Source organism: Sesamum indicum, linkage group LG2, assembly GCF_000512975.1.
Source record: "Sesamum indicum cultivar Zhongzhi No. 13 linkage group LG2, S_indicum_v1.0, whole genome shotgun sequence".
Classification (NCBI taxonomy): domain Eukaryota; kingdom Viridiplantae; phylum Streptophyta; class Magnoliopsida; order Lamiales; family Pedaliaceae; genus Sesamum; species Sesamum indicum.
The window spans coordinates 10,306,544-10,378,632 of NC_026146.1; the positions used below are offsets into that span (position 1 = coordinate 10,306,544).

General features: G+C 32.7%; 6 protein-coding genes across 7 annotated transcripts in view; 2 read left to right on the top strand and 4 right to left on the bottom strand.

Moving 5' to 3' along the window:
- LOC105155707 (plasma membrane ATPase 4) overlaps positions 1–3,028 on the bottom strand; it is a 7,900-nt gene extending 4,872 nt beyond the window's left edge. Inside the window, exon 1 of the mRNA XM_011071628.2 lies at positions 2,759–3,028. Coding sequence (XP_011069930.1) covers positions 2,759–2,815 — 57 coding nt within the window. The 5' untranslated portion in view covers positions 2,816–3,028. The remainder of the gene's footprint in view (positions 1–2,758) is intronic.
- Positions 20,070–28,197, bottom strand: LOC105155709 (homogentisate phytyltransferase 1, chloroplastic). Of its 2 annotated transcripts, none has more exons than XM_011071630.2 (12): positions 27,910–28,197; positions 27,114–27,406; positions 26,926–27,009; positions 26,773–26,847; positions 25,668–25,751; positions 24,962–25,051; positions 22,414–22,515; positions 22,199–22,294; positions 21,728–21,799; positions 21,529–21,624; positions 21,129–21,233; positions 20,070–20,480 (listed from the first exon to the last, which is right to left on the bottom strand). In XM_011071630.2, exons 1-12 carry the CDS (start codon positions 27,995–27,997, stop codon positions 20,439–20,441), a joined length of 1,227 nt encoding a protein of 408 aa, XP_011069932.1. In that variant the 5' UTR covers positions 27,998–28,197; the 3' UTR covers positions 20,070–20,438.
- Positions 33,699–36,772, top strand: LOC105155710 (pentatricopeptide repeat-containing protein At2g18940, chloroplastic). Its single transcript, XM_011071632.2, has one exon. The coding sequence runs from the start codon at positions 33,877–33,879 to the stop codon at positions 36,391–36,393; it is 2,517 nt and encodes an 838-aa protein (XP_011069934.1). The 5' UTR covers positions 33,699–33,876; the 3' UTR covers positions 36,394–36,772.
- LOC105155711 (adagio protein 1-like) lies at positions 37,483–45,068 on the bottom strand. The gene is made up of 2 exons (XM_011071633.2): positions 44,437–45,068; positions 37,483–39,647 (listed from the first exon to the last, which is right to left on the bottom strand). Exons 1-2 carry the CDS (start codon positions 44,706–44,708, stop codon positions 38,039–38,041), a joined length of 1,881 nt encoding a protein of 626 aa, XP_011069935.1. The 5' UTR covers positions 44,709–45,068; the 3' UTR covers positions 37,483–38,038.
- On the top strand, positions 65,196–68,345 carry LOC105155712. Its single transcript, XM_011071634.2, is given in 5 exon segments — positions 65,196–65,549; positions 65,552–65,647; positions 65,809–65,906; positions 67,798–67,864; positions 67,947–68,345. Coding segments are annotated over 4 exon segments (381 nt in total). The 5' UTR covers positions 65,196–65,416; the 3' UTR covers positions 67,852–67,864; positions 67,947–68,345.
- On the bottom strand, positions 69,283–71,565 carry LOC105155714 (transmembrane protein 230-like). The gene is made up of 2 exons (XM_011071635.2): positions 71,208–71,565; positions 69,283–69,746 (listed from the first exon to the last, which is right to left on the bottom strand). Exons 1-2 carry the CDS (start codon positions 71,395–71,397, stop codon positions 69,625–69,627), a joined length of 312 nt encoding a protein of 103 aa, XP_011069937.1. The 5' UTR covers positions 71,398–71,565; the 3' UTR covers positions 69,283–69,624.

Sequence of the window (72,089 nt, forward strand, 5' to 3'; positions counted from 1 at the left end):
ATTTCATTTATCTAAATTTAAAGTGAAAAACTTTAAAATAAAATCAAAAATCAAAATTTTGACTTTGATTTTCCCAATAAAAATAGATTCATTTTATTTTGAATTATCAGAAAATATTTTATTGATTACTGTCAATACTTTTGTAATAACCCATCATCCATCTTTCCTTATTTAAATCACAAATTCAAATAGATTAAATCATGATGTTTAAAAATAGTACTTCACCAACCACCACACACCAAAAATTTCAACTTGTGCATACTAAAAGTCCATAATCAAATTTCCAAAAGTTAAAGCTGACTTCAGTACAATATTGTCACCAATTTCTCCTTCTACTACTACACTTTTCATTATCAGGTAATTAAAGTCAACTAAACTATAATACTCTCAACCATTTGGAAAATAACATTTTTTTAATTTATTATAAATCTTAATTAAATTTGGATTATCTTGAAATTATTTTCCTTAACAGGGTTTACCTAATTAAATTTAATTTCCCATATGGATGTCATCACACTTGCCTACATGAAGCACTGTTCATTCACATGAATGGAACATGCAGTCATGTGAACCATGATATGCCAACCATCCAAAGTTGACTTCTATTGACGTATTGCACATGCCAATTATCCAAATACATATGTAATATTAATTTAATACATACATTTACATGCACATCCAATTTGTTTATTCACATGAATAGTACATGCTATCATGACGATATATGTGCCAATCATCCAAATACTCAGTACATGTGTGTGCACACCATATACATGCACATCCAAACGGTTGATTCACATAAATGGTACATGGGGACACATGTACACATGCATGTATATACACATCCAGACTGTTGATCCACATGAATGGGATGTATCAATCATTCAGATACCCAATATATATATACACACATACATATACATGCACATCCATACCGTTCATCCACAAGAATGCTACATGCGGACATATGTATCAATCATCCAAATTCCTCAGTACATATATATATACACACATGTACATGCACATCCAGACCATTGATTCACATGAATGGTACATGGAGGCATGTGGGACCATGATGTGTGGACAATCCAAAGTTGACTTTAGAACTTGTGCGAGTGGGCGGGGCCCAGTTGAAGCCCGCAAAGAATGGCCTTGGTTTCCCCACCAATCACAGCACGCTTTCCGGGGTGCCACTTCCGGGTGGGCCCCGACCCGCCCAAGAAAAAAAAATCCACCAAGTGGTGATTTTGTAATAGTAAGGAAATCCAGGGGTCTCTGTGCAATAATAATTAATTCTTGGTGGAAATATAGTAATATTTATGTATCAGTAGTCAGAGGTCAGGAGGGGCTGTTGGCATGTAAAGAAAGCTGCCCGTAACCGTTGATGAAAAGTTGGAGTTCCCAAAACGCAAATATCGAAAATTAAGGGGTCAAGTACCACGGAAAAAGTACCTCCTATAAATTCCTTTTTAAATTTTTTAAAAATATATAAATTTTCAAATATTCCAAACAAATGCAATAAAATAAATAGATTCCCTATTTTCCCCATTTTTTATTCTTAAAGAGAACATAAAAAGACAATTTTATTATTAAGTAATAATACGAATTCTCAACAAAATATCAATCGAATTAAAACTCTAAAAACGTTGTTATTGCACATATCATACATATGATCAGACAACAAAAGTCATAATTCTTGAATTAGCAGTACAATGAGGAGCTACACTATTGTGTTATAATCACAGGTTGCATAGCCACTAGATCGAATTTACTCAAATTTTTTGTAACTTCGATAGATCAAACCCCATCATTTTCATATCACAAAACTTATATATTATTCACCAAAAACATGTTGGTTTTTTTTTCAGTTAGGCTGACAATGATTGACCAACTTGTCCAACAGCATCATGTGATACTTCAAACAAGAATAGGTTCATGTTCTTACATATACATATGTATTCTACCTTGCCTAAATTATCAGGGACAAAAATACCTTCTTTTTTTTTTTTTGCTACCCCATTAATTCCTCCCCACCCCACCAAACCCACCCCCCATGTTCCCAAGATATATTGTGATTCTTTTGCAGATTATGTGGGATACATCTCATTTGACACTTCCTATTTTATATATATGGTCAAGAGATTATAACAACTTTGACTATAAACCTTCATATGGTAACACAAAACAAATGTTTCTCTCTCTCTGAAAAAGATGAGAGAGATGGAAGTTGGAGTTGATCAGAATAAGACAATAAGTACAAGATTTCAGTCACAAAAAGCTTTTTGTTGAACCAGAAAAAGTGATGAAATGATGAAACCCATAGCCACACTCTCCATCTGTCTGTGTAAAAGGTTGTTCGTTTCTTCTTGTTTGTTTGGACACCAGGAAAATAAAAAAGTAAAACAGACAGCGCGCGCGCGCACACACATGAAAGTTGAAGCAAAGCATCTCTCTGATTCTAATCTCTCTCTCTCTCTCACACACACACACACAGAGATACGGACAGTAAAGATAGAGAAACCTTTTCAATTCCCCCCTAATGTCAATTTTCACATCCGCAGAAAAGCCAAAGGTCGAAACAGCAAAACGAAGGAGGAAAAAACTCAGGCCAACAGATCCTTAATTCTCAGAGGCGAATTCAGTAAGAATCGAAACAAAAACAACCAAATCCACAACTTCAACAAAAGAAGAATCATCAAACAGAAACCAAACAAAAAATCAGTAAAAGGAATCAATAATCTCCTGTTTTTTTCATTACCAGATCAACAGTCTCATTCTTGATCTCCTCGAGACTGATGGCCTTGTCTCCACCCATGTTTCGCTACACAGATTGATTCCCCCTCTCCTACCAGATCAGCTCTCTCTATCAATGACGAGAATTCACGAAGAAGAAGAAGAAGAAAAAGAAACAGACAGAGAGAGAGTCTCTCAGTGTTTGATTCGAATGAGGTTTTTCATACCCCAATGAAAGAAAGAACAAATATATATATAATGTTTTTGCTCTCCTCTTCTCGCAGGACTCCCCCTATACCCCTCCTTTTATACCCTCCACCAATGATACCCGCCGTATGTTTATACCTCATATGGGGCCCACCCACCCCCCTTCTATACGTACATGTTCTGGGTATTGTGACCGTATTGCCCTTTTACCCAAAATACATGTACAATGCATACATACACCGTGTATAAATGTATACATATATGTATGTATATATATGCGCATTAAGTGGGGGTGTGCCCCCCCTCAACCCTCAACATGGCTGCCATTATTGCAGCTCTTACCTCTCCATATATACATATGAATAATAATAAGGGATAATTAAACTTTCCTTCCCCAAAATTTGATATAATTACACATATATTCTTTATAGTTTGAAAAATTATATTTAGCACCCTTAAGATTATCTAACAAATAAGTCCCTCTATTAGTCAAATTTATCGAATTTGATAATATTATAAAAAACATCTATATTTACCTCTAATTGGCTTATTATTGATTTTTCACATATCAAATAATTTTTTTATAACTAAATTACACTCATGCGTCTTCACACATTAATGCACGTGTGGAGTTATATTTTTACTATTATAAAGATAGTTTAGTCTGAAAAAAAATATTTGACCTGCAACAAGTGAGTAATAAATCAATAAAGAATAAATTAATTTTCATTCAATTTTTTTTGTTAATATCTAAAAAATCAATGAATTTTGACTAACAAAAGGACTTATTTGTTAGACGAAAGTGTTTAATTTCAGGGATGCTAGATATAATTTTTCAAACTACAAGAGATCTATATGTAATTACACCAAACTTCAGGAGATGAGAATATAATTATCTCCAATAGTAATAAATGCAGAATTCTTCTTTTTTTTTTTCTTTTTTACTGGAATAGAATTTTGGGAGCAAATATTCATGGCAGTTATGTCTTACAGTTATTTTAGTTGATGAGTCAAGAATTTAGTAAATGTTGCTTAATTATTAGTAAATTTAATTTATGTTTTTTAATGATTAATTTGAATATTATTTGCTTAATTAGTATTTATTTACTTTAATAGTAGCTGCTAAATAATTATATACAAACACATTGATAATTAATATATCGCCTATTGTAACTTATTATTTCAGTGCATAAAAAATATTGTCTAATCATGATCAATTGCAATGGTTAAAACTAAACAGCGACAGTAAATAATCATTGACTATAGATACGCAACGTTTGTTGGTCGCAGGTTTTGTGAGTGGCTAAAATATTTATAATAACTAAAAATCATGGCCAAAATAATTCACACGGTGAATAATCTAAGTTTCTGCACATATTTTTATTTAATCATAATTAATAATCATTATTTACCATAATTTTAGTCCATAATCAATAAAATTGCATCTAATAATAAATTTCGTCTGGTGATTTTAATTATTTTTTATTAATTAATAAATCCGACTACATTTTAGATTTAATTTATGGTTAAAGAATGTTGTATTAAAATGTAAAAAAGACCAAAATGGTAATTTAATTAGTCTTAAGAGCACAAGAATTAGGGATTGTAAATTTGAAATAATGAGATGATGGTCTTACCATAAATAATTAATAATAAAGGTAATAAATGGAAAAATTAAATTAAATCAATAGCAATAAATAGAAATTCCTTTGAGGGAATTAGGTAAAGTAGTCATGATTTTCTCCAAGGCAAGTGGCATATATTATTATTTATTTAATTTTTTGTCATATGGTTCATTAATGTTGGATAGGCATACTTGTATTATACAATATTTGAATTGATTGTTGTTGCAGTAATTAATTAATGAATATTGACTGTCATCATTCAACCACTTATCTAATTGCAATTAATGGTAATTTACATTGTGATTATCAAGGATAATATTTATATTTATCTTTATAATCAAATCTCATTAATTAAAAAACCCTTTTTGACCATTGAAAATTTAACTTTTACCTATTTTTATGGTTTGAATTATTTTAATTAATTAATTCTATTTTCAAGAAAGTCGACGACACTCAAAAGAATTCTATTTCGAATCAGATTTGTCCTTTATCTAGTCAATCATGTAAAAAGTGTTGTTGTATAATACAATTTGAACTCGTATTTTCTTGAAAATTTAGGTTTCAGCCAAATCAGATATGAATTAAAAAAAAGAAAATTGATGTTATTTTAATTAATTAACTCTATTTTCAAGAAAGTTAACGTGGAAAAGAAGTCTAATTCGAACAAGATTTACTTGTCCGTCAATCGATAATCCCATAATAAGTATAATTCACTTTATATACAATTTTTTTGGTTGTGGTCGAATCCAACTCGAACTCGAATTTCTCTTGAAAACTTAGGTGGGATCAAATTAAATTTGAATTTAAAAAGGAAAAGACCTCATTTTATTTTTATTTATAGTTGCAATGATTAAAATTGGTATATTTAAATCAAAGAGCATGATGAACAACTATTAAGATTCTTTCTGTTTTTTTTTTTTTTTTTTTTTCCCAAATTTTCTATTCAAATTAAATAGCATCAGATTCATGGTTGATATTTCATCTAATTTTAGTATAAAAACAGCTAAGGATCCTAACTGTCACATACAATAAATTAAAACACACAAAAATAAATCACTGAAAAGATTCTCCATTTCTGATTTTTTTTAAAAATTAAATACAATCCATTTTCCTATTAATTAATATATATTTGCAAAAATAATATATTTTTTATATTTATATATTTAGAGCTATCATTCTCAGAATCTCCACTTGCAGATGAGTTAAATGAAAAAGACAGGAAACAACAAAATGAATAAGAGGTCAGAATTACTTTAAGATTTATTTTTAATTTGATTATTTGACTTACTATGTGGATGGATAGTGCCATTACAAATCAAATATAGACAAATTCACTATAAATAAGAAAAAATAAATATTAATGAGGTTCTCCCCTAATTAATTAGTAGTAAAATTAAGGTTCTAAAATTTAATAAATTAAATAAATAAATACGACCAGTCTCGCTCAAATACTCTTGTTATTATGTGTGCTCAATTGGTAAAGATGAATTATTTTATTTTTTAATATTATGTGTTCGTTATTCTAATGAGGGCTACGCTGATAGGTAATTTGTGAGTAATTCTTTAAGCGGCTATGATTAAAGAAATTTAAAATAAATTTACTAAAAAAAGTATTATATTACCTTCACACCAATTAATTTGTAGTATGATAATGTTTCTACTCATTCCATATCGATTATAGACGAGGAGCTTTAGTGGCTTACATGTCCGACACCCTTTGCTTCCTACTGAGACGACTCTTCAAGATAAGACCGTGATGTTCATATGAAATCAAAACGAACAATACCTCATGCAACGATATACCATCACTCAAACATCCCATCATTTGTTGTCGTCTACGAGAACAAGACTGCGTTCCCATTCCAAGGGTCAAAGGGCTAATGATTTTTAGAAAAGAAATCATAATTTTTTGTATAAAAATAAAAATGAACAATACCTCACACAACAAGACATCGATCACATTACATGCCGCAGCATTTAGATAAAAAAGAATATCACTAACACAATTTTCTTTGTTCTTTTATTGTTTTGACTTCACTTGAAGTACATGAAAGAGTTTGCAAAATGTACGTACACATAATATTATTAAAGCTTAAGGTATGGATGGGAAAGCGTCAAAATAAAACGGACCATGTGATTATACATCAACCTACTCCGTCATGGGCCCCTCGCTACACACCAAATATTTGTGGAATTTTATACTCGTAAGGAACCAAGTGTGCAAGCCAAGTACTCGTGACCCCATCATTCGGATTCTAATTCAAATTGAATTTGATTAAATTTTATTAAATTATAATATATTATATTTGATGAAAATTATAGTTTGGATTAAAATTAATCAGACTTAATTGATATATAGTTTAAAAAATGTGATAAATCACATAACAGTTGCTACATAATTAGTTCAACACAATTGGACTTTAAATAACTCTTTTTTCGGTAAATTACAGTGGGCTCCTCCTGGTATTTGTCATAACTATAAATACTCATCTATTGTTTGAAAAAAATAACAAATGTTCTCATAGAATTAACGATCGTCTGACAAATACCCATCTACAATGACCCGTCACTAGGGGGTGGTATTTGTTATACGGTCATTAATTTCAGAGGGATTTTTGTAAGTACTTCTTTTGAGTAGTTTACAACGAGCTCTCCTAAAATCGTCATAATTATAAATACTCATCTGAAAGGAATCATCGTCTAACAAATACCACATACAATATCTTATCACAAGAGAATATTCATTAGATTATTATTAATCTCAAAAGGGTATTTATAATTATAACAAATTTCTATAACACTGCGTGTAATTCACCTTCTTCTTCTTCTTTTTTTTTTTTTATAATTTTGTTTTCTCTAGCACAAGAGATGGTTGTCCCATGTTAGCCGTGGAAAAAGAGGTCTATCAAGTGCTGTTTAAGAAATCAAAAGGATAGAATAGAGATAGATATATATATATATATATATATATAGAGAGAGAGAGAGAGAGAGAGAGGAGAGATATTGACTTTAATCAAAAAGGGGCCATCAATAATAGAAAGTCATCGCCCCTAATCCAATACACAGTCCACACCATTTAAACAAACCACTTACACACACACACACACACACACACACACTCTCTCTCTCTCTCTCTCAATCATACATTGCAGTTTCAATGGTGACCTTTACTCCTTCATATATGTAAAATTCCATATGTCCCCACACCTCTATTAAAAGCTACTACCCCAAATTTAACTTATTCCTACATCATATTTTTACTCGATTAATATTAATATTCCCCTTTTTCCAAATCTTCATAATTCTTGAAAAACAAATACTCCTCACCCCGTCGGAAAATTCTAGCCGAAACCAAATTTAACCGAGTTCATAATAGTCAAATGTCCGCCATTTTTGTCATATAATAATGTAAAAACTTTTAGAAAAAAAAATCAATATCAATATATTTATATGATTAATTACATCGGACAAACTCAAATTTAGTATTAAATTCTTCGTATCCTAAACTAGTTCCTCCCTCCTTTTCTCTAGAAGAAACATTTTGATGGCTACGAGGGCAACATAGTCAGCCCATAATTATAGATTTCGTGTCACGTCGTTAAGTAATTAATTGTGTTACCTTTAAGTGAAAAGAAAAAAAGAATTTTTGATCCTTCGTTTTTCAATTTTTTTATCCTTAAAAAAAAGAAGTAACTTAAAATTGACATAATTATTAATATTATAACATGCCTAACTCCGTACATAATCAAGCTAGTTAGGACATAATTATATTGCTAGTAACTCCAATTTTCACGTCAATTCATTTCCTAGATTTTGACATTAAAAATTTGTTGTATGTAAGTTTGGATATTTACGTACTAGCGGTAAAATCTAACTATTTGATTGTTGAAATTAAGAATTTGTGACTATAAAATTATGGATTCAATATCCATTTATACATACATATGTATCGATCTACTATAATAATAATTACTGATTAATTATGAATATGATTGACTTGTGATAATTGATTGGTCGTTTGATATGATTATCGATATTAAAATTGATAATGCGATTTTACTTTATTTTTTGATGTGTGCATTTTACGACGTCCAACTCATTATCACTACTACTGTTAGCTCCAGACCTGCATCATTCATCATGATCTTTTTCAATACCTTCAAAAAACCATAATATATATAGACTCACTGAGATCTTACAATTATTTTCGTGTCTGAAATTCAAGTAAAAACATAGAATTCGATAAATATATAGATAGTCGTGTGCCATGTTCCAGATACAATTTTTATTACCATCACATTTCCGACGATCTTAAATATTTTACCCATTCCATTGGAATATTAGTACTGGGGTCTTCCTGATATAATTTTTCTAGGAAAAAGTACAATTTACCCCTCTGTGATGTTGCAAATTTATAAATTACCCATTTGTAAAAAAAAAATTAGCACTTTATTCCCCTGTATTTTTTAAATTATTATTTTTATCATAAAAGGACAATCTATTTATTTACAATATCACAAAGGGTAAATTGCATTAAACTCGATTTTTATAGTGCCTCTTACACTGAATTAAAGCCTTGTTATAGGAGGAATCAAAGCGTATCTTGCATATAAGAGGCAAAATCCTACACTAAAATACATATCCCTAATTTATTAAAAAAAAAAGAAAAAGAAAAAGAAAAAAAATCTACGGGTCATGTAAGAGAAAATTGGCATGGAAAGACCTTTCTAATGTCAAAGTCCACTTCCACTTTTTTCCCACTATTTAATTAATATATATATATATATATATATATATATAATTGGTCTTTTTGTGAGAATGTTGAGCCAAAACCATAAGAAAATTTATTATTTTTTGATTAAATCAAACAGAAATTTCAAAGATTGTGGTATCCACAACCCAAACTAGAACTCCGTTTCACTTTGACTAAATCATATTGCCTTTAGTATATATTCTATTAGTTTCCTCTCGTCCACAAATATGAAAAAAGCAAAGCTATAAAGAAAAATAAAACAATATGGATTGCAGGATATAAGAGTAGGGATGACAGTGGAACGGGTTTGCCACGTCCCACCAAGAAATATTCCGGACCCGTCTTGGGGCCGTCCCCGTTGGGATGGAGTTGGCGAAGTTGGTAACCCGATTAATATTTTTAAAATATGAAAAAAATTAAAATAATATTGCTATGATTTTATAAATTTGACAAAATAATACTAATGAAAGGTTAAATGTTTTGTTTTTTGTAAATTTATATGTGCATGTTTCAAGCATTAAAATATTAAAATTTTTGGAATATGTGTTACTTATGTAAACATTAAAACCTTTATTAACTATTTATATTATTATTTTAGTTTATGAAAAACCTAATTATGTACTATATATAAGTACAATTAAATTACACATATTCTTATATATGTACAAATATATTTATATAAGTTGATGTGTGCGATTTTAGCACGGATTCAAAGTTCTTGAATCTTGATGTTGGATTTGGGCTAATTGAGTGAGAGTAATTGAGAAAAAGGACCTGCAAAGCAACACGTTCTCTGATGCTTAAGTTAGTCCCCGATTTAGAAAAGATAAATTATAATGAGAAATTGGAGTACAAAAAAAAAATTATAAGTACAATATAGCTAGAATACGAGTTATGAAGTCGCGGAGAGACATCAAGAGAGATTCTAAATTGTTGAAGCATGGTCTGTTAAGGGGTGCCATCCATATTTATAGAGGCGGAGTTCCTCTTCGCAGGAACTTTCGCGGGAGTTACGTATCCAAGAAGGAAGGTGGAAATCTAGGGATAAGGTGCAACCTTATCCCCTCCTTGAGCAGTACGTCTTCCGATGAGGGAGGACTCCCTCTATACGAATACTCCTGTTCTGAAAAAGGAGTCTCTCTAGGCTGAGGAGTCCCGTTTGTTGAGGGCCTCTTCTCCAATATTGGCCTTGAAAGGGGGCAGCAGACCTTCGTAATGGGTCTCCTTCTTTAGCCAAACCTATTGTGCCGTGCCTCTTCCTCGAACAGACCCTGACATGGTGACTTCCTTATTGGGCCGAACCTGCTGCAGGGGGCTCCCTTCTTTGGCTAAGCCCGCCATTTTTGGGCGGGCTGCCTCCAGTTTGGGCTGACGGCCCTGACTTGGGCTTGGTGTTTTTATTTGGGCCAATCATTTTTAGGCCACATCCATTATAAAATATACAAAAAAAATTAAAAAAATAATTGGGGTGCGGCTGAATTCAAACCACTAACACCGGAACCCGCACGAAGACCCATTTAAAGATTCCAAACCAACCCAATTAGGTCGGTTTCGAGCCCAGGTCTAGATCCAACCCCAACCCATTGCCATCCCTATTAATAAGAGGGTGTTCTGGTGAAATTATAAGCTGTTTAAAAATATCTCATTAGATTTTTAGAGTTCATAAAATATTACAAAGTGTTTGATAAATTTTGAAAACAGACCTTATAAGCTATGAAAACAAGATTTTACAAGTTTATAAGCTCTTTCAGAAAAAGTAAGAAGTTACCAATTTACTCCTAAGATCTTAAAAAATTCTTTTAAATTTAATATTAATTTTATAATTACTTACATCTTATAAGTTTCATATAAATTTATTTTTAAAATAAGATCAAATATCTATAAATTCTTTCCTCCTGCATCCTCTTTCTTTTCTTTTTTTTTTTTTTAATATTTGCAATTCTTTTACGTCATTCAAATTAAAAAATTAATTCATTATATTAATAATTCAGATCAAAAAATATATTCATACAACACAAATTAACAAGCAACTATTATAGAAATAAAAATATATCCACATTCGTGCCCCTCCAACTCATAATGTTTTTTTGGTTGTGAATTCTTACTATACCAATTAAGCATGGCCCACATTTGAATCTTAAATTTTAATGAGAAAAAATATTAGACATTTTTTTAAAAACTTTAAAATGAATGTGGATTTTATTTTTAGATATTTCTCTCATTTAAAATATCTTGAGATATTGTTGTTGTTTGGCCTAGTAGCCTACGAGCTAGCTAGTATATACAGATGAATATTTATTTATAAATACCTAACTAATTATCGAATATTTATGGAATTTATGTAAATATTTGCTTTAAGTTGAGTGTCGTGTATGTCTGGGATTATTTGTTGCAAAATTTATGTGGTCAAATATTGAAGCCGAAATATAGGTTAGTCACAAGTCAGTAATTAGCCACATTTTTGTTGCATCATTTTATACTATGGATTAAGTAATTGGAGAATTAATCATAACTTATTTGAATATATATATATGTATATATGTGTGTATGCGCGCGCATACGTGTTTATGACGTATAAAAACTTAGAAAATATTACAAAATATCAAATATACTTAGTGTAACTATTAATTTTATAATATATTTAGAACTGAAAAAATTAAGGAATAATTACAGTCCCCTCTCCTGAGATTTTGGTGAAATTATACGTAAGCTTCTTCTAGGTTGAAAAATTACATTTAGCATCCTTGAGGTTTGGTTTTGTTTAACAAATTAGTCCCTCTGTTAGTCAACATTCACTAAGTTTGTTGACATTAATAAAATAAACTGAATGAAAATTGATAATTGCCCTCAATTGACTCATTACTGACTTATTGCAGGTCAAATAACTTTTCAAATGCATTAACGCGTGAAGGCGTATGAGGGTAATTTAGTCGTAAAAAGATTTATATGACCTGAAATAAGTCAATAATAAGTCAATCAAGGTTGTATGGATTTTTTTATTAATATTAGCAAATTTGATGATTTTTTACTAACTGAGGGACTCATTTGTTAAACGAAAGCAAATCTTAGGGGTGCTAAATGTAATTTTTCAAACCACAGGTGGTCTATATATAATTACACCAAACCTCTGGAGAAGAAAGTATAATTATCCCAAAAATTAATCAAATTACTTGATATTTGATTTGAGAATACTGATTGGCAAAGATCGTCTGAGTTTAATTTATTAATTTAACACACCAAATCTGAACTTGATTTTTCATTTGATAAATTCTCAAATTCGCCTCGACTCGACTCTACGCATTTCATTCTCAAAATTATTCGAGCCCGCTTAATTATTAATCGAACTAAGCTCGAACACAATCTTTCAAGTTCGACAATATACTAATAAGTCAAATAAATTTAAATAATAACACATTCAACTCGACTCGACTTATTTACACCTTTAAATATGTCATACATTATTGAAAGTAAGTTGAAACAGAAGAATATATATAACTTAGAAAACACGGTAATGAATTGATAAAAATGAAGTAATATTATTGGACCAATTTCTTCAATTATGTACTCTTTTCCGACAACTCGGCTTCTTTCATGACAACTATATATACATTTATATATGTTTCCGTTGTTTGTGCCGAAATTAACTCTCACCCCATAATCTCTAATTCTCCCACAACTCTCTATAAATATAATATGTGCACTCCCACATGTTAACACATATTCAATATTAATGTGTTTACATAAACAACAACTTCATTTTTTTTCATTTTTTCTGAATCTTCTCATCGATAATTACAATTTGTGTATTTGATGAAGAATTTGTTGAAAATATCGTCATTCTCAAGTTGAATTTGAAAATTTGTAACTATGGTTGGGGAGTTAGTAGCGTGATTCTGAATCAAACGCTATAATTTTGTGAAAAAATACGAATATTTTTGTTTTAAAGTATCGAATTTGGGTAGTTTTGAGTTTAACTTGCATGGGTATGAGAAATTTTTGTAATCGACTCTTTTTTTTTGTTTTTTTTATTAATAATGATTAATAAATTACAATAACTCATTTTGATATACTAATTAAGTAGTATCTCGATTCAACTAGTACATAAATATGACTAACAATAATAAATAAATTATAATAACTCACATCAAGCGAGATAAATACTTACACGCCTCGTGGACTTGAACCCATGACTTCATGCAAGGCAATATATGATTAATTTTGTCAATAATTTTATAATTCAATTCAAAGTTTGAAAACATAAAATCTGTCATTTATGGATACGGACACGATACGATACGTAAGACATGAAATTTAAAAAAATTAGGACACGACACGGCATTGATTCGACTGTATATAATATATTTTTTTATTATATATTTCTTAATTTCTCATAAAATTAAAATATGCAATATAAAAAAAGTATCAAGATAAAACATAAAATATCTTACATCTACATTCTTAATCGGCTTAAAAAGTATTCATAATCAATTTATTTTAAAATGTACGCAATATAAAGTTTCTAATATATCTAAATTAATTAAATCATCATAACCATCTCTGAAATTCTTCAGTAATTTCATCCCAAAATTTTTAGTTTGAGAAGAGTGAATTAATTCTTCTTGTTATTATTATTAAGCCTAAAACTCTTTTCTTTTTTATAGACAGCCAAAACTTTTTGAACTATAAGAGAAAACCCTTAAACGCGTCCGAAACGTGTCCGACACGCGTCCAAACGTGTCCGGTGCCGTGTCCTCTTTTAATTTCTATTTTATTATATACTTTCAAATACATGAATGTCATGTCCGACACATATCCAACACTACATCACGTAATTTTTTAAAATGTACGTGCATTACATCATAAAATTAATGGATAATCAACATAAAATCTCAATAATTACAAGACGCAAGTACTATACAATATTACCAACATAATTATGTGCATCATAATATGATCCATGTTACTTGCAAACCCATTCACATTAATTATTCTGTCAAGTTTGACTAAGATTTTTATTTTTATTTTTTTTGTTTAAACTAAATAATTTTGATGATGCTATATGGTCATGTTAGGCACATGGAATGGAGCAGCAAAATTTGTAACACATACATAGTTTATATATGCTCTACATTGCACATAAATTGATAAAATATTTGCCAATATACAGTAATATTAATATTTCTGGCAAAATAAATTTTGCCTTAAGTATGTGCTGGCTACAGTTGGTATTTTTTAATATATGAATTTAGTAATTAATACTATTAAATCGCCATAATGGAAATTCTTAATTTGTATTTTTGAATTGGGATGTTTCGAGTCTGATAAATCGATCGGATTGAATCAAAACCTAAAGTTTGATACATATTGAAACCAATTGGAAATTTTAGTTTGGTATTCGACTTTATAATTTTCTTGGTATTTGATCGGTTTGGTTTTAATTTTTAGTTTCGATCTATGATGCATGGACACACGCAAACACACGATAAAATACAGATTTGGCGACATGGAAAATTTAAAAAAATATTAAGGCACGATAAGTTGACATTGGCACAACTATATATAATTTATTTTTTTATTATATATTTTTAATTCTCATGAAATTAAAATATGCAATACGAAAAAATCAAGATAAAACATAAAATAAGCATCTGTCATATCTAAATTCTTAACCAAATTGTGGTTTCAAAGATATACATAATCAGTTTATTTAAAAAGTACACAATTAACGAATTTTAATAATCTGAATTAGTTAAATCATCATGATCATTTTTCAAATTTTTAGTAATTTTATCTCAAACCTTTTAATCTGAGATGAGATGAGTGAATTAAAACAACACAAAAACTTTTTAAAATTATAAAAAAAATCCTAAATGTATCGAACAAGCCTCCAAAACAACGGTGTATCTGAGTCCGTGTTTTATTATTATTATTATTATTTTATATATTCAAATAGGCGGATGTTGTGTCCAACACGTGTTCATATCGGACATGGGTCCAACACTGCATCAGATAATTTTTAGAGTGTTCTTACATTATAGATCTCGAATTATCAAATTGTATATATCAAAATATTATTTTAATTTATTTCTATATATAACGATTTTTATAGTTTTACTTATTACAAATTAAAAAGAAAATAAGAAATATAATAATTATTTTTAAAATTTATTTTTTAACCATTTTTTATATTTTAATAAAAAAATCAATTTACTAAATATCGAACCAAAATACCTTAAAAAATAAATAATTAATAAAATCACAATTAATCCAATTCAATATTTGATTTGACATTTTAATGTACCGAATTTTTTATTTATCCAAAATATATGTTCGATTTTATCGAATAAATACCCCTATCTCCTAACATGAATGGAAGACATAATTTCCTAATTAGATTCATAAATGTTGTAAATTATTTAAAATAATAGGAAAATATATAATGAGACGATTACTAATTGCCTAATATATACTATCCAAAATCAATTATTTCATGTACGGTCAACAATATATTCTTTTGTTTCAATCAACCTCTCTAAGTCTACTTAAAAAGATATAATATTTTATATACACATCACACGTTAAAAAGTTGTCTTAGTCTATGTCATATACAGTAGTGATTGTAGTGTCCATTGTCTAGTTTTTTTATCCCTAAGGACAGATATTATGCCCAACTTCAATTTTTTACATAATTTGCATACTCTAGTGGATGATTTCTTTTTTTTTTTTTTGGTTATATACATATATATAAGTAAATATTATTCATTATATTAATCAATTCATTTAAATATTGAAAAATAATTATTAAAAATACCTAAATGATACAAGCAAATAATATAAACTACCATTAAAATAGACAGAAGCCGTATTTATGGGATTTGAGTCTGCCACATATCGATTATGAAATTTCAAGTTTTAATTAGACTCTTTTATAAAAAATTATCAATTATTTGTCAATAATCAGGTTAATAATATATATATATATAATCTCATAATTAAAAGATTTTGAGTTCGAATTTCATTAAAAGCGCAAGAATAATGTAGTTTTATTTTACTAATTTATTCTCATTAATTACTGATATATATTTAATACATATATATTTCATATGGTATATATGTCTGAAATTAATATTGATATTAACGATGTTGGCGCGCACGCTCCATTAGAAAAAAAATTATTATTGGCTACAATATTAGTTGCAATGGCTAAAAATTATGGTAAATGCTACTGTTAACTATGGTAAAAGAAAATCGACATAAAAAACCAACTTTTTCACTATGAAAAATATTATTTGTCACGTCTAAAAGCCATAAAAAAACTTTTTTGCCTTAGTTAAGTCACCCTCACAAAAAACTACGATAAAGAATCGTTGTGTGACTGTGATCAATAATTAATTATTATTAACTATGACAATTAACCATGATAATGTTATAAATCTCTTGGTGCTCTATATATGTACTTATATTTATACATAATGTCTTTCGAATTTTTAAAAAGTAAGGTACTTTTGTCGATTGTTAACAAAAAATTTAAATAAAATCATGATAAATTAACTATAAAAGTTAGTGAAAAGAAAAAAAAAAACCATTGTTATTTTGTATTAATTAATAGTCCCACTTAAAATCAATAAAATATATGCGACAACTTTTGGAGAATTAAAAATATTAGATGACATAAAATTAAAGAATTGTTTGTTAATAAATAATATCAAGAAAATTACACATGGATGGTAGCTTTTAACTATATAGAAAGGTTATTAATTTAATTATATAATATTTAATTAGAAAGGTCAGGTCACCCATAATTGATGTGAAGTAAAGTGTGTTAGCGTCCCCGGCAAACAACATTGAAACATTATTGCAACATAAAGAATTTTAATTAGTAGTTGTCAGCTGCAAATATATGTAGTTGACTCCACAGCTGTTCCTTATCTCCAAGACTTTGATGTGAAATTTAACAGTTTATCACTATGTATTATTTTGTTTTAATTAATATATTAATTATTAATTATACCTTCAAAAGATTGGTATTTTGGCAAGTGTCTGTTAACCCTTCAATATCTCAAAATTACCTTTTCAATGCAGGTTAGGTATGTTTAGATTCTTCTTGCACGGCAAAATATCGTAAGAATCCCTTCGGGAAGGTTAGGGTCATGAAGGGCCGGTACTTATAGATTCTTGTACTTGTATGATTTCATGTGAACTATATATTTATGATTAATTAGACGGTCACAATGAGTTTATTCATACTCGGATTTGAACCGAGCAGGACCCGAGTCACAACGATCAGAATAAGAAGGCACGGATCTTGGTGTGTTGAGTAATTAAAGTTTGAGTTGAGGGTACTTGATCTGCACCATACATCATCTTGAAACCTTAATGAAACGACGTAGTATGATCGAGTCTCGTATTATACTTGGTGTATAGTATAGTAGAGAAACTAGTATAGACATGGTCCATGTATTGGCTGTATAGTGGGAGACAAGCACATAAGATCAAAAATCTGCAAACAAGAATGGGAGTAGAGTGCAAATCTATGATGCTCTTTTGTGCTGTTTTAGGACAATATTCCTTCCACTTGTACACTACCTTTCACTTTATCAACACAACTTTTAGGGTAGGGGAAGAAAAAAGGTGAGGCTCTCCATCAAAATTCATCCAAAATCCAATGGTCCTACCCATTCTTTTCTTTCAATTTTCAAATCCATCAAACCATGGAAGGGGGATAAAAATGATAGCCCACTAACTGTGGGAGAGAGAGAGAGAGAGTCCAAGTGCATGCAGATTGTGGGGGGTGACAAGGAAAAGGACTTTGGAGTGAATTATTGCCAATAAAAAAGAATCATCTATCTCTCTTTTCAACACTTATGCTCAAATATTGCTTGTTTTCATTCAATTCTTGGCTTCCATTTCCATGATGAAGGATCTTGAATTTTGGCCCCCTTGTTTTTCTTGGCTAGAAATTGAAATATATGTATAAACAACATCGTTGAAATAATGACAACCAGTGTCGAGCATATCACATCAGTATAATATAAATGCTCGCTTTAATATACTATGATTTTTAGACCCAACACGTATGAGAACTTCCCAAGTGGATTCCGCTGTTGCATACTCAATATGCACTATGAAGGACAAGTCTAGTCACTATACACAGTGGGATTCACAATCGCGCATAGCATGAGACTATAGCAAGATTCTGTACTCCAAGGTCTAAGGGCGTATGCAGTTGGATTCAATCGGTTATAGGAAAAAAACATTTAATGCAACTCAATAAGTGCAAGTCGTCACCAAACACACCTAATTATTGATTCAAATCGACTGATGAGTCTAACATAGTTGGTTGCTCCGGTCTTAAAAAACCAACTCCGATGAACTTATATAAGAGGTCAAAATTCTGACCAACCAAGAAGCAAACTTGTATTTGTCTTTCGTTATTGCAAGAAAAAGATGATGCCCCAATTCATAGAATTCTAACACCACAAAAAACATAAAGAAAAAGCTAAAGTGTTGAGATGATGAAAGGGTGTGGATGTTTGTGTAGTGAAGTGAAGGCTTTCGGACACAGTGCCTAACATGAGATATGTTGGTCCAGTGCCTAATCTCTATATGCACATCAAACCACTTTTGTTTTCTTCTCTCTTTTGTTGGGTCACAGTCAGAGAGATTATTACGTACTTATACACCTCTCCCATGATGTCAAACACTCGAGACAATCTTGTATTTCTCACCTTTCAATGTATGTATTCGCTTTATTCTTAGTTCTTTTGTGTTAGAGTTGTTGATGGTTCCCTTTGTTCCCACGAGCTGTGTTTCCATTACGGTGAGGATAAGTTGTAGAGAAATATTGTAAATTTAAGTAGTATTTAAAGTTGAGTGTTTGAAAATAAAAGTGAAAAATGAGGGGAAAAGAAAAGATAAGTCACGCCAAGCTCTCTGAGATTAGATATAATTATGAATACTCACTTGTTGTTTGAAAAATTATAAATATCTCCCTAGTATTTGATGAATGGAGGTGTATAATTGTCAACTTTGTTTTGACTGTATTTTTTTTTAGTTTTTTAGGACAAAGTTATCATAACATAATTGAACGAGATGTATGGAAAAATTGTAAAAAGAATTTATCCACTTAGTCCATAAAAAAATTTCAGAAAATTTTTAATGATAAGTAAAATCATAATTTATAGTTAGAAAAGGCATTTTGGTTCAACAAAACTTGCGCAAGTGTACAAGCATATGAGTGCTTACTTTTTGGTTGAAATTCATCTTTTAGATGACAAAAACCAACCATTCTAAAAACTATAATCCAATGTAGGCTACAAAGCACTTTAATTAAGTTCCCTTGCAAACATGCCTTAATAGCTAGATTTCTATAATCTACTATAGAACTAGACATCAAAGTTTCATATTCCTCCTTCAATAAAAGGCTAAAATTTAAGGATGGCAATAGGACGAGTCTGTGCGAGATCGGGAGTCCACGTTCTGGCTCGTTGCTCGGACTCCCAAGACTTGGTTACCCTTTTTTTTTTCCCTTAAAATTAATTGATATAATTATCTGAAAAAAATTCAATGTATTGTTTATAAATATCCAAGAAATTACTATTATAACCAAATATGTTTTTTTTTTTTTTTTTATAAAATGCACTTAAAACATCGATACTTTGAAGTTGAAGCTACTAACATTTTTAACATAATCGATAAGAAAAGCAAGAGAAACACTGATAACCATAACTACCATCCCTAATGACACAAAATTAATATAAGTTTTTGATATAAATGAATGATCTAAGCACAGATGCAGCAACTTTAACACCTTAGCTATTACATTCCAGTAACAGAGCAATGGTTTCAGACTTTTTTTCGTTTTGTTTGGTAGAACAAGCGCATAAGCCGGAAATCACCAGGAACTGCTTATGTGTTTGTTTCTCTTTGTGCATCACATAATATCAATAGATGACAGTGGCCGATAGAAATCATAATATTCTTTTCTTTCCCATTTTTGTTGAGAAAGAATACGGAGGAAGTAAGTTGATAGAGTATATACATCAAATAGTGAGCAGCAAGGATGCAGCCAAAGAAGCAGCAGATTTCAGGGTCAATTCCTACGAGCATTGTGTATTTATTTACCTTACGAGAGGGATGAGCAGGTACTCCGCGTAAAAGAGCTGCACAGTAGAGCAGAAGGGATTACATATTTGAGACAATTCAAATGAAACCAGCGCCTAACTAGAGGGAAGCAGAAGCTCTGTTGTATGCCATGTAAAACCTGTTTCTTGGATTTTAAATGTAACAATGTTTCAGCCACGTTATGTAAAATCAAACTTCTTATATTAATAGGTTTGTGCAAGCTGAATATTATCTTCACCAAGATTTCATTTCAGGTACCTTGATAATTAGACAAGATATGCAACTAATTCTGAGGCTACATTTGGACGAAAAGATTTAGATTTGAAGGAAGTATTTAGAATATGGAACTATTTAGGAGTTCTAAAGCCACAAAATATCGTTCAAAATGGAAGTTCAAGGATTTCGTACAATGAAATTATCCAAACAAATAAGATGGGTTTGATATTATCGATTTGAAATCCTCGTGTCCTATTCATCCACACAAACATAAATGAGAGAACTTGAATCTTTGTTAGATCTCAAGTTTAATGACCTGAAAGTGAGAGGATAGCAATAAAAGCAACAGTGTATATAATTTCATGGAGTTAACTTGAATTAGTAGCGTACGACAGAAGGGCAGATTGGCAGTTTCTTACAAAGAAAATCCAAGCTTCTACTACACATTTGCACAATAAAAGAAAAATTACCTTCCATATGAACATGTAGAAGGATGTTATTGAAGCCTTGCTCTTCAAATCAATGGATTTTGCTCGATCCCACAGCAATAAACCCAACAGGGTATGACCAATAACCTAAAACACACGGGAGAAGAAGTAAGGCAATAAATAGTGCTAACCTTCAATTTGTACAGTCTGAGATTTGAATCTCTTTGGTTTCATGTAAGATCCTGTAAAAGTTATCAATTCGGATGCTTTTTTTATGCGATGTTTATAAGGAATGGGTACTCAAAAGCTTAGTATTAAAGAATGGTCTTAGCTGTTGATTTTCACGAAATATTTTTCTAGTTTTAAGACTTATCATAGCTCATGTTATTTCTTCATGCACATGTTTGTTATTAGAGAATGGAAATATGACAGATTGGATTACCGTTATCCACTTGCTCCAAATGCAAGAAGTTGTTGCTCCCACTAGCAAAGCAACAGCATATGCCATTTCTAGTAGAGATATACAAATCCAGAAGACCTGCCACAATGGTTTCAGCAAAATCAACCCAGAAAATGTAATAACAACAGTACTGTACGCGATGCTTGTGCTAGAGTCGTTGCAGTATTAGCTCATAACTAACCCTTTCTTGTCCCAAGCGGACACTGAAAGATTGGATACCATAAATCTTGTCGCCAGCAATATCAGGTATGTCCTTTAATGTGAAGTTTCAAAGTCAGACAAACTTCTCAAGCATTAAATACTTTACAAAAGCATAATCAAGGCGAATGAAGACATTAGCTCCTCATCCTACCAACAAAGAATGAAATATCATGTGTTCACTTGTTTATATTGATTCAAAATTTTGAGCAATGCTAATTATGTAGAAGTTGGAAGAGAGATCACCTGATGAAGTTGAAGCAATTTGTAAGCCCATTTATGCTTCTAATCTAAGGTATACTTTCTGTTAATAATCATAATTATACAACAAGGAGAATCGTGCTTCCAAAGATCTTGTAAAATTTGTATCTGTTGCTAATAATATTTGATTTGTTTTACAAGTCTATAGCAAATCTGTATAGGCCGTAAGCTCTATTAAATTAAAATCATTTACCTTAAATAGTGCAATAACAACTGAGAAGAAGCTCATGAATGCAGTCGCAAAAATCACAGGCTTTGTAAAGACAGCTGGTCTTCTGAACACATATGTCTGAAAATGGCAAAGCAAATTAAATACTTGATCAGATAGCAGTACGGCGCACCACCATAAAAGATCACATAGTGAAAAGAAAAGCGTATTCCAGATAAGAAAAAGTAACTAATTAACACCTGGATATGCAAATAAAATGCTATTTGGACGATAACTGCACGCACAGACAAGATGCACATTGCTGCAATGACAGCAAATCTCTTCCATCTCAAAAGGGGAAGCTGCGGAGGCACAAAACTATTTTAGAATCACAAGCTGGATGACAATATATACAGCATCATATATGAACCAAACGTCCCGCGTACAAGCGACATATTATATAATTCTCTAAGTTGAGTATTTCTATCCAATATTGATAATTACAACAGGGTGCTGCTTCAACTAACAGGCATTCCATTTGGTATAGAATTAACTAATGATATCAAGAAATTTGACATTATCTCTAAATGGAACTAACTACTGAAAGGCAGGATATATAGGTCTTTGGTTGTTTCCATCAAGTACACCTAGTAAGAGATTCGAGCATCAGATAACTACCAAGGGAATCCTTTCATCCATGTCGAGTAGGATCGTTTATAAGATAAGTTCTGCTTTTTGGAGTGATCCTTCCAGTATTGGTACAAATCACACATCTCTACTTACCCTCAATTCCTCAATCAAACATAAAATACAAAATCTATATCTATTTGTACTATTAATAAAGCACCAACCCCCTAATCTAATTTTGGTGTGTTTGATGTCACAAAATTACCCATATCCTTTTATCTATACTAGCCGTTGTGATATGTTGTTTCTACGTGCATATAATAAATAATATTTTTACACTTTAAATATATTATAAATAAAAGTAAAATTAAATCATTATATTACATTAGAAAAAAGAAATAAAGAAAAAAACACCTAATTCATCAGTTAATGTAAAATTTATAAAGTTAAACAAGTTAGTTGTTTTATTAGTTGAAGAACATTTTTTGCTTCACAAAAATTTGGTGTTGTTGTGTCATTAATTGCCGTTTATAAGTGCGGATGGCTTTTTCTTTTTATATTAGTATAGATAACTGCCGTATAGTAACTTCCACTCCCACATCCATGTTGTCAATTACAATAGCTACCCACAGAAAAACGAAGGGGAATGGTGCTTGCAAAAAGTCACCAAGTGGGTGATTAGAGCTTCAGTCACTTGGATGCCTTTCAAGTTGGGCTTCTACCCACTTCTTGAACTTGCTTTTGTTTACCTTTTCTACAAGTAAGAACAATCTTTAAGTTTTATTTTTCCAGTTTAGCAACTAATTCCAAGTTTGGAATTGAAATGACATTATTAACAAAAACTAGATTTCAAAGTCATGGAGGTTTTAACCATTTATGGAAATTCATCATGTCGTTTTACAAATATCCTTTCTTCTTGTTCCCCTTCACACTTTTTGTATACTAATTTTAGATATAACACATTCTTTAATATTTGTCACGTTATTTTCTTAATATTCTTTGCACATGCATCTTTTTTTGTCACTTTTTAGCCATGTGCTGTGGACTGGTAAAATTATTGGATGAATCTAATGAAAATGTAGAAATGTGTTTCAATTATTTAATTTAGTTTACTTAATCTAATTCCTTGCCTCTTAGATGCTGATGTATTCTAAAAATTTGAAGGATGATCACCAAATAAACAAATGCTTTTGACAAAAATTACAGAAATTCATGTAATTGATTAGAGACATGAATTCATATCTTCACATAGAAACATTCAAGCTAAGATTTGGGAGGGTTTTGATAATTTTTAACTCAACCCGATGTTTACGATTTTGGACTTGTGTTGCCCAAGATCAAAAAGATCATCATTAAGATTACACTTTGCGATTTGCTTGGGTAGGTTTTATATATTAATTTTAAGTTTTTTATTTTTTAAAACCTAAATTCGACTATCTACTATTTTATGTTACAATTTGTATTCATCATTAAGATAATACCGCCCTTTATCTCACTTATTATGTGTAAGCTAAAATAACGTTTAAATCTAAATGATCAATTTTAAAAGCTTAAGTATAGACTATATCATTTTTATGTTTAGTACAAGAAATTTTAGTCTTCATAAGAAGTACTAATGGGTGTTAAATGTTCGATATAGATTATTTTTTATTCTACTTTTAACTTAATAGTCATATTCAAAATATTTAACTAATATGTTTGAATTTGCTAAGCAATCTAAATATGTATATTCTTACACAGTTGTAACATTGCACAATCATGATTTTTCCTTACAAATTCGGAGTTAATTTGCCAAATTTGACATGTTAAAAGAGAATATTGGTATCTTTTTAGTAAGATTAAATTTATAATATGTATTTAAAAAAAAAAATTAAATAACAAGGGATTGGAACATTAGAGGACAAACATCATAATATTGGTTTAAGTACTTTGCATCTACAAACTACAAAGTAGTTCTATCATATGCCTAGTAACAAGTGCATTAAAAAGATATTTTTGAGTATAAATTAGAATAATAATTCATCAAATTTTCAAAAAGTTATGTCAAATAATAACTTACACTATGAGCTAAATAAAAATATAAATGGATATATTAAAACATAAATATAAGTCTAGATACCAATTAATTGTTCATTGTAAAACCATATGCAAGACAAATATGCATCAAAAGAATCAACTCACATTGACGGAATATGCAGTTCCAAGTAGAAAGCTGACAGAAAGAGCCCAAAATAATGGCCACGAACCAACGACGTATCCAAGCCAAAAACTCTGCAATTAGTCAAAAACACATTTTTTAATCAAATAAATTTTTAGCAAGGATGATACCAGTCTCTGAATTGCTTAAACTTATTCAAACTTTAAAAAGTTCGACGATAACCAAACCTCGTTATTAGCAAAAGATAAGAGATAGATAAAAAAAACACGGACTGCAAAATACAACATCATGGGTATTCACTACATCATCACATTAAAACATGTAGATGACTCCCGCAGAAGCCGGCAAATAGTTGCACTAAATGAGTTTTATAGAGTAATGGGATAAAGCTCTGTTAAGTTGAAACACTAAGATGTCAATCCAAGATGATGAGCAAATGCTACAACAAATTGCAATGCACAAGCAGTAGTTTTTTCTATCTGTATTACAATGCAATCTAGTAGCAAAGCATAACTCAATGCTCCTGGATCTAGCTGAAAGACATAATGTCAGATTTTTGCACAGTAAAATATGGTGACAGAACACTCATCGTAGAAAAGGATGAGAAAGTTCTTCAGGAAGTTCCATCGTCTTCAGAAAATTAGCTACCAAACTTCAGATATTGGTTTCCATAATTAGATACAAACATAAAAACTTACAAACATAGTCAATTAATATCTTTTCACCCACCAAGATGGCAAAGGATGAGACAATTGCTACACCAGTTGTAACTGAATATTCCCCAGATGCCAGTGGAAGATATGGTTTGTTTACCTGATAAGAGATGCCACCAGAGATTTCATCTAGCAGGGAAAAACGTTATTGAACAGAACTGGAACTAAAGAATAACAAGAATGGCCAAAGAAAGAAGAAAAAGTTTCACCAGTAGCAAATAGGTAATAAAACCCATATGGCTAATCATGATAATTAAACAAGATCTCTTGAGGGAACTCAAAAGAAATATTATGTTTGACAGCAGGGGCTGCCAAATATTACCTGATGTTCTCAAGTTTGTAACATCAGGCAACATTGAACATAAGAGAAAAAAGAATAATATTCTTGAGCATAAGCCTCAGCAAAGAAATTTGAAATGGTAAATGCTACAAAAGATTGAACGAAAGAATATAGGAAAGAGCTCCATTTGTAGATCATTACAATTTTTCTGGTGAAGATTTCTGAGCTAATTGAACAGCATGGGCAAAAACAGAGCTCATACAGTCAAGACAAATATAGAACCTTGTCATACCACTTTTAGCCATCCTTCAAAACCTAAAGAAAATTCCTACTCATATTCCTAAAGAAGAAGTTTATCTGATAGAAGATACATTGATTATACTAATAGCTCCCACAAATTTTTTCAGGTCCAGATGTTCCAAATGATCAATAAGACTAGCAAGAAGGAATAAATAGATGACATTGCAAGAAAGATGTATCGCTTCAGCATAGATATCTAATATCAGTCATTGGGCACTCCATTGCATAACCTTAGTTCAAGAATCATCTCACCTGAGTTCAAGCATCTTAAAGAACTAGCAAATGTGTTTAACAGGAAGAACAGAAACACAAAAGGGACATATGTTCTTCATATAAGTGGAGACAAATTGACAGCCCATTATCAAAGTTTTTCCTCTAAACAAGAAACAATAAAACGTCTTTTAATCCCAGATACATATCCACACTTTCCAAAGAAGTAAACATCCCCCGTTCAAAATCTTAGATTAGTCCTCTGTTAAAACACTATCCTCTTGGTTTCTTCAGAACATAAAACGCTGCACGGACATCTTTGAACGCTAACCTTGTCTATTTCTATGTCAGACAGTTGATTCAAGCCAACAATGTATATGTTCATCAACAGTGCAGCAACAATTGCCTGCAATAAAATAGTTCAGAATGTAAGTATAGCATCAATCAAGGTACAAAGATTCTAATGAATTAAATTTCCTCACACCTCTAGCACCCCAGTAAAAAATAAAGGGGAAAAATCTGAGAGCTTCTGAACTGCAAGGAGAGAAACTGAAATTATGCTCAATGCCTGCTCATGAAAACAGATTGTAAGTTTTTCCTTCTTTTTTTTACCAAAACTAAGAGAAATTCATAAACATGTGCAGAAATAGTTAACTAGGTTCTGAACGCAACTGTTCCTATAACCGTGTGAGGCCGCGAAAACCTGTAGAAAGCATCAAAGGCATGCTGCACTGATCTCCAAGGGCTCTTAGCAGGTTCAGATTCAAGAGAATGTCCAGAGGCTGAATTCGCTATTTGCCTCGAGCCACGTTTTGGATTACATGTGACAATTCTTTCACCAATACTTTTGACATGCAGCTGCAATAAATTCCGTCTTTCTACTTGCAAGTTCATTGATAGGGCATAAATTCTTCCTGTATTGCTGGACCCTTTGCATTTTAAAACCTGCCCCCCTGCACGTACACCTATTAATTCCAGATACTAAACATTACCATAAATAGATATTGAAAGACCATTCTTAGAGCGCACGGACACACACGTAAATATATATATATATAGATATATACACAATTATCAATATACATAGAGATACATCAGTCTATATCACAAATATAATGTGCAAATCATGATAAAAATCCATATAGAAACCAATAATTACAAAATTCACGCGCTGGATGACGAACTACAAAGTCACAAACAAATCAAAAAATGAAAGGAAACTAACCCAACTAATCTAAATAAGCAGATATAGTACCAAACACCCAGACTGTACGACAGCAACTTGAATAAAATTCAATTCAATGCTGAAACCACAGATAATCCTTGAAATCAATCTTAGAAAGTTTTACAAAAAGACAAAAGCCAAGAACTTTCAACTCCCAGAACAGAAAATAAGAAAACAAGACGAAAATCCAAGATTCCAATTTGCAAGATGGTAAACTACACTAGCAAGCACAGATACACGTACCAATGGGAGGTGAACACAACTCAGCAGTGATTGGAGACGAAAGCAGCAACGAAGGTTTCTGAAACGACCCAATTAACAACGACTCCATTTTTAATCTGTGTTTCTTGAATTTGCAGCAACTGAAAAATGACTGAGCTCCGATATTAACGAAAAGCAATGAATAATCTGAGTCTCAGTCTCTCTCTCTAGAAAACGAAGAGGGATGAGTGAGAAGACGGCTGCATGTAGTACAATCGTGACTCCTGAGAAGTAGCTAACAAACGATGTTGAAGCATGTGAATAAATCGGTGACAATAGAGCGCTCAAGGTACTACTCTTACAGCGGAATGTGCAAGCCTTGAACCAAAGTGCGTGGCAACACTGTGTTTGGTTCCATTCTTGAACATTTCCAAAAAAATCTCCAAAAAGCCAAAACACCATCTTTCATTTTTTAGTATGTCTTATTTTTCTTTTTTCTTTTCCTTCAATTATTATATTGTTAATAATTTTTTATATGACATTATTAATCAATCATTTGTACATTCTTCAATATTTGTTATTCACTTTTTCTCAAAATAATTTAAAAATAAAATGTCCCGATATAACATATTCAGGCATAGCCAAATACTAATTTAGGATAATTAAATATATGAACCGTAGGATCATATTTTATATATATATATATATATATATATATATATTTAATATGAAATATCAAATATAATAAAAAATAACTATATATATATAAACAAGTTCAAATTGCATAAAATCCCCCTGTGTTTAAAAACTTTACCTAAAAACTCTTTTTTGTTTTAAAAATGGACAAAAACCTCCTCTGTCTTCTTATACTACGCATGCTCTTATCTATTGTATATTATTTTTTATTTAGTGATTGTTGGATCTTTTACTATCGCATAGAAATCGTAGCATTTAATTAATCGATCTCAATCGTTAGATCTTAAATTATTAAGTGTCTGGATTTAATCAATTTAGATATATATATATATATTATATTTTATAATTATAAATTATAGAATATAAAATTATTATTTACAAAAATAAAAATAATAAAATTAACTTCAACCCAACTCCACGCTACCACGCCCTCCTCCTCCACCACCTGCCCCCAGCCCCCAAATCGCCAGTACCCTCGGGCAAAAGTCGTCAGAGAAGATGTGGGCAGTGGCAACGACAACCATTGCATCATCCTCGCCCAGATTTTCTTTTTATTTAATTTTTAGATTTTTATTTTTGAATTTTAATAAATCAAAATAAATATTATTTGTAGTAAATAATATAATTTATTTAAATATATTTAAACTAAATAATAACTTAAATTAGTTAATAATGTATAATTATTATAATTGAGTAACATTTATTGTATATAGATATTTAAATTTGGAAATTGAATTTTAGTATATAAATTTTATCCAAAATAGGGTGAAAAGCGTCAAACTTGAAAGAAATATGAAGGTCTTTTTTAAGGATTTTGGCAATTAGCTTTTTGGCCCTTTTCATTTTCTTACTAAACACTCAAAATAATGTACTAAAAAATTGGAGAAAAATCGAAGGAGCTCCTATGATTTCAGAAATATTTAAAAAATATTTTGTAAAAATTAAAGTATCAATTATACACCCTTTATAATATAAAACAAAATTCAAAAAACACCCTAAGGTTAGGCTTGACAGTGCAAATGTGTTGACTGCGAAGATAGGTATCAAAAGTATTTTTTTCTACATTTTTGTCCTTCTCTCTCGTCTAATATATATAATTCAATAAATCTTAAAATAATATATAAATATTTATTAATAATAAAATATTAATTTATATATAAATATATAATTATATTAATATTTTTAATATATATTTTTTTATTAAATTAATTGAAAAAAAAAAAAAGCAGCAGTGGCGAAGCCGCCGTTGCAGAGAAGGGGACGTACACACCTTCTTGACCACTGGGCGAGGGAGATCACTGTCGCCCAGACAGGGGCGACGATGAGGATGGGGTGGGGGAAGGGGAAGCCGATCGTGCTGTGAAGAGGGATTGGGGGGTTTTGATTATTATTTTTTTAAATAATAATTTTACTTTTATAAATTATAATAATTTTATTTGTATTAAGTATAATAATAAATATAATATAATTGTATCCAACATGTGATCCAACTCATTTTCGAAAGCCACGTAGGGCTAAAAATTCTCAAAAATATTCAATTGGCATGCCATGTCATTTTTCGCTCAAAAATTAAAATTTCGGCTACTAAAAAACTAAATTTCATCAATTTTAAAACTTAATGGACTTATAAAAAATGACAATTATCATACTAAAATTTATGTTGAGCATATTTAACGGGCTAAAAAATACAATTTTTCTATATAAAATTTTAATTTTGTATATTGTAGATAATATTTTAATAGACTTAGGTTGACCAAGTTGACTAGATTAATCATTGTCATTAAAAAAATAGATTTAGATTGATCAAGAAGTGATGTGAGTCATTGATTATAACATAAATATGATTTTTTATGTTTAAATTTTCATAAAGGATTTTTTGATATTTTTTTCTTATGACATGAGGTTAAAATGAACTTTAACTCTTCTCGAATAAAAATACCAATACGTCACGTTATTACTTTATATGGCAATTTTTAATTTTAATTATTGCTCTATTTTTCGTCTTTTTATTAAATAATATCTTAACATATTTCAAACTTTTAATTGAATTCACAGCGAACCAAAAATTCATAAAACAATAATCCAATACTATTTGCTTCATCTTCTTTCACTTTAAACAAAATTGAATTTTTTGTTTTTTCTCCAATCTAAAAATTGTAATATATATATATATATATATAAAATATATTTATTAAAAAAATATTTATAGGCAAAATGCAACCAAACAAGGCCTTACCTTTGGCATGTGAAGGGAAGAAAACAGACAAAGATGTCGAAAAGAAATATGAAACAGTGGAGTTGCACTGCACCTCACGCTTCAGACTCTGCAGTCCTTTGCCGGCTGGCTTTCCTGACAAAGATCTCTTCTTACTTTCTTTGCCTCCACTTCTAAATCAATTATTCAACCATCAATATTACATTTTTAGCATCACTTTTTTTCTTCTTTTTTCTTTTTTTTTTTTGTTTATATATACATTTGGACGTGCTTTAATTATATTGGACGTCCATACGAGCAAACGATAAATATATACATACTGGAGAAGCGTTCGAAACACATCCAATACGTATACATAAATTAAATTTTATTGTGTTTATTTTTATTAAACGAAAGAAGAAGAAACAAAAAGCTGAACAATTAATCACCGATGATAAAATGAATTAATTGTAAATATATACGAATAGAAATTTATTGATATTAATCAATAACGGAAGATGGTTATTAATGGAAGAAATAAGTATACGTAAAGGTACTTTAATCAATCCACATTTTGTTGACTCGAAATTAGTTATTCGAGGGCTTTAAACCTTAATAAATAGTTTGGACTCTCCTAAGGTTTTGAATATCACAAATGGCTCGTTGTTTGAAAAAATACACACCCACCCCATGATCTTAACGTCTGTCTAACGACGAGCCCATTCTGTTAGCTTCTGTCTAGTTTTTTATCTAATTTTTGTGGTGAACTGACTGAAATACCCTTTTGTATTATGAGTTATAATTTCATATATTTTTTAAAATTCTCTAAAATATTTTTTTGGACTAGTATGCTCTGCGGATTATTTACTCTACCCATCCTCAATATCTTTTATAGTTTTTCAAATATTTAAAAAAACAACAATGATTCTACCTCATCGTCTAGGAGCTACATAATCGTTTTTCATTTAATGGGAGTATTTCTTGTACTTTTTCAAACAACAAGAAGGTATTCATAATTATGTCATATCTCAGGAGAGATAGCCGTAATTTACTCAAACAAGTACGACGCATATTTCCTTAACTTTCCTGATTTGAAGAGTGAACCGAATAATGAACCTACACAAACTTGTATTATTATGAGAAAATTATGCAACAATATTAACCCATATTGTGATTAAAATTGTTTTTGGTATTTTATTCTTTGGAAAAAAAATAATTTTGGTCTTTCATATAGCCCCTATGTTGTGAAAATTGGGATCTCTTAGCTGACCAAGAAGCTCCAAATTAAGGGACCACTTAGCATATGAGCCAAAACTTTAGGGACCATACATCAAAACTGCCCTTTTGCCTTTCTTGGAGAGGAAAAAGACAAAACATTTTGCAATTCTTGTGAGAATGACGCATGTTTGTTAGTCTTTCATATAGCCCCTATGTTGTGAAAATTGGGATCTCTTAGCTGACCAAGAAGCTCCAAATTAAGGGACCACTTAGCATATGAGCCAAAACTTTAGGGACCATACATCAAAACTGCCCTTTTGCCTTTCTTGGAGAGGAAAAAGACAAAACATTTTGCAATTCTTGTGAGAATGACGCATTTTTGTTATATATATATATATATATATATGTACACAATTAATTTTAAAAAATTAAAAATAATTATTATGTTTATTGTAATTGAATAAATAAAAATATTAAAAAATGATAACAATACAAAAAATTAATATTTTATTATGACTAATTGTCATGATTAATAAATAAATAGCTATAGCAAATAGTTATTAACACGATCACACAATAATTGTTAACTATAATTTTTGCGAGAGTGGCTAAAAATTACGACAAATATTTCTATTATGACTCTTAATATAACAAATAATTTTTTTATAATTAAAAAATTATTTTTTTCACGTCAAATTTACTTAACGTGGTTAATAAGAGTTATTTAACACCTATTGTAACCAATAATAATTTCTTTTATGATGTAAGAAGGTTTCAGAAAAAGTAGGATGTGAAAATTGAAACTATTGACAAAAAAAATAAAAAATTACTAAAAAAGTTTAAAATATAAAAAGAATAACATATTGAAAAATTAAGACACTACAATAAAATTTTTTAATTATAAAAAGGGAAAAAAAGAAAATTTTAGTCATATAACTTTTGTTTAAATTCATTTTTATCCTTTATTTTTGCCAATAATTAGATTTAGTCCTTTATCTATTAAATTTGCGTAAATTTTGTCCTTTAACCTAATTTACAATTCTTTTGCCCTTTTGATGATAAAGGATAATAGTCTATTCTAATACTTTAAGTGTAATATAAACAAATATTCTTTCAATAAATCTAGACTTTTATACCATTCTAAGCGAGCATTAGCTACAAGATGCAAAATGAATAGATATATATGAATTAAAACTGCTATCGAAAAATTGTGTAGGGGTAAAATTATCCGAAATTGGTTCAAAGAACCAAAATTAATCAATTTTGAAAGTTATCGAACTAAAACTAAAATAGATAAATTTAAAGGACTAAACAATAATTTTTTCTTATAAAAAGTATATGGATTATATGTATAATATTTATACTAATATCCAAAAAATTCCCTCTCAATTACAAACGATGATTTAATGAAACAGTGATACTAATTTTTAAATATAATAAGTATAATTCTAACTAGATAATTTTAAAAATTAATTATAATTATTCTTTTTAAAGAAAAGGTGTCTCTAAGTCGTATCAATTCTTTTATTATGTTGATAATATTTTATACTAATTCTTTTAATCTCATTTTTTTAAATATAATTTATTAATTTATATTTTTTTATTTATATTTATAATATATTTTAAAATTTTAAAAATTATTTATTTTACACACGTAAAAATAAGATGGACCGATGGTTAAAAAAGAAAAATCAATACTGGTTGAACTTGAGGTACACACACAGAGAGCATAAAGAGATAGGATGGGGCTATAAAGCATCTAGTGGAGCTTGAAACAACAATCCAATCCCAAGAACACCATAGAATTGCATTTGTGCTGTCTTGTTTGTTATCTCTTTCATCCAAATGTGAAGCCCAGTTTCAATCTTTCAGAATTTCAGAGAATTCTTTCCCATTCAGCCATGGAAGGAACCCTTTTTCCCAACAGGCCAACACTCCCAGTTCCACCAACAAAACCAGCCTTCAACCCAAGTCACCAGCGCCTCAAGTTCAACACATCCACTCTCCCTCTCCCTCCTTTGCAACAGCAGCAACAATCTTCCAATTCCTCGCACACTTTTCCCCTTGATTCCCTCCTTCAGCACCTCCTCCATATTTCTTCTCCTGTCAAGTCGTCTTTGACTTCTTCCCACATAGGACCTTCCCATAATCATGATTCTTTGTCCGCCCATTTCAGGAAAGATGATGGGAGTTCTGTTGCAACCCAAAGAATTGGTGAGAACTCTGTGAAAGATGAGGCGTCGCTTGATTTTCTTCCTTTGAAATGTAAGTTCTTGCTTAACTCGATTTTGGGACAGCCCATTTCTAGTTTGCGGTCGTTCTTCGATTCTGCTAGGTTTGAGTTGCTTGAAGAAGTCGATTTGATTAGTCTGTTGAAAGGTTTGGATGTTTCTGGAAATAGTGACAAGGCGATTTTGTTGTTTGAATGGGTTGTTCTCAATTTGGATGTGTCTAATAGTGATAAATTAGATAATCAGATTATTGAGTTGATGGTCAAGATTCTTGGTAGGGAGTCTCAGCATTCAGTTACTTCGAAATTATTTGATGTGATCCCTGTTAAGGAGTTTGCACTGGATGTTCGAGCATGGACTACAATTTTACATGCATATTCACGCAGTGGGAAGTATGAAAAGGCAATAGCATTGTTTGACTTTATGAAATGCAGAGGATCATGCCCGACTTTGGTTACTTACAATGTGATGTTGGATGTTTATGGGAAAAAGGGTCGGTCTTGGGATAAAATTTTACAACTTTTGGACGAGATGAGGAGCGTGGGGCTTGAATTCGATGAATTCACTTGTAGCACTGTGATATCGGCATGTGGGAGAGAAGGGTTGTTGGAGGAAGCTAAGAGTTTCTTTGATGGACTTAAGTTAAATGGTTATGTACCAGGAACAGTCACTTATAATGCTTTACTTCAAGTCTATGGGAAGGCGGGGATTTACAATGAGGCCTTGAGTGTTTTGAAAGAGATGGAGGAAAAAAATTGCCCTCCTGACTCGGTAACTTATAATGAACTTGTGGCTGCATATGTAAGGGCAGGCTTCCTTGAGGAAGGAGCAGCATTGATTGGCACTATGACACAAAAGGGTATAATGCCAAATGCTGTCACTTATACCACTGTGATTGATGCCTATGGCAAAGCTGGGAAGGAGGACAAAGCTTTGAGTCTGCTCGAACAGATGAAGAAATCAGGTTGTGTTCCTAATGTGTGTACCTATAATTCTATCCTTGGGATGCTGGGAAAGAAGTCACGCATAGAAGAGATGATGAAGATTATCTCTGATATGAAATCCAATGGGTGCACACCCAATCGTGTCACTTGGAACACCATGCTTGCAATGTGTGGTAACAGAGGGATGCACAAGTATGTGAACCGAGTTTTCCATGAGATGAAGAACTGTGGTTTTGAACCTGATCGAGATACTTTTAATACTTTGATAAGTGCATATGGTAGGTGTGGGTCCCAAATCAATGCTGGAAAGATGCATGATGAGATGATTAAAGCAGGATTTTCACCATGTATCACAACCTATAATTCGTTTCTAAATGCATTGGCTCGTAGAGGGGATTGGAGAGCTGCAGAATCTGTTATTTTAGACATGAGAAATAAGGGTTTCAAGCCAAATGAGACCACATACTCATTGATGCTTCATAGCTACTCAAAAGGAGGAAATATCAGAGGCGTTGAAAGGATTGCTAAAGAAATTTATGACGGTCAAATATTTCCTAGTTGGATGCTTTTGAGAACTCTGATTCTAGCAAATTTCAAGTGCAGATCTCTCAGGGGTATGGAGAGAGCATTTCAAGAATTCCTCAAGAATGGTTATAAACCTGATTTGGTGTTGATAAATTCCATGCTTTCAATTTTTGCTAGGAACAAGATGTATGAACGTGCTCACGAGATGCTACATTTTATTCGAGAGTGTGGGTTGCAGCCTGATCTTGTCACCTACAATAGCTTGATGGATATGTATGCCAGGGCTGGTGAATGCTGGAAAGCACAAGAAGTTCTCAATGGATTGGTACAAGGTGGTGGGAGGCCGGATCTCGTCTCTTATAACACTGTCATTAAAGCGTTCTGCAGGCAAGGCCTTATGCAGGAGGCTATGAGGATTTTCACAGAGATGACAAATAGGGGAATAAGACCTTGCATAGTTACCTATAATACATTCATCGCTGGCTTCTCAGGACGTGGGTTTTTCCAGGAAGTAGATGAAGTGATCAGTTACATGATTCAGCATAACTGCAGACCAAATGAGCTAACATACAACACTGTCGTAGATGGCTATTGTAAGGCAAAAAGGTATAAAGATGCTATGGATTTTGTGTCCACAATCAAGGAAAAGGACATCACATACAGTGAGCAAGCCTTGCAACGGCTTGTATATAGAGTCAGGGAAAATATGGAATCATGAGTTCGCTGAACTCATCCTCAGCAGAACATTACACTATGATTCAGACCCATGGCTGACAGCAAAATCACGGTAGCTGCCAGTTTTTGGTCTGACAGATTTTTGGGAACCGAATGTTCTTCTATAGTAGTGGAGAGTCATGGCAATGTATTGTCAGCGGCGTCTTTCTATCTTCTGAAGCTTCTCATACAACAAAGAAAAGTGCGCATCTCTACCTCTCTTGTTCAGTCTTGTCCTCAGTACTTACACAAAAGCAACATCTGAGCAGTTCAGTTTTCTCTTCTCCCTTTCCTTACCTCTTTGTAATCTATTGTGACTTCTGCAGTGATCTGTAGTATATGAGATCATTGTCATACGTAAAGCATATTCTTTTGTTGTTTCACATCTGTCCATGAGCTCTATGTACCATGCAAATATTGATGCCCGCATGTTACAACACCACTGGCCGTCAGAAAAAGGTAGAAAAAACAACCAAGAAGTACCTATTCTCTTTCACATGAGCCCTTGAAGGAAAAGGCTCGGATGAGAATACATGTCTATTATTGAGTCCACCTAAGTACCAATTTTGGGAACACAGCTCCAAAGTCCCCCTGAACTATGTAATATGGCTTGTGTCGATAACGGCCCTTGATGTATCAGTAATAGATGTCTGAGCGATATTGGTGACGGTGTATGTACACTGGCCAAATCCAACTCGGCCTCATACTTCCATTATTTCACATGAGATGGTAAGTTTGAAGGTGGCAGAAGCCCATCTAAAGTAGATCAACTGGTTTTCCCAGGAATTGGGGCGAACCGCGCCCTTTAGGCCAAATTAGGCCGCTCCATTAAACTCAAAAGAGACGAGCAAACCAGGCAGTAAAAGTCTAAACTGCATACAGGAGGTTTGACCTGTGATCTATCGATATACAAGATCCTCTAGCATTTAACACATCAAGGAACAGTACTAAATTCAAAGAACTGCACATTGGATTTTTTTTATTTGCAATCCATAGCGTATATAGAGACTTACGGTTGCCAATTCCTGCATAGATGGGGCTCTCAGAGAGTATTTATTAGGAGATACAGAAAAATGGTTTTTTCATTAAGTCGAACAACAACTGAATCAACAAGTAGAACAAGAAAATATGATCATGGACACAACCAGTAACAGCGGCCAAACCATAGAAGTGCAGAATAAGCAACAGTCTGACAGGTCGGATGAATTATTGACATATAAAGAAAAAACCACAAACATAAATCATACATACACCCCAATATATTTTTCCTTCTATCTTGTTGCTGTGTTCCTCTCAAGCTTCATCTTACAGAACCTGAAGCACAACACCATATACATGAGTAAGCTAAAACTAAATATATTATGCCCTATGTTTCTACCGAGTACTAGCAGCCTAGAGAGAACTAACAACGGGCAGCATTTTCTCGGAAATTTCATACAAAACTCACAAAATTAAACTGAGAGCAGGCATTAGCTCAAATGCTCCAAGGAGCATTACAAGAAACAAATTCAAGAACAGCACGGTCAAGCATTTCCAAAATGCAGAAATAATCTCTACAAACTGGTTGCTTAGAACAGGTATCACGTTCTTGAAACCAAAAAGAATTTTTTTTCTGTGAAGTAGCCTGACAAATTTCGTGTTACTCGTCATTATATGACGGAGCTTGCTAGCGATAGCTCATGAAGCTCACTCAGCATCCACTCCTCCCCAGTTTGACCTCCAAGAACTATAGCTCTGGTCCCTCCAACAACGCATGTGCTATGACCCCATGCAAATCTAGGAGGCCGCCCAGGTACATTCAGAATCCTCCATGTTGGCTTCTCTTCAGTTGGATCAAGAATGTAAAGCTGGGAAGCAGAGTGAAGACCAGCCACAGAACCACCAAAAACAAGGATTCTACCACCAGGAAGACTCACTGCCACATGATCTAGCCGAGGAGGAGGTGCTATGCCTCCAGGATTTCCAGCACCGGGCATCCCACTCCCTGTAACACATCTCCAACCTGGCTCTTCCTCGCTCAAATCCATAGTGAACACATCACTTGATCGAAACCGTAGAGGACCACTCTTGGCAAGACCTCCAAACATCAAGATTTTCCGTCCACCATAAACAGACAAAGTGTGGCCCAAACGTGAAGGTGGAGTCCATGCTACAGGTATCTCCCGCCATACAGGTTTCTCCATCGACAGATCAAGCAAGAAGGTATCACTCAAAAGCACTCCAGAATCTGCACAACCACCAGAGACTATTAGCTTAGTCCCATCAAGGGTACAGGAGCTATGCCAAGATCGAGGAAGTGGTGGAGCCAAGCTAGAGATTTCACGCCAAGTAGGATGTTTGGCATCCAAGTCCAACACAAAGACATCATTAAGTAACCCTTGCCTTCCACAACCGCCAAACAGGACAAGATTAGAACCATTCACACAAGAAAGTGTGTGGCCCCAGCGCCCAGGAGGTGGAGAGCTCACTTTGACATGTTGCCATTCTGGATTTGTGGAGTTCAGGTCCAACACGAATGTATCGTTCATGGGTTGCATGTTAACACCCTCTCCACCAAAAAGAACCACACGGTTGCCAACAGCACAAGCACTAAAGTTGCAACGAGACGGTTCAACTGCACCTCCAACAGTGAGTTTTCTCCACGCTGCTGCTTCAAGAGTGGTTAGTTCCCTTGCCAATCTACCCCATCCCAACCTTTTAGCACCGGGCACAGTCTCTAGCACTCTAGTTGTTTCACTACCCCATGCATTCTGGCAGACCATTCGCCAAAGATCTTCGTTCTTTGTTAGTTCATATAGCCTCCGACAAACAGAGCCAACAGAAGCAATATCCCTTGGAGTCAATCGTGAAAGGATCTTCAGAGCAAGTACTTCATCACTTAACTGCATTATTCCACAAACCCCACGGCCGATATTCCGACTCCCATCTGAAACCACTCCAGAAAGAGAAATATTAAATCTAAACCTATCAGATGCTCTTGCAGGTTCCTTGGCCAATGATCCTGGAAGTGGGCCCAGGTCAAGAGTTACTTCAGTAAAGACCTGTATGCCAATTATATGTGTTATTGTTTCATCATCACCGTATATCGGGGTCATGCGAAGCCTATTCATCAGTGGAGATCCATCTTTTCTAAAATTTAACAATTCTCCTTCAAATTCAATCCCTTCCTCAAGACATCTTCTAATTTCAGCAACCACTGTGGGGTTCACAAGAGGATGTCTTCTTTTGGCAAATGGGCCCCTGCATTGCAAGAAGCGGCTGCAGCAATTTCGAAATAATCAAGGCTTCAGTAGGCTATCGCTCATATCACAAACATAAAAACACAGACAATGTATTTAGCAACTTCAAAAAGGACGGCTCAAAAGAGTTAAGAAAACTGGTAGCAACTCATAAAAGAGATGAGGTAAGGTCGATAACTTAATTCGGTCAAATGGTTATTATATCTTCTGTTTACAAATTAAAAATCAAAAAAATCATGAATAAAGTCAGTAATAAGCATATAGTAGCCACCTACATACAGCAATGTCAAGTACATCGAATACCAAGAATACAGTAAAATTCCTACACTTGTGCCAAACATAAAAATCTCACCATTCAAACCAAAAAAATTAGGTAAATTATCAACTTCCAAAGTCACTTTCAAGTTTCCCCTTCCCCTTCCAGCATCACTAGGTGCGTAGGATCAAATTATTACTGTCTTCTTATTATTTATTATCATTCTTTACCTTTTAGTATTGGTGGTTGAGGAGAGTAATATAACATAACAACTAGCAAATGAGTCACAGCACTGACATAGATGAGCAAAGGCCATATTCTTTGTTCAGGACATGATTAGTGATAACATCCATGGACTTCTATCTAAAAGCATAACGTGATATAGATCATAACAGAAGAACAATAGAAAGATGGATAAATCATATTATGCAGAACTTTTCAAGTCAGTGCTTCACGGGCCAATTAACACTCCGAAATAAAACGAGAACACAAACTTCGCAAACAGGAACCCCTTTCCACACATTAGTTGAAACATTTCACTAACTCCACTTAAAAAAAAAATTATACCTCTGGAACAAAGTGGTTGAGATATCAGGATTATTACCAAGTGAAGATAAGAAACAAACAAATGCAAGACTAACACAGCAATATTTCCACCAGAAGTTGCTGGTGAGAAGACCAAAAGCTTCTATTTAAAGCCAAAGATACTTTTACCAAAAAACAGTCAGGTGAAACAATGTTAAACCGAACCTAATCTAAGTTAGGAAAGTTATACCATCCTTGAGTAGCGCAATTAAACTAAAAAGGTAAGCTAAAATTTGCAGATCTTACAGAATACCATACAGCTAATGCATCCGTTGACCAAATATCTTGACCAACATTTGCAGGCATTGCCTTACGAAAAGGAAGTTGCTAAGAAGTTTAAGAAATAAAATGTTGCTTCACTGCAAGAGGCATTCGGCAAAAACATCATCTACCATCAACTCAATCTAGTTTCTACTCTCTTCAGAAACTTGGTCAGAAACATTTAGATACCAATAAATCCATTCAATAGAATAGGTAATTACTCCCCAAGGACCCGAACCCAGTTCTACACTTCTACAACAGTTATTTTTATTAGTCTAGAAATTCCTTATTATGATCACTGAAGTCCCTAGATTCCTATGTTCCTCCTATTCCAGCAGCAATAGATCTATATTTAATAAGTGCCGCGTTAACTAAGTCAACTAAGCTAATAATCGAATAGAATGATGTAAAGTGTAATACAAACAAGGATTTGCAGTGTTTCTGACTTCTTGCCCAAAGTCAAAAGAATCCATTACTAAGGTTCTTGGAAAGCTTTTAACAAAGAAATCAACAGATCACATTCAAAGGTCTATCACCACTTTCAACCTTGTGAAAACTACAAATGACACAAGAACCAGATACCAGCATTTGACGCATGTGTTGAAAAGCTTCTCAAAATTTCTTGGTGTTCATCACAGGCATAAAAAAGATTGACAGAGCTTTAAATAATGAACTAGCATAATAGATAATCAACAGAAACTGGTGCCACCAAAAGTAATAATATCTCAAAATAACAAATCCAACCCTCAAGTCTGTTTATGACTTTATGTTGTCCAAAAACAAATAATAGCTGCTGTCCAGTCCCTCTCACCAAAACCATTTTGGAAGCAAATTCTCAATCTAAATATTTATCCAGAACAGCTAATAAAGTATCTTTTTTTTCCCCTGTGTCAAGCATGTCAGCATTAGGATATGATACAGTCAGGTTTTCCCATTTCCAACAGACTATCATGCTTGAAAATTTCAGTGTGTCATATGCTATAAAGGCAGCCACAAACCACCATACATCAGGCTCGACCACTCTGGCCAACACTTATTCTAATTTTCCAATTATTGACTCAGAATCCAGATCAAAGTTATCGACTGAAAGTGAAGAACAAAATACCAGAGTCAAAGAGATATATTCAGTAAAACACAAATAAACTTAACTTACACATGCTACGAAAGCAACAGGCTGGATTCCATATTGGACACTTCATGTTCACATGCCAACAACCCCCCCCCCCAGCCCGAGAAAAAAATGGGCATAGTCAAGTGGAAGGATACACAGAACCAAAAGGGTGTGTTAAAGCAGCAGACAATAAGTGCAATGCAGGGCAGCTGACAACCTAGGTTGATGACATAATGAGAAAAGCATGCCCAAACTATCATAATCTGAGAGAGAGAATATTCTTCAAAAATGGAAAAGGTAGAAAACCTCGAGAAGAAAATAGCACAAGCTGATAGGAAAAATGAGAGAAGGGAATTAGTTTTCAAAGATTATTTATAATTCTAACGCTTCTTTCTCCTCTTTTCAAATCTTTGGGCAAATAATTTAGTGTCAACTGAACATTTCCAACAGAGCATGCCCAAACTATCATAATCTGAGAGAGAGGTAACTTTGAAAAGGAGAGAATATTCTTCAAAGATGGAAAAGGTAGAAAACCTCAGAGGAAAATAGCACGAGCTGATAGGAAAAATGAGAGAAAGGATGTTTTCAGACATTATTATAATTCTCAAGCTTCTTTCTCCGCCTTTTTCCAAATCTTGTGGCAAATAATTTAGTGTCAACTGAACATTTCCAACTTAAAACAAATCCTAATTCCCAGGTAATCATCGATTTCTGCTTCACTCAACGCCTGTCCTAAACCAGTTCATACCTAATCCACTTTAGCCAAACCCCTCTATTTGGGTTAAAGTCCAATTTTTTTATTTGATGCCCGCCACTCTTTGCAATTTTACTTCTTACCTTAAATATGTATAAATAATTGTTCTTCTCCCTGGATTAAAAGGAACAAAGAAACATTGCATAGACACTAGATTTTGAAAGCTCTTCACTCAAAGTCCAAAACATTACCAATCCTTCGAAACACGCAAAGCTTCATTTGCAGCCTATTTGGGCCATTCCAAGAAGTCTCCATATTTTCTGTCATTGTCACCCACAAAAGATACCAATATAGAAAATTTGCAGCTGACATTACAAAAGATATAGATGTTCACTACAGAAGGTCAGACGCAACACATCGTAACTGATTAGCACAGATGAGGTTCACCTCTCTTTCTTCTGGTCACAGCAGTTCCTAAGCCTAAGGTTGTAGGCAGAGAATCCTCCCAAAGCTAGAGGTTAAAGCTCAAAAGATACTCCAGTTTAGCACTCATCTGTGAAACCAGGTACTGGGTATATCTTATGTTTCTAACTTCATTTGGCCATTTCAACTGTCAAATTGTCATCAGACTCCATCTAATGTTTTAAATCTGAACTCTGATTGATATCTCACCTAAGTTCTGTAACTAGGAAAATCCAATTGGCACATAAAGACCACAAATATCACTTAAAACTTAATATACAGTTAACATAACATAACAAAGTAAAATTACATAAACCAGGTCGCATTTTGTGCCAAAAAAATAACCATGTCTCAGTAAACTCAAAAACCACCTGTTCGACATAAATAAAATTATAAATGAACTTATAATGTATCCTGTGGGCAGTTCAACTTTCAGAATATAATTCAAAATGTTGCAGTACAACTTTCTTCCAGTGAGATATGACATTCACAATAAGTTATGCTGAATGTCAACTTGTTTAATACTTAATACAGTCACAACCAGACTACCAAGTTTTCAAACACTGATCTATCCTTGTTCCAAGTCAGGTAACTAAGACATAAAAATCAAAAGTTCATGCCTTCCTAAAAGTCCTAAGCCCATCACACATTCTTCATGTGGGACAAACCCTGATGCACTTGAAAATTTTTCTATACCATATACCAAGATAGTTGAGAGTAACAAAATTCATGCATCCATTACATATATTGCAACAGATCCGGGTCTACTGTCACGGGTCACCTCCAGAAAATAGCACATCTTTTATACCCAAGAACAGTAACATGAACAAAAAGTCATGTCATGTCGGATGTTGTTTTTAAACCAAATAAAGGAGGAGATTCAATATTAACTGTTTTTGTCCTCCAGTTATCATCTAATGTGACATTCAATACTTTTGTTTACCATGCCACCAAATCTTTAGAAACAATAGGGCAAAGGTTCAAATGTCTAAAACTGAGACGAAACAAATGTTTTCTACCGACTAATGCCACCAATAATAGAACAAAGATTACAAATCCCAAAGACCACTAAGTGCAATGCATAAATTATAACAACACACAACGTTGAACCTAGCACTGCCACTTTCTCATACTTTTTTTCGTCAACTAATGAGAACAGAAAAATTGCAACATCAATTACCTCCTGCTCTAGCCCACCCAATGTCTGTCTCATTTGTTATAAACCGTCACCATTATGTAAATGGTCCCGAGGTATTCTGTTCGTCCTCATTATTATCTGACTCAAAATTAACATCCGTTTCCGTACATCTCCACACAGATGAAAAATGAACAATTACCGATGAATTTTCATAAAGCATTTTATCCAATCATAAAACGCAAAGAGAAGTCAAGACGGAGAGTGGGAGGGAGGCAGTGGAGAGGTTCAAGAAAACACTAACCAGTTACGACCTAGAACCTCCTCAGCGCGGTACCCGGTAACCATCTCAAATACCGAATTAACGTAAATAAGGGGATTGTCAGGCTCCAAAGCATCCGTCACAACAAACCCACAAGGCGAGGGTTGCAGAAGCCTATCCACAGGAAACGGCAGCCCACCTCCGCCTCTCTTCCTCAACATAAACCCTAACCCTTCTCCACTCTCCTCTTCCACCTCCTCCTCCTCCTCCTCATCACCGCTGAGATCAGACTCCGAGTTACTATCCCACTCCATCACACCTCACCCAATCACACGACACCTTCTCCAATCACCCCATACTAACTCTGACCGAACAGATAACAACCAAACAAAAACCAAAAAAACACCACAAAACCACCAACTGGGCTTTAGATGGGTTTTAGGGTTCAAGAATTTGGGGAAGCCTCACTGCGCTTGCAAAAATGGGTTGGAGGAGATATTGGGTTTTAGCAAGAAAGATATAGATTAGTAATCTAGAGAGAGAAACTACGGCGAGCAACAGAGCAGCTTGAGGTAGAAAAGATCTGCGAGAAGTGTGTGCGAAGTTGTAGTAGTACTAGTTTTGGGTTAGGCAAATGGAGATACGAGGGAGATAATGCTACAGCTGGCTTTTGTTTTTTTGACTTTCATCCATAATATATACAACACAGCTCTATGTCCAATGCGTGTCTATAATTTTATTAAATATTTTTAAAATTTATGATCGTTTAATAAATATTTTTTAATAATTTAATATAAAAAAATACTTGTTAGATGATTATTAATTTTAAAAAATACTTATAATTATAACAAAATTCAGAGTAATCCAATATAATGTACCTTAATTTTTAAATTTATTAATTTATGAAAAATAGCATGAATAATTGATCTTAATTAATATTTCTTTAAATACTTTTTATTAATTTTTAAATACGCGTAAATTTTAAGTATTTTTATAGAAAAAAAATTAAAAACTTAAAAAGACGATTTCTCAAGGGTATTTTAATAAATATATATTCCGTCAACCAAAATTAATTACTCTGACTCTCCACGTGTAATAAATAGTATCGGTCTACAATCCATTTTCCCCTAACAAAAGCATATTTTAGTTTCAATAAAATTCCATAAAAATTTAAATTTACGAAAATTTAGGAAAAAGACGATGTAATTATTCCAAAAATATGTAAAAATGGGATAGTTTTTTTTTTAAAAAAAAAAGACCGATAATTTTTTTTTTAAAAATATAATTTTCATTAAGTAAAGCAATACAGTACAACAAGGTGATCATCAGGTGGTTACTCTATTACACTGACACTTTTTAAATTGCGTAGATTAAAAATAAAATAAAATATGTTTTAAGTATACATTATATTAAAGAAAATGATGATTGGAAAAAAAAAATAAAGAAACTAAAATATGAGACTTCCAAATTGAGGGTCTTACTTTTACCACTTTTTTAAATGACGAAAATTGAATTTTTTGTAATTACCAAAGAAGCAAAACCTAATCTTTTTGCAATTGTGACAATTACCGAATTTAAGTTGTGGTAGTGAGTTCAATGTCAAATTGGCACCATTCCAATTATTGCTGTCTCATTCTCACGCAAAATTCGAAATTATTTACATCTAATTTGTGATAATGAGGTGTTGCTCCAATTGTTATAATTAAGAGGTCGTGAATTTGAGTTGTACGAAGTCGGTGCGTATAGTAATTTTATTATTATTTTTATTTTGTTTCAACGTATTATTTAATTTGATTTCAAATGTCGATCTCGTATTCCAGAGTGAATTAAATTTTCTATGGAAAAAATCCCATTTAATTATTCAATCCGATTTTAGTAATTTTATGTTGTTTTTCTTTATTTGCTTTATGTCGTTGGTTGATTTTAGAATATTAATGTATTACATATTTAATGTTGTAATTCTTTTGTTGATTGATTTAAAAATATCGATGTATTTAAAAAAATTAAATATCTAATATTATGTTATATATATACCGAGTATAAATATAAAAAAGAATAAATTACATTAACGATAAATATTATATTGTTCCGGCGTAAGATAATTCACAATAATATTTTCATATTCTATGTATAGTATATTGAATATATATATATATATTTATAAATATATATATCTATAGTATTATAAGTAAAAGAGAGAGAGAAGTGTTATAAATATAAAGTCGATTTTGATACTGTTCTACTAAAATTTGTGATTCAAAAAATGTCAATTCAACTGATAAGATAATTAACTTATTCAAATTTTTAAATTTTACATTCACTTAAATATCCAATTAATATACTTTATTCTTACTTATAATATAATTTAAAATATCAAGAATTATTTATTATATATACACAGGAAAAGCGTGTCAGGACTGCTTGCATATATAAAAGAAATCTTGAAATATATAATTGATGCACACAGTGGCGAACTCAAAAATTTGGCTTAACCCTATCAAATTTTAATTAATTAGGTGGTAAATAAAATTATTCAATTTCCAAAAAAATTAATTATTATAATAATCATTACAAATTAAATAAATATAATAATGTCAGTACAATTGATTCGAACAAATTTTATTCCGACAACGAGTGATAGGTTGAAACTTACAAGCAAGAAGATTTGATAATTATAACTTGGTGTTGAGAAAATCACAAGATAGCAAACTTTTTTTTTTTTTTGGGCTAAATGGAAACTATGTGATTCTAACTAGTAGAAAGAGACTAAAACGAGAATGCCGAAGTAATTATTGTTTAAACAAATTAATATTTTTTTTTTATTAATAGGTAAAACAAAGTTCAGACCTAAGACTTGATAGGCTAATAGATCCGAGACGAAGCCAAACCCTATCGGCCGCTAGCGCTCGACGGGGCTTGGCTTTGCCCCTGGACACACGACTAAAGAACTTTTCTCAATAAATAAAAATTGGGTTATATTTGGATTTTCTTTAATACAAAAAAGTAAATATATTTGAAAAGAATATAGTAAATTTCAATATTGTTAAAAAAAATATGAAATGGTAGGAAAGATATACATTTTGACCATGTTTGCCCAAATATTTCCTTTTTCCTCTAATAATACCAAACAAAATTTCCAAGACTCAATGGAGTACAAGAGTACAACATTTTTTTACTCGGGGTGTGCATGATTGGGTTCACTTTGCTCCAAATTAGAAGGAAACTTTTACTAGGAGTTGTCAATAAATTAGATTAAAATTATTTAATTATCATCTTCAAATAAAGCGAATTGACTTGGTTACATTCAACTTATTTAGTAATCAAGCTGACAGGTAAAAAAAAATAAAGAGTGGCAGTAGGACACGTTAGAGTGGGCCTAAGATCCGCCCGATAGGGTGGGCCTAACCTTTTAAATTGAAACGAGATTTGGAGTGATTGATCAACTATAATTTTCAAATATATGAAAATTTAAAATTCTTGATCTCTTAATCTATCTATTTATTTATAAAGAATGTGAGTTTGCGTCAATCTAAACTACGAATCACATAAATTGTAACTCGTTTTTTTCTTGCCTAATAATTTTATATTTTAAAAGAAAACATATAAAGAAAAATAAAATTTAATAATACATCCGTGAAATTATTATTACTTGGGAAGAGATTAATATTTATATCATATTACTAATATAATTTTCATTTTATAACTCTATTATTAATAATATTAAAAAAAATATATAAAATAAAATAAAATATACATGAGAAGGTCTCGAATTCAACGCCCATAACTCAATTTTTTAGACTCGAACCCGCCCCGAAGAGTTTGAAAAATCCCAAACCATTGCCAAGGCTATTAAAAAACATAAACTAGTGGGGTTGTTTTCTTGCTTGCAATTGCAACTAAAAAATGAAAAAAAGGGTAATTTTTTAAAGAAGAAAAACAATTTTTTTAAAGAAAAAGTGAATTTTATAATACAAAAATAATAGATAAAAGATTATTATATAAATATAACAGAATTACATAGATATGTAATAGGTAGGTTGTAAGTAAGGCGGATTATAATAATTAGAATTACTAGTATTTATTAAAAAATTAAAATCGTTAAAATTGACTATTTTTTTTTTTTAATCTTGACTTTCCAATCCAACTAAATTATTTTTTGGAAAAAAAAAAATTTTCGTCCTATAATTTTGACTTGAATCCCTTTTGGTCCTTTAATTTTAGTAATATTAGATTTAATCATTTATCTATCAATTTTGTGTAGATTCGGTCCTTTAGCCTAATATAGGACTCTTTTGCTCTTTTGAGAATAAAGCTTAATAGTCCATCCTAATGCTATTCTAAGGCCCAACATGCTTCCAAAATAAAACTAAGTTTCTATAAATTCATACCTTCTTGTGGGCATCAGTTATGAGATGCAAAATGAATGTAGATGGACTAAATTTGCTCTTTAAAAAGCTGTGTAGGGATAAAATTGTTAGAAATTGGGTCAGAAGACTAAAAGTACACATTTCTTAAAGTTACAGGACTAAAACTAAAATGTGTAAACTTAAAGGACTAAAATTAATAGCAGACAAACTTAAAGGACTAAACAAATAATTTTTCTTATTTTTTTATCATATAAAAATATCTTTTATTTAAATTTGATATTTTTATATTCTATAGCATATATATACACACATAGTGTGCACAAATACTATATGAATCACTAATTTAAAGTAAGGACCCTAAATTAGTGGCATCCTTCAAGTGACTCACTTTCAAAAATGTTGCTATTCACCTTAGTTGGTTGGCCTTCTAATGTCAATGTGATAAAAAGCCATTTTATCACATGGATCAAGGGAAGCTACTTCTAATAAAATGCATTAAAATATTTAATTCCAATAAATATATTAATAATTTCAAAACAAATAAAATAATAAATTACTGTACGAGTAGTCCGTCACCCACATACGTGGACCTCTAACTTAAGACGTGTGCTTAGTAAAGAGTTTTGAAACATCAATCTTGCTGTTGAGGCAAAAGCCTAATTGTCATGAATGAAGGAAAGATGAACTATGTTTAAAATAAATAATAAAAAAACAACCCTATAATTACAGACGTAAACTCTTTAATTCAGCTCCCAAGAACCAAACAAATTGATGTCATATGCAATTTTTCATATGAATCAATTGTCGTTGCACAATATATTATGACACGTCAGCCATAGTATCACTAGTTAGTTTGTGAAAAAAGTCTTGCTAGGAAAAAATGGACCTTTCAAGCTTAGATGTTATTCGAGTCCCATATCTTCATGCAACTTATACAAAAATGCACCTTTAAAAAGCACAAAATACTTAAAAAAAGAAAAAATACGTAAAAACCCGCAAGTTTTCATTCTCACAATAAAGCACCAGATCCTTCCATATATAGGGATATAATAGTCACTGAAAGGAAACGACCCCTTTCACGTCTCTCGAATAAAAACCACTAAACCCTTCATAATAATCGAATGAGCCGGAGCGTTATCGATTGCAAAACGAACAATTATTCATCTAATTTCATTTTAATTTATTAAAAATGATGCCAAAAAAAAAATCATAAATCACCAAAACTATTAATACCATGTAATTATGAGAGAACATGGGGCATGGTCCCTAAAAAATAGAAGAAACATGGGAGCTGGTAGTCATGTGGAGTCTATTCCAAATTTCCAGAATTATTATCTGCAGCATGAAGAGGGAGTACAGTTTTGTGAAGTCCATTCTCATCAAGGGTGGTTGGTTGGTGGTAGATATATAGTATGGATGCTAACTTTAGGGCACATTGTCCTATGTTTATGCTTAAAAACATAGCATAATGTAGTAAAACACTATGCCCTAATGATAATGACATACAACTAATCAACAAAATTCTTTATCCTCTTCTCATGGCTACTTTATTTATATACTGATTATACAAACCGAATAAGAATATACGGTACGATGTGTACTGTACATAATGAAACGGTATAATAAAAATGATTATTTCAACTGGGTATTTATTAATATTCTTTAAATTCAGAGATAAATTTTTTATTTGTATTGTCTATAATGAAATGTCCTTATTTGTTAATAAAATATAATGTATTTTAAATAAAAACTTGCATTAAAAAAATTAATAAAAGATTCAAAGATAAAGGGTAAAATCAAATTTTATGAAAGATTAAATTAGTCGAAAATTTTGTTGTAAAAATGTATTTTCTTTAAAATTTTAATTTTTAAATACTTACTTTTCTAAAGACTTTTATGTTTAAAGCGTTTTCTTTTGTTTATATTAGTTTAATGTAAGTAATGTGTTAAATTGTTAATATAATGTCTTGCCAATATTTTTATGGTTGTTTGAGTACGATATAAAATAAATTGTTAAATAATTTAATTAGTCTTTCATGTGAAATAAAGAATGGGTCAAAATTGATGTTTTTGATTGCATAAGGACTTCTTTTCCTTTGTTTTTTTTTTAAATTTAAACTTTCATAATTGAAATATTATTTCTAATAGAGTACTATATTACTACAATACCACTCTTATTATTTGAAAAATTATAAATACCACTCTCTAGTGAAAAATAATTATATAATTCCTAAATGGTAAGGTAAAATTTACTGTTTTACCCTTATTGATTTTTTAAAAGAAACATTTGAAAAATATACAAAAAATTTGAGGGTGGTAAAGTAAATAATTCATAGAAAATATTAGTTTATAAAAATATTTCTAAAAAACAATCTAAAAAGTATATAAAATTATAACCTATAATCTAAAGAGAATTTTGGTCAGTTTATCACAAAAAATATTACATGAAAATTGAATGAAGGCTAACGGAATGAGTTTTTTGTTAGACGGATGTTAAATTGAAAGAAATATTTGTATCTTTTCAAATAATATAAAAATACTTATAATTACATTTAATTTTGAAAAAAATGACTGCAATTTAGCCTATAATAAAATATGTGCAGAAGGTATGTATTTGATTATTTTTTTCAGTCTCATTTTCACGTGACATAAGATGTACATTGATTTCATGTTCAAAAAGCATGAAACGTAGACATGTCCTAGGGCTAGCAAAGAGACAACCCTATACGCTGATTTAAGAGAAACTGGCCAAACATATTGGAGCAACTATAATTTGATTGTCTCAAATCAGCAAAATGGACAAGTTTGGACAAGTTTGGTCAAGTCTTGTTTAGTAAAAAAGAATTAATGAAAATTGATTGGCTAGTATATATCTTTACATTCACCCTCACTTTGATTGTAAATGAAATAATTTTGCCAACTTATTTACAATCATGGACCAAAAGGTCTTTGTGTATTACGGAGTTAGATACATGAAATCACCTTCTATTTTGAAAATTTTGTTAAAGGAGAAAGATTATTTAAATAATACAAAAAAAGAAGAATACGAAAATAGGGGCGTTTGAAGTTTTTATAAAAGTATGCAGAGCCGTTGTTTTGGTTCTATCTTTTCAAAAAAAAAAAAAAATTGAAGCAGGGGCAGCAGCCTACAAAAGCAGGCTACTGTCCTACTTTTAATAGAATCGTAGTTGTGCTATCAGTTCTGACTTTGGCATAGCTATCGGTTCTCTCACGAACCAGCAACGTCCCATCCATGGGACACGTGCTGGATGGGACACATGCTTGAGCATGTGTCTCATCAAGTTGAATAAATTGCGATAATTTATCGTAATTGCCTCATTGTGCTTGTTAACTTTTGATAATTTTTCTCACTTGAATACAATAATTTTTCTCAATTGCAGAAAAAAAATATTTTACTTTGAAGTTTTTTTGTTATTGCTGAAATGGGTTGAAGATTTAGAAAACCAGTCGAAGATTTTTACTATTGAAACTAGTGTAATAAGTTCCTTTTACTAAATTTTTTTTATATTTATGCATTTAATTATTTTCGTTATGACATTGTTATTAGCTCAACTTTTTTATATGTATTTTATTTTATTGTAAAGATATGGCATAGCAAAATAATATTGATATTGTTATACATTTTGGAGGTCAACGAATTGATTTATATGATTGATTGAATTTATGAAAATATATCATAGTACTATGAACATCGAATTAGAAACAATTTTGTATGAAAAACTTGGCTTCTATTGGAATGATTTTAAGTTAGAAGTACATTTTAAATACACAACATATAATGCTGGTGGAAGAAGCGCAGCGATGTTGCCAATTAAGACAGATCGAGATGTGCAATTTTTGGATTTTCACTCAGTGAATGGATATGTGTCTGTTGATAATTTTATTGAAGCAGAGCAATTCATAATAGATGACCCGTTTGTTGGTGCCTATGTTAACACAAGATTCACTGAGTATGTAAGTAGCAACTCAAGTAATGGGCAAGTTTAGAATTAATGAAGATTATGCAGGTCTATCTACATACAACCAACAAGACAATGAGTGTTTGAATGTTGAGCCAGAAACCGACAGTTTCTTAAATAATGATTCAATGAACTTAGAACGAGATAACCTTAAAGTAGAGGGTCAAGTTGATGATAATCATGAAAATGATGATGTCAGCATTCCAATTATGTTGGATGTACTTGGTAATAATGTTAATGGGTTGAGAAAGAAGGAATTAATTTGAAAATGGCTGGCACATGGGAACCAACTTGTCTATATTTGGTTGTTCAATTTTTCAATACAACACATCCAAAGATACTTGTCGACTCGTTCAATATCCCCACTGATAATTGGGGTAGTTTTACAATGATTCAAACACTGGAGAGCTTGCATGTGGAATGATTTTAAGAATAAAGACCATTTGAAAATAAGTGTACAAGATTTTTGGGTCCGTTTTTGCAAGACAAGAATACCGTGTGGTTGAGAGCAAACTAAATTTATGGAAGGTTGCGTGCAAATATGATGCAACAAAAGGGTGCAATTGGATTATCCGATGGATATTCAAGTCTAGCATGAGATTATTTAAGATTACCAAGTACGTTAAATCGCATAAGTTATTGTTGGTAGTAACTTTAGATGCAAATCAGCAGGTGTGCTTGTTATTTTTTTACACAAATTGATGAAGAATCACTAGCATTGTGCCGATGGTTCATGAAAATATTTCCAAACATCTAATGCTTGGTGAGGAAAAATCGAATTTGTCTAATTTCGGAATGACATAGTAGGTTGATATATGCTATTAATTTTGTTCAAACATTCAAGCTTTCTCGTGGGATTCATAGTGTTCTGCTTACGGGCACGTATGTTCGAACTTTAATAAGAAATTCAACAACATTTAATTGAAGGATCTTTACTAGAGGGTTGGTGTAGAGGTGAGTGCTCATAAGTTTGTCCAAATAATAGAAGAATTTAAATGATTGAATGAAGAAGCATACAATTGTTTTGGGGAGGATTGGTAAGACCCACTGGATGTTATTCCTTAATGGTGGTTGGCGAACATGTATCCCAACAACAAATATGTCTGTGTGTATAAGTGGTGCTGAAGGGTACCACACGCCTATATACAATGACTATTGTACAAATAACGTTCTTCCGTTCAGCTCATACTTTTTCGAGCGTACCACACGATGTCATCGGATACTGAATGATAATCAACAGTGCGTTGATTATACTTTCAGGTTATAAGGCTAGCCAAAGTGGGACAATACATTACATAGTATAGAAGTTTGATTATAACAAAAAATCTGTCTCTGTGCTAACAGTAAGCTTAACTGGTCAGGATTCACATACATACATGGTAATATTGAAGCATCATTAGTGTTCGTGTGGCAAGTGGGGAACTCATGAAATTCCTTCTTCCCATGTCATACAAACATGTCAATATTTTGGGGCCAATACTTCAAATTATGTTCCATCATATTATAATATTCGATCATATAAGAAGATATATCAATGGAGGTTTGAGCATTTATGGGTGGAGGAGTATTGGGATCCCATCCATTTTGAGCTTGTGTATCATCCGAAATTACGAGTTTGCCGAAGCCTGGGCAGGCACATTTTCGACCATGATATAAAACAAAATGGATAGAGCACAACCCCGTGCACGCCAACAATATCGACCACGTCAAACTTAATAATAATGTAATAGGTAAGAATATTTTAGTAGTGTATGTAATAGTTTAATAGATGCAATAAATGTTTAAATTTCAAATCGAGTATTGCATGTGATATATCAAGTGAAATTCTATTACACTCGTAATGACCCTCAGTGCTACAACGTGGATGCCGTCTATTTCATTGAGGGTGATCATTCTATCTCGGCTCATCAGGGGTGTTCAAGTCTAGGCCTTCAAATAAAACTGGAGATATTCCATAATTTCTTCGCATTTCTAAATTAACGTTCTGTACATAGTCCTCTATGATAAATGATATGTATGAAGTGTCAGTGGATCGTATGTGCTAGTTGGTCCCGACACGTACAACAGGATGCAGTGAACGCAAAAAATTCATAATTTTCCTTGCAACTTCACGGTGTCTAATCCTCATTTCTAACAATGACTATAAATCAATTTGACATTGTCACACTCCATCATGAGTTGTTCCATTCTGTTAGTCTGCAAACATAATTCGCTAAAATTAGACATTTGTGTTCGTAATTCTAATAACTAAAAAAAACAACCAAAATGCATACCACATACTCTTGGGTTTGCAATACGATATCCGGGTGTGTTTGTCAATAAGATACCATGCGATATTTTAACCCAAATAATTTGGTGATACGAGCTCATATAATTAGGAACGATACCATGATCATTTTTTATCTTGGGTCTTACCATCAACAACAATTGGACGTCATTTCACTGTGCAATATAGTCCTTGTGAGATGATGCTAATCTTTCCCTTGACATCCCTATCTATCTAGTGAATGTAATGTCTTTCACTTACCAATGGGTTCGGGGGAATATCTTAAAACATTTTGAATTGCTGGAGAACTAGTTCCAGGTGATGCATTTCCACAATAGCATAGTAAATCAACAAATGTCTTATGTTCCACGGCATGTGGCGGCATAAAACAACAGGGAATGAATATCAGGGGCGTCATCATCATATGGTGTCAAAATAGACTACAACTCCACTTGATCAATATATTCGGATCTATATGTAAAGAATATTAGCTCCACATACCCCATTCTCTTGCATTTAGTCCAACGTATTCCTGATAATAGCAGGATATTGTGAGTCGTACGCGTTTGAGATATATCATATAATCACATAAAAAATCACAAGGATCAAACAAATTTAAGTCAATGGTAAAGTTTTATTGTACTGTTAGAATTATAAATACACTTATCCGTACCGTGCAATATATAGGGGGATAATGAAAGAATCTGTATTGACCGAGACTTGACAAGAATGTAATGAGAGCATGAAAGTTTGCATATTTAAATTATAAATCAGAAGGAAACTAGTCCCGTAATCCCCAACATTCGGCACTCAATAAGCATAAAAGAAGTTTGAAATAAAACAAGTTGTTATTGTAACAAAGAGTGGTGGAAATGTAATCACGAAATTTTACCTTTTCGATTTTAGGACTTTTTTCAAGCTCTTATCCTCCGACGGTATGCACATGCAAAGACCAACGAGATCTACTCTACATCGAACATATACTATATTGCAAGGTGGTCTACACAAAAATCTTGCTAAAGATAAGGTGTATGTAGTATAAGAGACTTGATTGTACTATTAGTCTGTATGTTCAAGATGACCTTACTCTAACTTGAATTCAAGTAGAACAAGAGAATAGAGAGAAGAGAGTGGTCAAGATAATGAGAGTGATGGAGGAGTGTTGTCTTTCATATCATATACGAAATGACATATACACAAGGATATACACTTTACACACACAAGATACATCTCATGTACTTGTTGTATGCATACATGTATACATGAATATATTACATCTCAAGTAAAAAATAGATACTGTAAGCATGCAAAATTTATTGGCAATTACATATTGATATGTGTAATATATTTTTCCATCAATTTTATATTTTTTATAAAATAAAATATTGATTAATGGATAAAATAAAACATTTCCATGTAAGGAGTTGAAGTATTCAAGGTAATTTAAATCTTTTCTTGCCAACAAAGGAAGTAAATATCAATAATTTGGTAATTTTATATCACATCTTGTGATTAATGAAACAAATCATAAAAGGCCAATCATATCGTGCCACGTCATTAAGTAAATATGGCAAAATCTTCCAGCCTACAACTATAAATAGGGATGTTTCATCAACAACAAAACACACAACTCAAGGCACAAGACAAGAGACAAGTGAAGACAAGTCAAGAGACAACTCAAGGTGCAAGACATGACACACGTGAAGAAAAGTCAAGAGGCCACTCATGACACAATTAAAGATACGAGTGAAGACACAAGCAAGAGAGCCTTTAAGAAGTCTCAAAATCCTCTAAAGCGCAAATCAAGGAAAATCTATGGCGTTCAAGGCAAAAATCAAGGCGTTCATTGATGAAATAATTCAAAGTCCACGTTTGATTCGAGAAGAAGTCGGAAGATCCGCGAAGTTGCGTTGTTAAGATAAAAATCCATCTTGGCGGAAGATCGAAGCTTCAATCCCACCAAGAAATATTCGGATTCAAGTCAAGTTCTCCAAGTCTATAGCTTTGATTCGAAAACAAGTCAAAAGACCATCGAATGAACATTATTAGAGACCCAAGTCAACATCGGAGAAGATCAAAGCATCAAGCTCCACCTCCAAAGTTTCCAAAATCGAAGATCGCATTCATGAAGTGAAGAATTAGAGGTTCCAGGTAGAGATTTTGTACCCACAAAATATTCGACTAAATCCAAAATCGTTTGTAATGTTTTTCTTATTTCAATAAATTCAAAAACACGAAATTTGCATTATAAATTTCTGGCAAGCCCACTGGGACCATTTCCACCTCTCATCTCTTCACCAAAACTTTGAAGTATCGGAATGACTGCTAACAAGATTCTGGCACTCAAAACTTTCTCGATAACTTGAAGTTGATGCTTCAAGTTCAATTGAAACCATTGGAGTCATCAAAAGAAGTATGTCCAATGCACCTAGGGTGACCTTCTACAAAGCTATTGAGAAAGATCTACTCCATCTCAGCGTGATCAACGAAGATGATGGACATTTGAAGGATGATTCTTCTTCATCCACCCCTCGCTTAATATCAAGTGTAGCTCCTATCATGGTGACAAACACTACAACCCTGGAGGAACAAATTGCAAATCTGATGAAAGCTTTAGAAGTTCTTGCAAAGCATTTTTGTCAAATCAACAAGTTAATGAACAAGATCGATAGATTTGATGTTAGTCACGTGCTTGGAAAACAAATTGAGGCACATGGCGAAGCCGAGACATCTCTAAGGCAGCAATCCAATGAAAGAAAGAAGTCCTGAATGAAAAAGCTACAAACCTCCTCACAATGGTTGATTCCCGTCGACCAACTGAAAGAATTCCTCATGGGGACTATTAAAAACAAACTCGACAGAAGCTCTAAGTCATCCATGACTTACACCAAGCTATATACTCAAAGAATTGATAATTTGAATATGCCAGTAGGCTATCAACCTCCAAAGTTCCAGCAGTTTGATGGTAAGGGTAACCTGAGGCAACACATTACTCATTTCATTGAGACGTGCAATAATAGAGAAACCTACAGAGATCACCTTGTAAAACAATTTGTCCGATCCTTGAAGGGAAATGCATTTGACTGGTACACTGACTTGGAAGCCAACTCAGTTGATAGTTGGGGGCAATTAGAACAGGAGTTTCTCAATCGCTACTACAGTACAAGAAGGACAATCAACATGATCGAACTTACAAACTCTACCAATAGAAGGAAGAGCCTGTTATTGATTATATCAACTGCTAGTGAAATTTGAGCCTCGATTGCAAGGATAGATTATCCGAGACTTCAGCAATTGAGATCTGCATCCAAGGAATGCATTAGGGTCTTTGCTACATACTTGAAGGAACCACATCAAAAACTTTTGAAGAATTAGTAACTCGTGCACATGTCATTAAGATAACCATGGATCTTAAGTGTTGGCACTGATGAAGATGACCAAGAAAAAGAGCGAAGAATATGTCGCATCACACTGAAAACTTTGGAAGGCTCCTTCATAAGAGCCTAAATAGTCAATAACTCTCCTTTATAAGAGGCTAAACTTTCAATAATGCTCCTAGATATGAGATTAAACTATCTAATCTCTTAAATTGAATTTTCTTCAAGCACTCCTTCATACGAGTATAAACTATCTAAACTCTTAAACTGAATTTTCTTCGAGCACTCCTTGATACGAATATAAGCTATCTATTAAATTTTAATGAAAATGAAGACTCCTTGATACCAGTATAAACTATCCCCCAAACTTAAATTCAAATGGAAAGTTCAATAATCCTTGATACGAGTATAAACTATCTAAAAAATTTCAAATGAAGACTCCTTGATATGAGTATAAACTATCTATAAATTCAAATTGAAGACTCCTTGATTACGAGTATAAACTATCTGCTAAATTCAAATAAAAACTCTGTGATATTAGTATAAATTATCTACAAATTCAAATTAAAGGCTCTTTGATACGAGTATAAACTATCTGTCAAATTCACATGAAGACTCCATAATATGAGTGTAAAATATCTACAAATTCAAATTAAAGGCTCCTTGATACGAGCATAAACTACCTACCACTTAAGAATGTTAGGAAGAGAGTACAGAATGCGTGTATAGACTTCCAACTTACGTTGTGAATTGGGTGTATTCAGACACTATTTGTGGGGGCGAACAATCAATGAGCAACAATTGGGAGAGAGTGCAGAAGCGTACACAGACTCCAACACCAGTTGAGCAACAGTTGGAAAGAGAGTGTAGAGAGGCACAAACTTCCAAAAATGGTTGAGCAACAGTCGAGAATAGAGTGCAGAGCTAGGCACAGACTTCCAACTTCAGTAGGCTACATTGTGGAAGAGAGTGTAGAAGAGTACATAGACTTCCAACATGAGCGACATTGGGAAGAGAGTGTGGAAGAGTACATAGACTTCCTACATGAGCGATATTAGGAAGAGAGTGTAGAAGAGTACACAAACTTTCAACTTGAGCCAATAATGCAAAATGCAGTGCATTGAGGCACTATTTTGGGAGAGCTACCCGCCACTTTGGTGAAGAGAGTGCAGAGAGAGGCACTGACTTTCGCTTTGAGTTTTCATGTTGAATTGAGTGCATTAGAGGCACTATATATTGTAGGGGAGAATACCACCGATTTGGGAAAAGGGTGTCGATAGAGTACATGGACTTCCACTTGTATTCAGATGATCACATCAGATGCAACAGAGGCATCGTTTGTGGGGGAGAAAATGTGTTGTGCCGAAGAGGCACTCACGGCCGAAGCTCTCGAAAGAGCAGGAGGTCGGTCTGGTGTCGCATGATACTAAGAGAGAGTTGGGCACCGCATACACCTCAATCCTTCGTGTATGTGTTGACGAGAACGTCAACAGATCGAGTGGGGGAGAATGTCACTGGTTGCTCCTTGGGCAAAATGGCCAGCAGTGATTTGCGGAGAATGTGCGGGCGGCTAGGGGATGCCGCCCAGCACGTAGGTGCGCAAAAGGCCTTCGAACAGAGACTCTTACCGATTTGGTACTGCAATACAGTTTATATGAAAACTTCCTTGATGTGTGGGGATGCTATCCATCAAGTATAAAGTCATTCCGAGGACGTTTGGGCAAGGAGATATAGGGGCGACGATCAGGCATCACCCTGCACGCGAACATGAGAGAAATGCATGAAACACATTGCTTTATCCTTTGAAATTTGCAAAATTGTTTCAATGGCGAGATCCTTGGAGTGTTGGGAGCACCTCCAAGATGTTCCAGAGTTATACTGTTCCGTTTATGTAGGAAACGACGACGATGTTCAGAGTCTGCCAGTGCAGTAGCGAGACTGTAGTTTCAGAGTATTGCACGGGCAATTCCTCAACGATAGATGATCGTATGGGGCTAAAACTATAGAGTTATGATATGGAAGTCATAACCTACGCTACGGTTCAAGCGGCACGTGATTTGGACGTTGGTTGAAGGAGATGCAAAAAAAGTGCGCCTCTGGCCATTTCAGTGTCTACTCTTAAAACAAAGAAAAACTTTTTTAAGCCTATTATAAGGGGGGCATGCAGTGGTGAGCTCCAGCCAGCCCTCCCCGTGCACGATGGCAGCGGCGGTAGACAACATCGGCATTAAATGAGCATCTCTTGGGGGCATATTGGGGACCTTCAAGAACCAATTCTAGGCATCTCAAAGGAGTGTTTAAAGTCCTCGAAAGGTATGGAAACCGAACGGGCAGCGTAGGGCCAGAATGGCCTGCGTTGGGTGCAAAAGTAGCTGAAAGGTTCCGTGTGACGAGCAAGGTTGCTCCCCAGGATTATCTGCATCCCTGAACCACTATCTCGCAGATCCCGCAAGTGCACCAGTTATTCTGGTTTCAAAAGTTGAAGGTAAGTATAATATTATTTAATAATTAAAATTTATTTTTTTTATCAAATAATTATATTTTTTTTAATTTATCAACTTTTCAGATGCCGTACTGGTGGGATTGCAACGATGAGAGCATGTTCAAACTCGTTAAGTCGTAGGTGGGGAAGTTCTTGTGGAAGCGGTTTGCTGACGCCCATAACTAGTTGGCTCGACCGTTGTGGCTGGCCGAGGAGATCTGGCGCCAGCTCCTAGAGTTCTGGTCGAACCTAGAATTTCAAGTAGAGTCGGCCAAAAATATGGTCAACCGGGGAGCAAACCCATAAACAGCTACGACCGTCTATCGCGGGGTCGTCATCCGTTGGGGCGCACAAGCAGAAGATGGTAAGTATTTTAACGCATATTTCTAATCAATTTTTGAATTGATTTTTGAATAGGAGACACAACTCGAACGTCCCGTTACTCAGATGGAGGTGTTCGAGAAGGTCTATAAAAAGAAAGAGGATGGCTAGTGGACCGGCCTGAGGGCGGAGGAGGTCGTGGTAAATAATTAAAAAAACTTACGTAATTCATTCTTTTAATTTTAATTTTTTTAATCTAATTATTTAACATGTTCGCAGGAGATATTCTTGAGGATGATGGAGGAACGCCAGAGATAGCACAACAACAATGAAGAGCATCCATTGTCATCTAAAGGCTCCGTGGCCTCGGACGAGGAGCAGGTTTGGATGTCAGCAACGGGCAGTCAGAAGAGGGGTCAAGTATCTAGTCTCGACTTCGAGGCCCACCACTCGATTGCTGGACCATCACAGGCCAGCCGTTCGACTGCTCCATCGCCCTCGCTACCACAATTGCAACCCCCAGCATGGATCATCCGGTATTGTCCCTTGAGTGCTACATCAGAAACATCCATCCCAATTGGTCCGATCATGTAGCGCCCTGGCCTCCAACTGATCCCCCGACATCTGACGGCTATGACGACGATGAAGACAAGCGGCCGTCGGGGATAATAATTTAGATTAGGATTTTTTTTTTGTATTTTATAAAAATACAAACTTATAATAATATTTTTATATTTGTAATTAAATTATTATTTTTTGTTATATTATGTGTTTTTTATATAAATTCATTTAGTTAATTTTACAAAAATAAATATTAAAATATATTAAATAAAATAAATATTAAAATATATTAAATAAATAATAATTTTTGTAACTGCATTTGTAAACCAATACACCAAAAATATATAAACTCGTCAGGTCATTACAAAGACTATGTCAAAAATAATTATCAATTTTGAAATGAGTCGTTCAAAAAACTGCTATAAGAGCAGTGGAAAAGGCAGTTACAAAAACAGTGACAATATAATTCAACACCGTTACAAAGTGTACTACAAAAACCATTCTAAATATCAAGTAAAATCATACCTAAATGTGCTACAAAAGCCGTTACAATAACAATTAAATCAAATTCAACAAAGTCGTTACAAAAGCAGTTCCAAATTTATTTTTACCCACGTCACCAGGTTTATAGGCCGCTCCAAACACCATTACAAATTGTAACGACTTTGTGTAAAGCCGTTATAAATAGTTTGTAACACCTCATTTAGCCGTGGTAGGCTTATCCATTACAAAAGTCATTAAAAATTATTAAAAAAGCCATTACAATAAAATATTTTTTTTGTAGTATCATTGCAATATAAGACTCATGTTCAAATGCACCAGGGGGCAATGCAACTTTTTAAATTTTACAAGGGTTATGTGTTTTTATTTTATTTTTTTTATCACAAAGGCTTATTTAAATATTTTAGGTATTACATGGGGTAATATGAATTTTATCCTATTAAAATGTCTACAAAAAAGTCAAATTTTTATGAAAAGTTTATAGCTTCAAAGGAATCATTTTAGCTAAGTTGAAGTTCACAATTTGAAAGTTTAAAACTAGTGATTCCTTAGCTGAATGGTAAGATTGAGGTCTTATAATAAAAAAAATTATGATTTAAGTTTAATGAATATCGGTATTTAGTCTATTTTTAATAATAATTTTTAAATTTATAAATTAATTTAAAAATATTAGTATATCGCATGTTAATAATAATATGTCAATTAATTTAAAATTATCAATATATTTTTAAAAAAATGGAAATCTAAACAAGAAAGGGAAGCCCAAAAGTTACTTTAATTCTTTTGACAAAAAAGTGGGATAATAATGTGAAGAGAAAATTGGCCATCTCAACGCCCTTTCTTTCCTCTGAAGCGAATCAAAGTAAGAAAATCAAAACGTACATCTTTCCCTTTCCCTTCAACCCTTTTTTTCTTTCTCTCTCTTCTTCATTAGGGTAAATTGCATACCACCCCTTCTGTTTTAATGAAATAGCATGAAGTTCCCATATGTTAATTCAATAAGCAAAAAAATCCCTGTATTTTAAAACATACAGCAAAAAATCCCCTTTCCGTTAAAAACAAACGGAGAGTAGATTACACTCGCATTTTGTGTTAGTAGGCTTTATTTTTTGCCTTTTTGAATATTAATTTAGGTATATAAATGTCTTTTTGCTCATTTCTTTCATATCTAAATATATTTTAAATTAATTTTATTTATATATATTATTATATATTTAATTAATTTTAAATTATTTATTGAGTTCAAATATATTACAATAAATTATATTTATTATGAAATATATTAATTTTTAAAAAAATATATATACACCTTTTAGAAATATAAATTTTATTTACATAAACTATCTATACATTTTTTGAAAATTACGCATAAAAATCTCAAAAAATGTCAACATCATTACACAAATTATCTTTTTTCTTTTGCTGTCAGGGATGATTTCTGTAATTACATAAAAAATAAGAGTGATTTGTATAAATAAACCATAGATGAGAGGGTACAAATATAATTATTTTATAAAATATTATGAATATGAGATGCACTTCCCTAGTTAAGATTATAATTGTTTGAAATTTTCGTCCTTAATTTTGGGATAGCAAATAATTTACAACTGAAGACAATAATTTAATATATCACATCTAATTCAATTTTTTGCCGGAAATTGCATTTTCCCCTTAAAGTTAGCACACCATATCCATGTTCTGATAAAGATATAATTTTGTCCTTACTATGAAATGTAGGATTGTGATTTTTCTTTTGGGTAAATTGCACAACACCTCCTGTGTTTTGGTAAAATTGCTTGAAATTCCGCTATGTTAATTTAATAGGTAAAAAACTCTTTTGTGTTTTATAAAATACAACAAAAAATCTCATCTTCCTTAAAAAAAAAATGAAGAGTGGCTCACCTTTTTGAGGATTACTTTAAATATATAAATGTCCATTTTCCCCCTTTCTTTCATATCTAAATACATTTTAAATTGATTTAAATTATTTATTGAGTTCAAATATATTACAATAAATTATATTTATTATGAAATATATTAATTTAAATATAAAAACAACTATATAGTATATAAACTTTTTAAAAATTAAAACTTTTAATTTAAAAAATACAATACAAATTTAATATTCTAAAATTATCTTTAAATTAAGAACTCATATGAAATATTATTTAAATATAAAAACACCTAAACAGTATATAAATTTTTTTAAAAATTAAAATTTTAAATTTAGCACGATACAAATATAATATACTAAAATTATTTTAAATTAAAAACTCATATAAAATCTAAAAATCATTTATAATAATTATATATTATTAACTAAATTAAATTATTATTAATTAAAATATATTTCAACAAATTTTGTATTTTTATAAAATATATCTAATTAAATAACAAAATACCAATAAATTATATTAATTATTTTAAATTATATTATTTACTATAAATATTATTTAAAATCTTTTTTATTCTTAAAAATAATTTTTTTCTCCTTCTCCATCATCGACCACGGCTTAGTAAGGGGGCGACGTCACCTTGAATTTGGCCGCCGCCCCTTCCAAAAGGAGGGTTATGCGAGGTCGCCCACTTTTTGTAGTCGTTCGACGCCACCTATTATATATAATTGTAATATATATACATTATAGTGTACATGTAATTATATATAAATAAAATATATATATTTTAAATTATATTAATTTCTTTTACTATTCAAAATAGTATTATTTAGATATGATGAATCAAATAATTATATGAAATTAGAATAATTTTATTTTAATAATTTGCAGGAAAAAACAAAGAATAAAGAGAAATGAGAATGATAGCGAGACAAAGATCGACGCGAACATGGGGTAGTGTGCTTCCCCACGTGGAATTCCCAAAAACACCCCTCCTATTCTCTGACAATTACCTTCCAAGTACTGACCTCACTCCTTCTAACACTCCCAAAACCCTCTCTCCACTCTCACTCTTGCACTTCTTCACTTCTAATACGCACACACAACACACACTAGAGAAAAGGCAGAACCTTCTTCCAATCTAGTCGAAAGAACCCTCGTTTGAGTTCTCTGGTGGTCTCGAACGCAGAAGAAATAGGGGGGAGGAAGAATTTTGCTCCATTTTCCTTCTTTGAGGTTCTTTTCTTTTCTTCTTTTTTTTGTTGAGGAAAAATGCCAATCAAGAGTGAATCAGGGACGCCTCCGCCGAGGATCGGGAAGATCGGACCTTACACCGTGTTTGTGACGCCTCCGGCGACGCCAAGTCCCAGTCCCAGCCCCAAGCCCGAATCTCCTAGGACACCGGTTCCCCTCCCCCAGTTATGGCCCCGCCCGCGCAGTTCTACAAAGAGAAGCCTTCTTCTTTTGCCTTCTTCTGGAACACGGTTGCCAAGGTTCAGAATGGTATCGTTTCGCCACTCCCTTTTCCTTATTATTTCTATTAAATGCTGAAATCTTGGAAAATTCAGCAAGTTGATATTTTGTTTTTTGATTAAAACTAAATGTGGTTGAGAGAGGGAAGAATTTGAGTTTTTATAGTTTATCTTATTTAAATTCCTTTCCAGCGCACGCGAGTTTGGACGAGCATGTGGCACATTGGTTTGGCTTGAATCAATCAAAATATCAGTGGGCATTGGATGATTACTATGAGAGCAATGGAAAGGTAAGTTTTCTGCTTTACATTGAGCCGATTGATTTTAGCTGTTGCTGCATTTTTAAGGTTCCCAAAATCAAAACTTTCCCTTTTCTTTTCTTTGGACGTTTTTGGATTTAATTGCAATTGGATTTCGGTATGTCCTTTGGCAATCTCTTCACAATTGTCTGAGTATGGTTTACCTCTGGACGGACAAGTATTGAACACAGAATAGACAGGCTATCCACGCATTTGTTTGTTCGGAAGGATTAATCCAGGTTGTTATGTGAGACGATAAAAAAATCACTTACACTTATACTAACTTGAGATATGGACTCCCGCAGTTTGGTTGGACGAAAGGGATTTGCTGTTTTCATGAGGAGCATTTTGCTGCACTAAAGGAGTGAAAATTGTTTAGTTTTCCACTTCATTTATAGCAAATCAGAAAACAAGAAACATAGTTTAGCAAAGGAGTGAAGATTTTCGTTACAAGCTGATGGTATAGAAGGTCGAATGGAGCTTTGTTATAGGATGAAAAGAAAGACCATGAGGGCCTTGTGATAGGATGTAAACAATGACCTCATAGATGCATGCATCTGATTCACATAACCTAATAGACGCATTTCTGGACTATCTGGAGAGAGAAACGGTTTTCTCCATGCCACACACTGTGCACAAACCAGGGGTTGCAGATTTGACATGTGTCTACCAAATTTTGTGCAGCCTTGGGTAGATGTTGGTACATGTTGCCACTTTTTGAATTTTTTTAATTAATCACCCATTTCCGTTTTTTGGGAAAAAAAAAATATCAACATTATGCCATGCCCAACTCTTGGTGCACAGATTTGAATATGGCAGCATGTATGCACTCTGGTGCATGGTTGATTTGAGAAAGACTATGAAAATAAATCTCAGATAAGGAAGATTGATTAAAATGTGAGTAAACCGTGCAATAAAAAATAATTAAAAATGAGGGAATACTTATGAAGATCTTTAAAAGCTCCGATTGATATATATTAAAATCTGCAGACTTGATGTTGTCTACCAGGTGCAAAATCGAGAAAAGAACTACTTGTACCATTTTTCGGCATGACTTGTCTTGAGATGAAATATTGTCTCATAAGTTTAATTATCTGACAAAACTTGGTGTGTGATATTGGAGCAAAGTAAGAACCAATAAAAAATGTTCCAAGTCATAGCTCTAGCATGACCAGATATGTGTATGTAATACATTACGTGCAACTCCTGGTTACATGGTGTTCCCGGTAAAAGGTGGGATATTTTTTAACGAATAAGTGTAGTGGGTTCCCATGTAATCAACTAGGCTATTCATTAGCAAGCACTTGCCTTGTGTTCCCATTTGGTCTTATTTCCAAAGTTTGCTTATGACAAGGTTGTTTCATGGAAGGCTCCTTAAGCCTATTGATGAGAACAAAGCTACAGTGCAGGCAATAGATTGCCAACATGAGCAGTCAGATTGAAGGAAGTGAAATTTTAACAGATTATAGGTATTGGGATGGCCTAACAATTATATGTAGTGCTTTGAATGGGATTAAGCTCTGTTTGTGTAGTTGTCCAAATGCCATAGTGGTTCATTAACTTTCTGTATGGGGATTTTAAGAAAGAAACTACAGAGAAAATACATCCCCCATACTTCTTTAAGGAAATTGACTACCCATTAAAGGCCACTCTGCATGAAGTTAGTCATCCAAGTCAAATGAAAATGGGAAGGATGTGAAACGGTAGGCATAGTGTGTGCTGATTTAAGCTGAGAAAGTGTCATAGTGAACAGCACGATTGATGTGCTCATCACGAGGATAAACTACAAGTTCAAATTTTATAAATTCTGTGCCTTGTCATCTTTGCCTTTTAACTCCAAATGCCTTTCAAATAACTTGATCAAATTTCTGATCAACTGCAGAATCAGACAGAGGCAAAACCACAGGTTAAACCCAGCAAAATACAGAATGTGTAACATTTATGAGCAGGTAAGAGATTCGTCATTGCTCTTTTAAACTTTGCCATTTGTTTCTTTTAAGTTTTAGTAAAGTTGGACTCACCGTTTTGCAGATTTTACTTCATGGAGGATAACTGCAGAAAGTCTTTTCTGGTATTCCCTCCTAAATCTTGAAATATCAAACGACAGAATGTCATACAGTTCCAAGGGAAATTACTCCTCGTGTTATATAGTCTACATTTTCCTGCTGTTCTGATGATATCGTATCTAACCCATTGAACGATATCGTGTAGCCCCTCTAATCTCCTCCTCTTTTTCACCAGTTTAGCTTTTTGTTAATATCTGCAGCTGAGCAAACTTTAAAGAGCTGCACCCTGCATCTTTGGACGATTCAAATGCTATTTTCATGTCTGTACTAATATTTGATGTAAGATTAACAATATTTTGCAATATGTAATTCCTGATGTGATATCAAGTGCCTATTCTTTTGCCGTCCTAAATGGCATGCCTAACACGTTTTATTACTGAGGAAAATCTTTTCTTCGTTAAACTTGTGAACATCTATTCTAAATGTTAGCATCATCTTAATTCCATACAGCCCCAAGTTATTAGATCAGATTTGCTTTATTTCCTTAGCACAAATTTTCGGAGGACCCACACACTAATTATATTAATGGTGTATGAGTGGGTACAAAATTCTTGTACACAAAATTGACCTTTCTCTAGATGCCCAGGCTTGATCTGGATTGTTCGCTTAGAACATAGGAAATTTTTTACTTAAATCAGACTACATTAACAATGAGCATTTGTGTTGACATGGTATGGTTCTCATCGTTTGATATGGAATACTTGCATGTTTATTTCCCACATTATCCATGTGTGATTTTGCGGTTTTCCCCATGTATATGAAAATTAATATTTTTCCATTTACTTGTATTATAATGTTTTCTTAAGTAATAAGAGAATGAAACAAGCAGCAATATCCTTCTAGAAAGAACATCCATCAAAAGAAAAATCAGGAAAAAGAATCCCGCTATAAAGAACAAAAGATCTTCTTCTATGCAAAGATAGAAATAGCTAACTAATCAGCTACTAGGGAAATTGAAGACCATATACTAATAGAAGAATCCAGAAATGGTAGAGGGCCTTTGAGCTGAATTAAGAATTGTAACCTCAAACTTGACTTTGTCAAAAAATATGAATACCAGGTCACTTGAGCCGAGGAAAAGGTTGACTGGTAAGAAAGATTAGCTTGCAAGAAACATCATCGTCCTTGACATAATTAGAGTTTACTTTGAAGATTAAACGTGCATTGGTGATCGTAATTATGACAAGAAAAATCTAATGAACAGAATCATTAGGCAACAAGAAAGAGATGGCAACAACTCCCTTCTCCGCCTCTTACCATTATTCAAGATTCAAAAGAAGCCTAGTGTAGAAACTCCTTAATTGTAGTCAACAACTCAGTCTCATAGATGGAAACTACAGCAAGTGTTTCACTCATGAGATCAGGAGTCTAGAGATGAAGCAAATCTTATTACCAACAAAGTTCTAACTCCGACATCTGGAACATACGAGTACACAGCTCAAATGTTAAATGACATTCAATTTAATCTGTCTGTCTGCAGAGGAAGAAATTGAATTCGTGTGGAAATAGTCTTGTGATTTACAGTCACATTGCTACCAGCATTAGATAACAGCAAAGAAACCAAAAATGGAAGAGAAGAGTGAAGTAATGGCCGAGAGGGGAGAGAGATCTGTACATAGCTTGGAGTCACCAAACACACATATCTAGACAGGAGGTATGTTGGCGAAGGAGAAACCTTTATACCCCTTGTATGCATAGTAGGCGATCCGCGTGTAGTAGAATCCAGGAAGGAATAGCAGACCACCCAGTATAGCAAAAAAGGTCCCTGCAATACAGCATTGCATCAAAACGAATTAATAACGCCGGAAGCAGCTATGTTGTTAGAAGAGAATTAGTAAACAATACTAGACCTCTCCAACTAGAAAAAGTTAATTGCAGAATTTGTGCAGATGAAACAATGATGTAGAGGACGCCTCTTTGTGATCAGCCAGGAATTCTCAATTCAAGTGGCAAAGATGACAAAGTGACAGACGAAAGGTGAAATAGATAAATGACATAAGTTCCAGTTGCCGAAAGAAATACATAAAACATGAAATATACTGCTCGATGGCTGGGCCAAAGCTACTCAGTAGGACATATCAGAGTGTTTGGCAAAACCTCCCTCCTCAACCAACACAACATAAGCTAACAAATAGAATATATTCAATATCATAGTAACAGAAAGAAGACAGCAAAGCAACTTCAGCACTGGCCAGCGGCTACTATCCATTGACTGATGAATGGTAGTAGATGCAATATTTGTTAAATAACTAGATAACATAATCAAGATACCTGAATGCACTGTATTTGACGTAAATCATTCTAATGTTGTTGTTGAATGTATGCTCCAAGGAACAAATATGCAAATTTTTCACTTTTTGTCTTATTTATTACAAGATAACTTCATAGATTAAGTTAACTTAGATCAACATCATATATTGTACCATCAATATGTCCATATAAACCTTACTATAAGCTATCCATTCAGTTTTACAGAGCTGCGTCTCCCCTATTTAATCACCTCATTTTCTCCTTATCTCCTTCCAAGTCGCTAAAAATTAGTGACAACCTACCCTCGACATACTTCAAGAACAAGTGGGCTGGCCAACAAATGACCAAATCATTACAGTGAAGTCTAAGTCTTAAGGTCAGAAATTGGGAACATAATCTATGTTCAGTCCCCATCATATTACATTGTATAAATAAACTTTGATTCAGCAATCAAAAGCTGATCTTTCTCCTATTTTGTCAGGTTACTCTGAAATATTCTAAAGTTACACATTTTAATTAATGAGCTTTTTACATTAAAGAGCAACATAAATGAATGTAATACATAAGCTCAAACATTAATTATGTCGAAGACATACACTGTGATTTATGCTAGTTCTTGCTTACTAGTATACTTTATTCACTACGAACTTCTGTGAAATATAGCCAAGAATTTGCTACAGTAATCATCAATTTCAGACTGTGGGGAGAAAACAAAAGGGCTTAAACAGATTTTCTCAACTACAAAAAAACTTCTTGTATTACTAATTAAACGCCCCAAAAATCACAATTAATAACTAATAATACTAACAAATCAATAGTGCCTCCACACCACCACCACAAAGACCACAATACAGACCCTCCAAGGAACACAGACCAGCTCAAAATCTCCAACCCCCCACCAATAATAGGGCAGCGAGGGAGAAGGAAACGAACAAGTCGGTGGAGGGAAAGACAGGAAATTTGGAGAAAAGAATACCGTGAGCGCGGTCGCCGCCGACTTGATTGATGGCCATGATGATGCCGAAGACGATTCCGAGGACGCCAAAGACAAGGAGAGCTACGGCGAGGGCGATCTCCTTGATGGGGGGCTTGTTGTTGACGCTATAAGAGGTTTCCATCATTATATCCTCGTCCGTAATCGAGAAAGCATGATCCACATACGCCATTGCTTTCTTCTACAGATTTTCCTGATGGGTTTTTCTTCTTTTTCCTTCAAATAGAGGATCTTTGTTCTACAGCAGAAAGATTGGGTGGGAAATGGAAAAGAGAGAGAAAGAGAGAGAGATGGTATGCTTGAGGGAAGAAGGGACTGCGAAAAATGGCTGCTTTATTTCGACATTACTGAAGAAACAAGAAAATAATAACAGTGGCAATACCGTGGACGATACGCTGCACCTGCACCCGCACCCGCACCCGCACCCGCACCCGCCCCAACTCAAGAAATGGAATTTTCTGAATTTCTTTCTTGGACTTTGACAATTTTTATTTTTATTTTTAGGAGAAAATACACAAAAAAAAAGAAAAATTAGAAAGATATGTATATGTATATATACTTAGTTTTGAAGAATGGTCTAATTGTTAGGGTGTAAAATGAGTCGAGCCGATTTTTAAACTAACGTGCATATACTGATATAAAATTAAAGTTTTTTGAGTTGGAGTTAGAGCGAGTTGAGCTTCTATTACTTTAAGAGTTGGGTTTGAATCAAAACATACAATTTTAAAAATTTATAATTCAGTCGTATATTCTTTATTTTTATCTTTTAACTTATATATTATTAATATCATTTTGATTTTGATAAATGTTAATATAATAGTAGTGGTAAGAATAATAATGATAATAATATTAACAATTCCATGA

Coding starts and splice junctions, on each gene's coding strand:
- LOC105155709 (XM_011071630.2), bottom strand. CDS start 27,997: ATGGAGTCGTTGTTAATTGGGTCGTTTCAGAAACCTTCGTTGCTGCTT. Junction 26,848..26,925: donor TTTTTACTGGGGTGCTAGAG/GTGTGAGGAAAT, acceptor ATTTTATTGCAG/GCAATTGTTGCTGCACTGTT. Junction 20,481..21,128: donor TCTACATGTTCATATGGAAG/GTAATTTTTCTT, acceptor TCTACTGTGCAG/CTCTTTTACGCGGAGTACCT.
- LOC105155711 (XM_011071633.2), bottom strand. CDS start 44,708: ATGGAGTGGGATAGTAACTCGGAGTCTGATCTCAGCGGTGATGAGGAG. Junction 39,648..44,436: donor GAGGTTCTAGGTCGTAACTG/GTTAGTGTTTTC, acceptor AAATTGCTGCAG/CCGCTTCTTGCAATGCAGGG.
- LOC105155710 (XM_011071632.2), top strand. CDS start 33,877: ATGGAAGGAACCCTTTTTCCCAACAGGCCAACACTCCCAGTTCCACCA.
- LOC105155714 (XM_011071635.2), bottom strand. CDS start 71,397: ATGGCGTATGTGGATCATGCTTTCTCGATTACGGACGAGGATATAATG. Junction 69,747..71,207: donor CGGCGGCGACCGCGCTCACG/GTATTCTTTTCT, acceptor GCTGTATTGCAG/GGACCTTTTTTGCTATACTG.